We start from the raw sequence: 66714 nt of genomic DNA on the forward strand, positions 1-66714 counted from the left end.
GGCATGGTACCATGGGTGGGAGATAGTCCCCACTGTCCTTTCTTGGTCTGTTACTACTTCTCTGTATTTCCTATGTTTGTATTGTTTTTGGTTGGGGGACAGGCAGCGGGTACAGGTCCTCCTCACCGGTACGCTCTTCGGAGGCAACTGGCAAAGTGGGTTCATACGGTCGACGGCCTGACATGCATGTAGGAGAGGTTGATATGTTTGTTGCCTCCTCTCTACCATTGTGTCGCCTATAGGCTTGGTTTATGTATTTGTTTATTGGTTTTCTACAGTGGTAAAGGTTTCGTGAGATGATTTTTAGACCGGACGGTAGTGACTTTTCATTTGTTGGATGTGGAACCTGGTCAGGTTGGTCTTTTGCTCCGCTTCAGCTACGCTTAGTACTGGTTGGCATCATACCAGAAGGGCTACGGACTTGGACCGGGGCAGGTGCTGGGTTATTTGATGGTCTTGTAATTAGTTCTCTGGCAGGCATGACTTAGGGATAGCAGGTACGGGGCCATAGACTTAGTTAGCTTAGGATTAGTAGTATTCCAGTTAGTGGAATCCCTGTGCCAGTGGGGGCTTGTCGTGTGCCAGTGTTGGCGGTACGAGTTTAAATAAAATTAGTTTGAATTCTAAGTACTATTCCTTGTCCTTGCCGTCGCTTCACCTTGAGCATTTCTTTTGCACCCATGATGGGCCTTGATGCCTTAGATTCTGAGGGAGATATCTGAGTTCACTCAGTAGTTCCTGGGGTTCTTAGTGTTGAGGTCTATTGGCATTGCATGGCGGATTACTTGTTTGCTTCTCGTTTCATTGCCTGCTCGTTATCTCATGATAATGGCACTTCGAGCAACTCATCCTGGTCGCTTACCAGTTTCTTTCAGTATAATGTCTTCACCTTCCTGTCTATCATCTACTCACAGGTTTTGTATTCGATTGGAGGGATTGAACATTGTGTTTGGGGGGATCACCCGTGTTATTCTCTGGACCAACTCATATTTCTTGTTGGGTTTTAACGGAGTCCTTAGTTCTCACAATACAAAACGCCCTTGGGTTAGACTAATGACCTTCCCAAGTTCAACTCATCGTACCGGCCGCATTATTCCTTAGGTGGCAGGGCAGTACCCACCCCACCCCTCCTCATTACATTTTCATTTCTACAGTTTGAATCCTATGATATTGTTTATTGCTGTTCTCTCGGAGTCTTGTTCTTGCGGCATTTACAGTATTTCAGTCAGGTGTCTCCTTCTCGCCTCAGTGGGGATAGCTTTGACTCTGAAAAATCTTACCCCCAAGTGTAGTTTTTCATTACTGCCTGGGGTGGTGTGGTACGACTGGCTGCCAGACACTCATGTTGTCTGTGTGTTTGTATGGTTCTGTTACGGATTGTGGTTGGTGGCTTCAACCATTGCAAGTGGGGCCTACCTTCTGTTTGTCTGCTGCTGTTCGCGCCCCCTCCCTCTTCACGTCACGTCAGTTGGGGGTGCCTCTTGCCCGTTGTTCAGTCTGTGCCTGTTGCCGGACCTGTGGGGCTGGCTTTGGCAGGCTCTGCCTACTCTTTCCCAGCTTGGTTGGACTTCGGTTCGACTGGGTTGGATGGTGTAACTAGTGCCAGTGCCTTCGGGTATTGGTGCTGCCTCCTTTGTGGCTCCCGGCTGTAGCAGGTGAGTCACCCTCAGCTACAAGGTGCTGGGGGATAGGGCTCTGTTGGTGTGGCCAAGGCCAGTGGCTGCCTAATGGGGCTAGGTATGGGCTGTCCTGTGGCTATCAGATGGTTGATCTGACTAAGGGGCTGGGGGGCTGGATAGGCTCTGCGGTATCTGGTGTGTGGGGCTTGGGGAGAGCTGATTGAGGGGGAAGAGACACCTGCGAGCACTGGTCGGGCCTGCATCAGGTTGGATGAGGTCTAATTAAGTGTTTTCAATCTGGCTTGAGCTGTTGGGCAAAGCTGCTGAGTGCTGTAAAGCCCCCCGATGGACTGGCTGGCTGATGGCCACTTGTACAGATAGTTGGTTGTGACCCCCTAGTTGGACTTGTTTAAATCTTGTATGCTGGACTTCGTGGGGTTTGTTTGGTTTTTTTTGGCTTGTCTTGGCTACAGGTTTGGCTGGAGGAGGCATAGTACCACAGGTGGGTGATTGGCCCCACTAACCTTTGTGGTCTGTTACCACCTCTATGTATTTCTTTTGTTTAAATATTGTTTTGTCTGGAGCACAGACAGCGGGTCTAGGTCCTCCTCACAGGTACACTCTTCAGAGGCAACTGGCAAAGTGAGTTCATAGGGTCAATGGCCTGACATGCAGGTGCAAAAGGTGGACATGTAGGTCACCTCCTCCCTGCCATAATGCCACTTGTAGGTTTAGTTTGGTTTTTGTTGGTTTTCTACTGTGGTAGTGGTTTCGCGTGATGGTGTTTAGACTGGGTGGTAGTATTTTATATTTTGTTGGATGAGGAACCTGGTTCGATTGGTCTTTTGCTCGGCTTCTGCTACGCTTAGTACTGGTTGGCTTCATACCAGAGGGGCTACAGACATGGACCGCGGCGGGCACTGGGTTGTTCAATGGTCTTGTAATTAGTTTCCGTGTGAGCATGACTCAGAGATAGTAGGTGCAGGGCCGTAGAATTAGTTAGCTTAAGATTAGTGGTATACCGGTTAGCGGTATCCCTATGCCAGTGGGGGCTCGTCGTATGCTAGTGTTGGCGGTACGAGTTTAAATAAAATTAGATTGAATTCTAAGTACTTTTCCTATTTATTACTTTAAAGAATATAAATCCACTTTACGATCTTTATCTTTATTGCAATATTTATAGTTATACTGAGAAAGCTCTTCACAAAGAAGAGTTAGAGCAAGCTTACTATAGGCATTCCTGATAGAAGATAAAGATCTTGTACTATCAGTAATGTAGGCAGAGGCCTAGTGCTGTCATAAGACTAAGAAAAGAAACGGAAAAAGAAGAGCAGTATCGTTCCCCGTTACCAAGAACTAACCATCCGAGGAGGGATCGTTACAAGTAGGTAAATTACAGTAGAATTATGAAGATAATATTATATTGTTAAGGTCTCTTCTCTATTGCTTGATGATGTCTAAAAGCTTAGGAGGTACTTTGATATTTATATTCCGCATCTGAGTGTTTGCAGACTACAGCTATCTATTATACAACTATGTACCTCTTCTGATTATAACTCACAACGTTGAGTATTCTTCAAGGTAAAAATACCCAGAGATCCTGAAAATCAACCCACCCTCTTTGGTAATTGCGATATAGCTAACTAGGAATCATGCTGTTCCCAATAGTAATTATCCAATTGTCCGAGTCTTTAAACTTACAGCCTAGTTCTTAAGTTGAACTGAGTTGGTCTCAATTGTCTCCGTTATTAATGAAATCATCAGTTTTATCTGCGTATTGTATCTGTGAAGGTAGTTGTATTTGCGACCTTCCTTGGTTACCTGACTTCAAACCTTCATAGCTCGATATCCAACACACAGATATTTTCCGGAAGACTTTCTACTAATTCACAGGAAGCGATTCTACCAGATTGATAGATTATCCCACAGTTGGCAACTCTTGGTTGCTATGGGTACTAGGGTTTCAATTACCATTCTAGTCTTGGGAATTATTCCTACAACTACTGCGTGTTCCTGGACCCAGTTGTAATACCTGGTGCAGTCTATTGGCTTCTGTAGTAGTATTTGTCGAAGTTCTAGACTCTTCTGATTATTATAGGGTGGGTGCGAATGTATTGAATTCTCATTGAAATCCTTCACCATTTGATACCATCTCTCCTAAATGTCCGGTTACTTACAGCTTGTGTCAAAGATGTCACATCTTTGAAGCCTAGTAACTCTCTGCATAGTTGATGAATTTACTCCGTTCCACTTCCCTGACCTAGCCAAAGGTCCCCTCCTATATATCCCCCAAACAGGATCCAGTTGGATGGACAGTGGCGACGTATCTAGTATTATTCTTACACCTTCACTTCTGTAACATTATAGTCACTGGACGCAATTGAGATTGATATATATGACAATGTGCGGGCCCATGATCGGGCCAGAGGATGGTGTTGGAGACCAAGGATTCTGATTCCAAGTGGGGCTACCCTACTTAGGGCAGTTCCTAGCTATCAGATCCTGGTATTCCTAATAAAATAAAGAAGTTCTGCCATTCATATTTTCAGAAATTGTGTCTTTTTGTCCTTAAAGAACCCCTCTCCTTGTAGATCTTTAAGCTCATCCTCCCAGTTTGCATACCATTTACCTTGTAGTGTACTAAATGGATTTTGAGACTTTACTGCCATTACAAGAGCCATACATTCTTCCAAGGAGGCATTTTCTTTTGGATCAGTTGGCTATAGGCATCTATGATGCTCTATCTCCTCTTCTTGTTCTTCCTCTACCTCTAATGGCTTTGGATCATCTTGTCTTTCTTCTTCCTCCTGCATGGCCCCAGGAATTTCACCTGCATGTAGTTCTGTCATACTTCCGGCCGAATAACTAGATGCTTGCTGATTTGGTGTTGCTGTTTGAGCAGAGTCAAACCCGTTGAGGTCTTCATCGTATCGACCGCCTGCCACTTCCTCCAATTCAATTTCTTCCCTTGTTGCCATTTTTGAAGGTGATATTACTTCAAGACTGGAAGGTGTTTCTTGTTCTTCCTATTACTTTTTCACTTGATTTAGTTTACTGATTTTTTCACACCACCTTTTCCTGTATTGCCTTTAGTTGGGCTGTTCTAAACCTGTTTTATTTAGTAGCATGTGTTGCTAACTCTATTGAGGATCGCGTTGCTGCATCTTTTTCGACTCGAAAAACCTGCATAATCGTTTTTCGACCCCGGGGCTGAATGCCTCTATTACTGTGTGTGGTGGTTTAACAACCGGTATCCAAAGAACTCTTTCATATCCGGCTGTGGAATGTCACTTTGAGCGACCGTGCACTGATTATATAGCTTGTTCAAGCTCTGCAATGCGTTTAGCTGCACCGAACCTGCTATGACTCCCTCTCGGCTGCTGTACTGGGCTGGAAAATATTCCGGGTTTCTTGGCTGTTGGTGGATTTGGATATTGCTGAATGTTCTGTGACCCCCTTAAGCCAATGCGCTGGTGCCTCCATCGACGGTCCTTGTACCCCACGATGCACGCAGGCATCAGATTGCATACCAGGGGCTAACTAAGGGATGGACTCTACTTATATGGGGTTGTATATGGAAATGTGGCACTTGGTTTTTTCAGTCTTTGCATTGGTTAAGGCTTGTTCTGTTTAGGTATTATATGGTAAAGATAACATTTGAATATACTGTGCACTGGAGCCCCTGCACACCGAACCCGAATGGTGCCTTCAAATGGCACCCGAGCAGGATTGTGCCCAAAAGTTCAGGCGAATGAAGGATTGGAAAGGCTAGACGTCACTCCGACCCTTTACCCAGTTCTCCAGAGTGTGGTCGTGCGGATGCTCTATCGGCTGAAGTCACATACGGTCGAACTGCTAATTGCACAAGCCTCAGCGTCCTCTTCCAGGGAATTGGCGATGCACTGCTCTCACGCTCGAATATTGTAAGCCGCTAACGTGTTAGACCAGGGAGTAGGTCGGACGTACAGGTGAAACTTTGTGTGTGAATTTTGGTCGAACCCTCGCCGCGGAGGTTTCGACGGAATTAGGGTTTAGATCAAAAGGGGGCAGATCCAACATAACTTGCTATCTCCTACACTTGCGCATTTCTTCTTCCTATCATAGTGTTGGGCGTCAATTGAGATTTTCTGGTTTCTACTTTTTTGGCACATGTTAATTTGACGGACCCAACACATTGTGGGTGGAGGAAGATGGGATGAAAGAAGAGCCTCAACTACCGTAGACTACGAGTATCAGGAGCTTTGTGCTCACCAGCCACTCCCTTGGCATTTAACTGACGCCACTCACGTTCCTAGACATGCGCATACCTTTTGAACTCTACAGACTGTGGAGGGGTGAAGGGAAAAGGAAAAAGTTGGCAACCTCAGGTACTCGAGTAGGGCAGGCAGAAACTGTATCACATCGTATCATATCATAGCATACGATACTAGTAGGGTACGGGTAAAAAAAAAAAAAAAATTCTAAGAAAAATAATTTGGATGCCAAGCTACGTCGAGGGAGCCTCGGCGCGCCACGGTTCCTTTCTGTTCCCGACTTTATTGAAACCTCCGCCAGAAGTTACCATCTCAGCGAACTTTCTCCCCCACTAACCTTTTAATCCCTACCTCTATTGCTCTCTACCCCCCCACCGTAAACCGCTCCATACACACATTCCCTTTTTCTCTAGAGTTCTTATCTTGTCTTGAATCCAATTCTCCCACCCCTCCCCCACCACCCCACCCCACCACACTCATCCACCTACCCACCTCACCCTCCATCCTTCCCCGCCGTAGCAGCCGCAGCTATCATATCAATGCCTACGGCTACGGCACCAATCCTCATGGGCGGGAAACCAGTCCCATCCTTCTTGACGGAGAACCCGATCACTTCTCTGTTATCGTCGCTCTCCCATTCATTCTATGAGCGTCGGGCGACCCTGGGCCTGGGAAACCCGGGCACTGTCGAGAATGTCTCCCGCGAGGTCCAGAAAGATGTTTTTCTCAATAATTACGCGTTTACGGGGATGAGGGCGGACTTTTCAAAAAGTTTCTCCATGGATCCTATATTCCAGACTTCGCATGCATTTGCCATGGGCGCTCAGGGGATCCCACCCTACACTTTTGCCGCTATCTTTGGGACCAATAAGGTTCGTTTGATTCGGTCCTTTTACCAATATTTTGCAATGTTTGGATTATGTTTTGCTTGAATCGTGGGTTCGTTGTTCGCTCTTCGTTGGGAAATGAAGAAGGAAAAAAACTTTTTCCTTTTGAGGAACTTCGGTGGTGGGAGAATGGGAATGATAAAGGTTTTTCACATTTGCTAACCCAAAATAGGCATTCCTTCAAGCCAACCTCGACAATGAAGGTCAATTGGCAGGCCGTTTCAATTACCGCTGGTTACCCGAACTCACCAGCAAATTCAATATTCAATTGGCACCTCCAAGTCAACCCTCCCAGTCTGTTTTCACGATGGATACGGACTACTCAGGCTCAGACTTCTCCGCCGGCATCAAGGCTTTCAACCCTTCGCTACTGGAAGGTACCCTCACGGGTATCTTTATCGGCTCGTATCTCCAGTCCATCACCCCCAACCTCGCCCTCGGCGTAGAATCTGTCTGGCAGCGTTCTGCGGCCTCTCTTGGACCGGAAACAGCCCTATCGTACGTTGCCCGATACGCTACCAAGGATTGGATTGCCTCGGCACAATTGCAAGCCGGCGGAGCGCTGCAGGCGACGTACTGGCGCAGGATCGCGGAGCGGGTGGAAGCGGGAGTGGACTGCCAGCTTACACTTGCCGGAGGAATGGCCAGGGACGGGGGAGGCGGCATGATGGGTGGTAGCATGAAGAAGGAGGGTGTCACCACCTTGGGTGCTAAATACGACTTTAGAATGTCGACTTTTAGAGCTCAGGTGGATACTCAAGGAAAATTGGCCTGCATGCTGGAAAAGAGAGTTGCACCGGCTGTCACCCTAACATTCGTTGGTGATGTGGATCACTTTAAGGTACATATCCTACATAGAGTCCTTCTTTTCGCGTATCTAACCAATAACCAATAAAAACAGAATCAGGCAAAACTCGGCTTCTCCGTATCCATCGAATCCGCCACGGAAGCCATCCAGGCAATTCAAGAAAAAGCAGCGCTATCAGGCACCGGGCCAACCACTCCATCTGTTCCTTTCTAGATTTCTCTCTTTTTTTCCCCACAACCGGGAGAGAAAAGATAGATAAATTATCCGTTTAGTTCTCTCGTCTGTTTGTCTCATAATATTGGATTCACTTTGGGCGTCCTTGGTTAATTTATAGGTGGAATCGTGAGAGAGATCAAAAGGGGTTAAAAGTCAGTGTGGTTGTTTGATGTAGTGTGGAGGTTTTCATGTACTGGAAGCTGGGGTGTTTTGATATATTATATATATTTCCCTTTCGCCCCCGTCGGTGGGGGGGGTCTCTTTTTTGTCTTCTCCATGTGTGGAAGGGAGGAGTTTTTTTCCTTTCTTGCTGAAATCTCGAGAAAAATAGAGAAAAAAAAGCGGAATTGGCAATTTGAAGGTGTTGGTGGTGGTGAATGCTATTTTCTGTACTCTACTATTTCCGTGGACTGGCATTGTTTTTGCTTTCTTTCTTTTTTTCTTTCTAATATTCTATTCTACCCTACTCTACCCTCGTGTGATATAGCGGATGGACTGGCGGATTGGCGGATTGATGGATATGGGGTTTTTTGAAGAAGCCGCCTACCGCTGGCTTAATTTCGACTTCCTACTACTACCCTACCACTGCTGGTAGTAGTAATGAACCCTGAATTCTATTGTACATAACAGAAAAACACGACATAGCATTACACTTCTCATTTCCTCCTATGTATCTCGTCACCTTTTCTTCCTCTTCCCCTCGCCAACACCGACATACTCCAGCCCATCCAACAGCACCTGCCGGTTCTCGCGAACCCACTGCAGTAGCTCATCCTTGGGTTTATGTGGATTATCGAGTTGGTGTTGGAGGGATGCCTTAATGGTAGGCGCCATCCAAGGTCCTGGGAGGAGGGCGTATTCTGCTGCTATGTCTTGGCCCTGGTCACCCCTGCTATTAGTTACTGTTCCGCTTTTGCGGGAAGGGGGGAGGGGAGGGGGGGTGGTACATTCAACAAACTCTTAATAGTATAAGCCTCCTCCAGGTCCCTCTCCGCAATGGTTTTTAGAAAGGTTTCGTATTTATCCATTACTCCCTCCACCTCATCATCGCTAGCATTCTTCTCCTCCGAGTCCATGAGTTCGAACATCAAGCAAGCGCCAACCTGATTCTTCCAGTCGGCACCCAAAGCGTGCATTTCCATGCCCGTTTTGCTCCTGCCCCAGTGCTCCACGTTGGTGACCATGTTCTGGATGGCCCTCCGGTTTGTGAATGCTTTCGCTATTGTCCCGCTGACGTGGTTGGGACACTTTAAACCTTCTTTTATGGCTGTGGCGGCGGCGGGCGCTTTCTTCTTGTCGGCTGGGAACACAGGTTGGTTTTTCCAGGGGCTCGCGGCGGCGATTAGCCACGCAAGGTACCTTTCGGGAGTAGTCATCAAGAGCTTGGAAATGCGCGGGCGCGAATGGGCGTGTTCGAAGAGTCGGCGGCGCACAATATCGGCGGCTATCTTCATATCTTGCACTGGGAGGACGGGGAGGTCTTGGATCGGTGGGGCGAATATCTCGTTGTAGAGGTCCAGCTCGTGGATTAGGCTCAGGGAGGCATGGGGATTGCAGCCTTTGAACATTTTTTCAATCTCAATGCCGACGCGCTCGCGGGAGATTTTGGCTTTGAGGGCAGACTGCGAAATAGGGGGGAGGTGGTCAGTTGGTGTGAGTGATAATCTGTGTCTGGGGGGAGGAGAGGTTACATGCCTTGATTTCCGGGAGTTTCATGGCGGCTTTGACTTCAGGAACTATAGTAAAGCCGAGTCGTGAGGAAAAGCGGATTAAGCGGAGGACGCGGAGGGGGTCATCGGTGAAGGTTTCTCTCGGGGGTAGAGGGGTGCGGATTAGGCGGGCGGTCAAGTCCTGCAGGCCGAGGCCTGTGAAGTCCTCCACCTGTTCAGTGTGCAGGTTGTAAAAGAGGGCATTGATAGTGCAGTCGCGGCGGAGGGCATCTTTTTCTGGGGTTCCGAATTCCTAAGGCCATCAGGTCAACGTCCCCCCCATGAAACAGTGGAAGGTAGAGTGGAACAAACCATATGTGGGATCCGACTATCTCCAGAATACGTCTCACTCCTCAGATTGACAAAGTCGATATCCAATCCTAGAACCTTTGCAGTAGCAGTCTCCAGATGCTTGGACTTCTCGGGGTTGCTCTCGATCTTGCTCACCCTGCACGGTTTAGAGCTGGGCTCGTCTCTGTTTGCATTCATGTACTCGGACAGCCGAGTTGCGAAATCGTACCCACTCATATTGTTTACCCCCACGTCAATGTCCACGCTTCGGGTACCTAGGAGCTTGTCGCGGACCCAGCCGCCGGTGAAGCGTAAAACCAGGCGGTCATCCTTGGGCTTGTCCTTATCGATTTCTTGCGCGACGTCAACAAAGAGTTTGCGGACGGTGGCTTCCTCAGGCGAGAGGGTTAGCGTACGCGGGGTGATAGGAATAGTGGGGGTTGCCATTGTGCTGTATCTTTTTGAGGCGTTTGTTGGTGGGGGAGAGGATGTGGCGGTGAAAGGGTTCGGGATGAGTCGTCTGCGCTTCTGATGGAGTTTGCCCCCCGGGGATGGAGAGCGAGCGCGAGCCCCTGCCATTGATACCAGCACTCGTAGGGAGGGGTATCTCGGAGAGAGTAAAAATCGTGGCCTTAGGAGCAGCGGAAGTCCGAACTTGGTTTGACTCATTATTCTCGTTTGCGCTCTGGTCGTCAGTGAAAATATAGATTATGCCCGCACACCATCTCCACGCTGGAAGGCGGGGGAGCAAAAAATAAATAAATAATTTGTGTCGGTTTCCTTTCATGACAACCAAAGTGTATTGTTATCATAAGTGAGTAGTAACGTGTTTCCTCGTCATGTGACACACCAGGACATCAGTAGTCACTCGCGAAGATTCAGGACCTCAACAGTAAGTCTAAGTATGATGAATGATGCATAGCCATATTGTTACTCGAGCAGTAGTCTAGTGGAAATCCGAGGCGGAAGCGAAAGTAGCACCGCTCTATGACAAGTCTCACCTCTTCAGGCCTAAGCCACTGCCTTGGTTGACATATCTCACTCGGCACCCAATCTGCTCCCCCGCAATCCATCAGTATGCGGCCCTGCCATTAACCGTGATGCTAATAGGTTTCTACCACTCTGCCAGGTATGATAGACATCGCTTCTCTATTGGGCTGCACCCATATAATCCTTTCAAAACAGGGATCAATTCACCCCGAGGTCCCTACAAGATTGACGAAATATTCAATATTTCGAGTAACATTGTGTGATCTAATTGAAGCTCAAAAAATAAAAAGAGTTTATGAAAACCCAAACCAAGCACTGCGCACACCAAGTTTGAATACAGTAAATACTACTAGAAGAGTATATAATCACTCACATAATCCCTAGGCGGCTATCAGCCTTGATCCGCCTTTGTATGACTGCACTGTTGCCTCATCTCTCACAGGTCACAAGTTCTAAATAGCGAATGCGCAGTGCCATACCGGTATTTAAATTATGCTATAAGTTAAGTTAGTGGGCGATAGCGGCGGCCACAACAAAGTGCAAACCAACCTTGCCTCTAAGTTAGTCGCGAGAGGTTAGCCTAATGATGATCTGTACCATGCCAGCATTGACCATGCGGAGGGGGAGGGTCGCGGTGATCCAGACGGCGTTTGTGCCCTCCCGTATTGCCTATCGACTGTACGAGTGCTTATAGCTCTGCGGGTACCCGGTAAGAAAAAGACATCAGGATAATATAGGTTGGGCCCACCGGCATATAAGATATGCGCATCCCCGGACCCCCCATTCTCTGTGGGCTAGCTTGAAGGATCAAATTCCTACTCTCGGCTATGGTGTTACCCAGGCAATCAGGAAGTACCGGTAAGGCTCGTGGAATAATGAAAGTGCAGATTATGCCGCGGTCGACGATCTAAGTGCGACGATCCCCAAATACTTCAATCCCAAGCGGACAATAATTTACGTTTGAAGAGCCCAGAAAAGTAACCTGGTTTGTGTCACCTCCAGACCGTGGCAGCACTACGAACCTCAGTAATTAGTCCAAGTCCGACATGAAGTTCCTACTGACAGCCCAAGTCCCTCGGTGGAAGGCCACGCTCTGTCGTACTCTCCCTCAATCATGGTGTGAACCCCCCATATTTTCTAAATAATCAAAGCATACAAAGGTATCATACTGTAATAGAATGGCAGAGAATACCGAAAAAAAAACCAATTCCCTTTCCCAAGAACCTAGAAAAACAACCCAAGTTGCCCAACCGAGTGACCATCCGTGCAACGCGGGGGAGAGGGGTGGCGTGAACGCCGCAAGCGCGCAACCAAATGAAAGTTGGCCTCTTGACAACCGGCAATCAACCGAAACCCTTTCCCCCCCCAAAAAAGCTCAATCATGAACAATATCATACGAGTACCGATATTCTTAACCACAAACACCAATCCACTCCCCATCCACCTCTACCTCTTCACCACACGACAAACGTGAAAGAGAAGCGATCAATCACCCTTGAGTAATCATGGCGCGACTAGGGATTCTAATCCTCCTCATGGGGGAAATAGTCGCGAGGTCGGGGGTTCACGGAATGTTTAGCGTTCATGACGACTTATTGGCATTTCCACAGGTATTTTGATCCGCATATTTGTCTCGCAGCGTTTTTTTTTCTTCGCCTTTTCCCTTCTTCTACTAAGGGGCTGAGTTGGGTATATAGTACGAGATTAAGTTCTACGACGACGTTATCCTCGAGGAAGAAGCTGAAGAGAGACTTTCGTCGGCACCGACCATATCCTCGAACCCCCAACCGAGAGCTACGGGTACAGTTAGGGAGGATGCGGGTCCGGACGCAGCAAGGGACGGGGAAGGAGAAGGGGAGGGAACTCATGAAGTAGAGACTTACGAAGCATTATGGCTAAACGGACGCCGGTACCTATGCTCGGTGCCCATCGTCACACCAGCACCGCCCATGAATGCAACGGAGAAGGAGCTATCCAAAGCAGCGGAAGAGAAGGAACTCGTCAGGGCGACGACAAGGGGGTGGGAACTACTGTCTGATCTTGAGGGACATTGTTTATATTTTGTACGCTCCCTCCTCCTCCTCCCCCCTCACTCTACTTTCGTATGTTAATATGGAGGTGGCATAACAGGTGTCCGGTTGGTGGAGCTACTCATACTGCCACAACCATGAAATCCGCCAATTCCACCAGAAGCCACCACAGAACGGCGTGAACACCTGGCCGCCGGCCGAAGACCCGGCTACACCATCATACGTCCTCGGACAAGTCTCCCCCGAAGCCGCGAAGCGCACCAAAGGCCAAAAGGGCGAGGGCACGGAGTTGCAGGCTACCGGAGAATTGAGGTTCTTGGTGCAGAAGCTTGGAGGAGGGACCACATGTGACCTCACTGGGAAAGAGAGGAAAATCGAGGTTCAGGTTAGTTCAATTGTCCGGTATCTGCTCGGGCTGGAGGGGGGAGGGTGGTTTTGAAATTGTTTTGTGTTGAGAGGGGTCGGCGGGCTTTATGGATGGAAGCGATACTGATTTATGTCCGAAAAATAGTTCCATTGCAACTCCCAAGGTTCCGACCGCATCGGCTGGATCAAGGAGGTCTCCATATGCTGCTACCTAATGGTAGTCTACACCCCTCGCCTCTGCAACGACGTAGCGTTCCTGCCTCCCCGTGAGGACCGCGCAAACAGCATCTCGTGCCGTGAGATCATGACACCGGGCCAGATAGAGAAGTACCATACAGACAAGGCCAAGGTCGGGGAAGACAAGGCCACGAAGGTGCCGAAGAAAGCCCAGGAACTGGGGGCTGGCGATGAGGCGAAGAAAGCCGAGATTAGGACTCTTGGGGGTGTGGTTCTGAGGGGTGCTAATGATCCGTTTACCGATGGTGATGTTGAGATTATTATTCGTCATGAGTTATGATGTGACTTTCCCCCTCTCCCTCTACTTTGTGGTGTTTTTTTTATCTCTGCTTGGCTTTTGGTCTTTCTTTATGGACGGATGGATGGAGTTTATCTCGGTGATACACTGTACTATACGAAAGTTATTTCGTGGATTCGTATTGGATTGATTGTGCTAGTCAGTTTGCTCGCCGGGTAGTCGGTGCTGTAGCGTTTCCTGAGAGCTTATCGCATAGCTCTCCATCCCCAGCACAAGACGCTACAAGTAATTTAAATCAATCGAATAGATGAAGAGTAATTATATCAACCCGCAAGTAAGGAAAAAAATTTTTGGTATCAAACTCTACCGTATTCTTGTACCTGAGAAAGCGAGAACAGTATTCGTGTTTGTGTCACCATCATACCCGGAAAGACAAAGGTGTCCAAAACCCGTAACGAAAAGGAAGAGAAACCCCAACAAATTTGATAGAAACCTCAGCAGCACATCCCCCCTCCTCCTCCACACAATCCCGTAGAGTACACACACAAGCGTCTAGTCCAGCAAGTCCACTTCCCCCTTCCATCCCAAGTTTACAGTAAAGAAAAACCCTACATTAACAACCATCAGCTCTATCCCAACCAAACCGAACAATCCAAACTCACCTCACTTCCCTCCCCAATCCTCTCTCCTCTCCCATTTCATCCCTACACGTCCAACATGTCCAGCATGTACACTCTTGACCCCCTTGCCGACCTTCTCGGTGGAGTCGCTAGCGTTCACGGCTAGGAAGTGGTACAGCACTATCAGGCCCATCATGAGCGTGCCAAGGAAGATTGCGATGGAGTTTAGTTGGGTGTCGGAGATCATTGCGTTTTCGTTGCGAAGGTTGAGTAAAAGTAAGGGTGATAAAAAGGTGGTGGTGGTTGATTGGGGTGGTGAGAGAGCTATGGTATGATGCTGTATGGCTGGATTGGAAGGAGTAGTACTTACTTTACTGTAACTCAATTGCCAAGACTTTTTTCTTTTCTTTTCTTGGTTGGGATTTCCTGCGGTGCCGGGTTTGGTGCTTGTGATTTGGAAATCTTGAAGTTGTCTTTATTTTAGTTCTCTTTTTTTGGCTCCTGATCCGTCGAAACCAGGCTTGGTCTAATCGAAGGGGATTGTGATTCGCGATTGTGGCCCTTCTCCCAATTACTTGCGCGTGTTTCTACTTACCATACTAGCAGCTGTCTGGAGTACTGTGCTGGTTGGTATTATAGACTACTGGTGGGGCCGAGTTGGAGCTCCAATACAATACAAAGTGTCCAACTCGGCCGCGCGAGTGCAGTTTGCAGTACAGCACTTGTTTATGGCAAAGACATGGAATGCTAGTGCTTCACGCAAGCCAAAGATACCGTGGACGGGATTGGATAAGATACCGGTACCATGATTCAAGTCCCTCCCTCCCCCCTTCCCGGGCCGGAGAGGGAGCGGAACCAGGAGCACATGCATAGTAGACAGATATCAGAAGAGAAAGGAAGGCACAGTGTCGGTTATAGAGCACTCCGCATTGCCAGTACTATAAATTTAGTATAGTACGACATGTGTACAGATAAAGTCACCATCTCCCATCTTCTTTCTCTTGGCACTATTATACCGTGAAGCAATTCACAGATGGCACAATAGTACTCGTACCGTACTCTACTGGTACCGTACTCGTACAAGCCTCGCACGTATCTCCATCCCACTGGACAAAGATCCAGCACAAGCGAATCCGTTCGCGTTTCGTCTCGGATAATGTTAGCCTACGGTAACCGCGGGCGAGTGAGTACGAGTACTGTACCTTGTCTCACCTCACTCGTGCCTTTTGTGGTACGGAATGCATGCATGGAAGGAAGGGAGAGTGCGAGTAGGGATGAGGGAAGGAAGGGTAACTTTTGCCCTACTAACCGTACCATACAACTGGAACCGGTGGGTGGGATGGGGATGAGCATTGCTGGCGTTTCAGGGGGCGTTTTTTTTAATTTATTTTGGACCAAGTATGACATGAGCTGTAGAGTAGACTACATTTGCCCTAAGAGCGCGGTAGTCTAATGTAGTCTGTCTGTCTATCTGACTGACTGGAGAAGCGTTGGTATCATGTCATGTTGGTATGAGGCTATCTGCAAAATTCATTGACACCTGACCATCACAACTGATTTTTCCATAAAAAACCATTCTAAACAAATGCCTTCCACGCTACCACGTAATGGTCCAAGAGTTGAATGGACTACTCCTACAAGAGTAAGAATCCTTACTCTATTAGATACTGGTGTTTTGTAGGCAGAAGTCTCACATCGAACTGGTATTCCTTATCTAACAGTAAATTTGTAGTCAATAACGCAATGCTCATAGCACAACCATACTTGCTCTGGACGTCCACTAGCTCTGATACAGCAAGATATCTGGCGCTTGATCTACCTGCTTCGCAAAAACTGGGAAGGGAGAAAGCTTTACTGGAAAATACTTAGTCAAGAAGCGGGACTTCATGTATCAGCAACTACAATTTATCAAGTATTGGGAAACAAAGGTTATTCCCAACACAAGGCCTGTAAGAAGCCATTCATTTCTCAGGAGTGTCAAAAGAAGAGAAAGGAGTATGTGATAAAACATCACGATAAACTGCTATCACAAACCAGATTGTAATAAGGGAGATTAAGGAGATGGAATAAAGATTTTCACATCATTTGTGCTTGCAAGTCATAGGAGTTTATTGTTATACGATAGCTTACAGTTGTGAGTCATATGATGTTATGACTTTTCTGTGTGACTCATATTTATGAGTCACGAGTTTCACACATGTGATGCATTTAGCACATATGATTTGTTATAAGGATTATGATTGGTTTAAGTATGTTGTGCAGTTGACTCATAATGAGTCAACTAAGGATTTTACATGACTCACAATTATGAGTCATAGGATATAGTGAGGTGAAGGTATGAGTCATACAGGGTTAGGGTTGAGTGAGGTGTCTGTATAAGTAGCAAGGTCCAAGAACCTCCGGTACAAACACCTCACCCAACCACTTATATTCTTTCCTATACTATAAGTTAAATCAATACTCTCTACATACTTACATAATGTTATGTGAGAAAAAGGTCTCACTTACAAGAGGTAATGCAAGTACAAATTATTCTAGCTATCAGAAATAATAGTGGTAATGTAATGATCCCTCCTCGGATGGTTAGTTCGTAGCGACAGGGAACAATACTTCTCTCCTCTTTCTTCTTCTTTCTGTGTCTTACAATAGTACTAGACCTCTACCTACATTACTGATAGTACAAGACCTCTGTCTTCTATCAGGAACGCCTATTGTAAGCTTTCTCTAACTCTTCTCCGTGAAGAGCTTTCCTTTGCGTAACGATAAATATTGTAATACAGATAAAGATCGTAAAGGTGTTTTATATTTTTAAAGTAATAAGTAAGAAAAGTACTTAGAATTCAATCTAATTTTATTTATACTAGTACCGCCAATACTAGCATACGACCAGTCTCCTCTGCACTCCATAAAACAAACTATTTAAAATACACTACCACAGACCATTGCACCTTGCAACCGCTCCCCCCAAACATAAATCCAAAAATTACTACCTAAGTGGGCTCACAGGCGCTCGCAGCAACTAGCTCTGCCCCAGATTAATGCGTCTTCCCACCTTACTACACAGCCACAATCTCATACTCTCACTCCTATCCACCTCCAACACAATTTGCTCTACATATTCCACAAAAGAAACATACAGTCTATCCCAACATCCCTCCGTCCTCTTGTAATGCAACCCAAGATCCAAATAACCCTCTGCCAATATTACACCGCCGTAGGAGCAGCGTGATTCCTTCAGTAACCGGTTCACCGTAGCCCATCTCAAGACCACCGATGTCCATGTTGCCAGGTTCAGCTCATCCCACGGTAAATGTTGGGAGTGCCAAAATCGATCGTGACAAATCCGTAGATACCGGGGACGCCTTTCGAAGTGTTCAGTGAAGGTGGTGTGTTTCTTTGTAGCTGCAACAGCGATGGCAGCACCACAACAGGGACAATTGCACCGTCGCTGGTTGGGTAAAAAGAATCACTTCTTCGGTAGTGTCATCTCACCAGGCAAAATGCAGCCACTGCCATCGTGTCTCTTTTCACACTGGGTGCAGGTCGTAAAGTCTCCTATCAATACTGTCCCCCCATTCCGTTCCACCATTAGCGTGCCATCAAAGGGATTACCCACCACAACCAGCTCCCCATCTATTAGTTTGACATGGCGAGGGACCCCCAGTTCCAGCCACCAATGTTCCGTCCACCAGTACTTCCATCTCGGGACTGCCGAATCTTTATACAAGTCTTCATCAGCAGGTCGTCCTCTAGCATAGCGGAGGTACTTAGTCCAGTGATGTCGGTCTTTCCACCTATCACAGCCATCATGGCCAACCATGCCCATCCCACTACGGATCCTCATTAAAATATAGGAATCCATCCAGGTTAGGCCATGCAGGTACCGAGGCGCCTTTGGTTCTCTAGCATAGTATCTGTACCCTTCTCTAGCATGCCAAGTCTCTCATTCCTCTTTTCGAAGCTCCCGGGCCAGGGCCGCTTGGCCGACCCCAAAGCTAACCCCTTCCCAGTGGAGAGAGTGTAAGGGGCGTCCAATACACGCCTTGGCCTTCAAGTCGACCATCTCATTGCCATCAACGCCCATATGGCTGGGCACCCAGCCGAAACTAATATGTGAGAATGCAGTCAATAGGGGTACCATTACCTCCCACAACTCAGCTGAGTCACCATCCGAAAACATGTTGTCAACCATAATGAGGACTGGTATACAGTTTAAGAACACATGAACTGAGCATCTCTTTGCCATATCCTGTGCATGCCGGAGGGCACACACAACGGCAAACAGCTTGCATTCTACAATACTCCAGGATGGGGGAACTGAGCATCCGTCAACATGGCTCAAGGCCCCTCTCTCAAACACCGCCCAGGCTACACCAGCCCCCTTAGAGCACTTGGACCCATCTGTGTATATAACCACATCCGAAGATGTACATAAATCTTTATACAACACTCGGTAGCATGCAGCCATCACTGCCTTGCCTTTCCCAATCGAGACTGATGGACAACTGGTGAGCTCCTTGTCCGAACTCTGCCGATATGCCACCATACCTTCCTCTCTCTACTGTAGTCATATTTTCCCCAACCATGAATGCTGGTCACAATAACGGTAATTAGTGGACTAACTATAACACCTCCGTTGTAGGTACCTTTCCTGAATAGCAACAGGCGGCATTCCGAACTCGACTATCAGTATGTTGTTTGCCAACCTCACAGGCGTTCGAAACACTGATCGGTAGCAGTCGTTAATGTGGACCTGAATCTTTTTCACATACGATGCGTGGTCAGTTACAAACTCAAGTCCATAGTAGATGGTTGGAAGATATACTGCTTGCACTAAGCCACAAGTCTCCCACACCTCTAACTCACCAACACTCCCAAACCTCCTCCCCAGTACCGAAATCCTTCTTCTAACACCCAACCCCCTTTCCAACCAATACCTTACATGAGAGGAAAAATTAAGAAATATATTAAATCTATACCTGAGAACCCGTAAGTCCTCTGAAGGCAACACCATTTCTCCTAACAAGTCTATTTCCCCCCACGTCTTATCTCCAAACCCAATCCATTGAGTCTTGAGGGCTCTGAACCCCATTCCCCTAGCCCTGGCTATGCGGTCACAGTCTGCAAATATCTCTCCCGCATGATATTAGGCTGCTTTACAGGACTCCGCTGCTACCATAATGACCCTGTCATCGACATAGGAGACTACCAACTGACGTACACTGGGAGAGTATTGCATGCATGGCCTGAATATATCTGCCACATACCCACTGAAAAAGAACGGAGAAAGGGACGAGCCCTGAGGCACTTCCTTACTGACATAGTAGGGCTTAGAGACGCATCCGTTAAAGCGAAACCGTACTGACCAGCAGGAAGCCCATCGGCAGATCCATTGGCAAAGGTATCCTGAGCACCCCCTAGCCACCAGAAAGTCAGACCAGAGATCGATATCAATGTTATCAAACCCTCCTTCGACGTCCATTGATAAGATTAGTCTTTTGTAGCCCTCATTATGCTGCAAGAACTCAAATACCACTGCCATGGCATCATGAACCGCCCTCTTCTGTCGAGACCCAAATTGTAACCGGCACAGGTACTTGGTTATTGGTTTTGTTTTATGTTTTGTTTTAAGTATCGTTTGATACTTGGTTTGTTTTAAGTATTGTTTAATACTTGGTTTTGTTTTATGTTTTGTTTTAAGTATCGTTTGATACTTGGTTTTGTTTTATGTTTTGTTTTAAGTATCGTTTGATACTTGGTTTGTTTTAAGTATCGTTTGATACTTGGTTTTGTTTTATGTTTTGTTTTAAGTATCGTTTTGATACTTAAGGAGTTTTACCAAAGAGTATCAATTGGTACCTTTGATTAGTTTCGTTCATGCTAGACATGAACAGATTTGTGTATTTAAAGACCGCCTGTTTCTATGATAGAAAAGGCAGACTTCGACAGACAGTATTTCAATATACTTGGTTGAACGGTTACTTCTTTGTTCCTCAGTACACCCTCGAAGCCTCCTTTAGTTCTTAGCTCTCGCCTCCTCTCCGGAAGAGCAGGCCACCTACCAACTATCGTATCTTTTATCGTTAATGTGATTAGCACCTTGCGAACACGTTACACAAATTGTGTTTCTCTCAGATCCAGGCAGGTGGCCAGTCTCAACAGGACCACCCGCTCCGCGACCTTTGCCGGTGGTGGAAGGAGATGTATCATCCTCTACGATTTTACAATATTATACCGGGGTTTGTCCAGCTTGAGTATGAGCACTACCTCAGCCTTATGCCAGTCTGGAATATCGTGCCGTAACCCGTAGTCCACTAGGCACCTCAGCGTTGTTGGATCTCTTCGTTTCCAGAAACATAGGAATGGATAGCCAATATCGTCCTCACCCGGGCCTGTATTCGTAGGGGACCGAGCAAGGGCAATCTCCATCTCTTAGGCACTGTCCATATCAATCTCTGAGTCTTCTCAGGGAGTGGGATCAACAGGGGACAACTGCTGTGCAAACAGATCACTAATGTCTGAATGTATAGTAGCATAGGACCCATCTGGTCGTGCCATGGAGAGAAGGGTTCTCTTAGCTTCTAACTTCCTTCCCAACCTAAAAATGTCTAAGTCTTGGTTCTCGGCTATCTTTTCCCTGATATGCTCGAACCTAGCCCTTAGCAGGTATGCTCAGTACACACATCGGGCCAATTTGTAGTTCTCCATCCACTTCGCCCTGCGTTTGGAGTATCAACGTAGCCTGGCCACATTCAATCTCATCCTGTCCAACACTGGTATCCACCACTCGTACTGACCTCTGCGACGGAGGCCCATGGGAGTGCATCCACCACTTGTCTCACTCCTTCCATAACTTCCCATCTTTTTTCCTTTGCAGGGTGTCCAACTGCTTCCCAACCTTTTCCCACACTACCTTCTTCCAGGCCGGCCTCCGATGCATAACATTGTCAGGAAGGTCGACCTTCAACTTCAGGGCTTGAGCACTGTGTTCGCAGCCAGCGGCGTCCAGATATCCATGTCTGACATATGGTACTCAGTGAAGGCAGAGGCCGATTCTGAAAATGTCGTGAAAGGTAGACACTGTCAAGGAAACCATGTTCATATCACATGCTGGGGCCGTGAACCACTGTTTCAGCCACTGTCCCCCGGTATTATTGTGGTCCGCATTGGGGTTCCAATCCTGGTATCTGGCATTAAGGTCACCAAACACGATGTCTGGCTCTCCAGGCTCATCCAACCAGCCAACAAATTGGTCCTTAGTGTACTTAGGTTAGAAGTAAAACCCACCAAGTATCCTCCTCACTTTTTTCTCCCAGTAGCCCACACTGGCACTGCTCTCCCCAGGACCCACCATCTCAAACATCCCACAAATATGGGACCGAACAAACACCTCAACACCAGACTTTTTAACAAAAGAAAACAAATCCCACCCATCAATATCTATAGGTACAGGCTGTCCCTCCAGGTCAACTGGCGGTTCAATAATAAAAACCAAATCAACAAAGGAAAACAAATCAAACGCCAGCGCCCAATTCCGACTACTCCTCTCCACATTTAATGCCATTGTCGTAATAAGCATTAAAAGGGGGCTTCAGCTGATCCACAAGGGCCACAAGGGCCAGAGGCATAAGGGACACCACTATCCTGGTCCCGGGCGGTCCAAAAAGTATCTTCCCGGTGGGGTTTGGAAGTGGCAGTGGTCTTCAAAATTCCACACGCCGGTGAGGGGGAAGGAGAGGGGAGTTCAGGTTCCTTACCCTTGGCCTTATTCAACTTCTGGCGGGGGCCTTCATCTTCCTCATCGCTACTGATCTCAACCAGCTGTGGTGTTGGGGACCTTCCATGGCTGCAGCATCATCTCAGGGCCCTCCCTGTTTGACTTCCCTGTTGTCCCAGCTTCTTGGCAGGTTCTGTTGGCAGGGCCGCCTCTTGTTTTTGGCTCAACGAAGACGGTACTGAGGGTGACGACCTGACTCCTGGGTACTGTTTATATCCAGTGAAATGGTCCATCCAGTCACAAAGTCAGCATTGTCTCCTAGTGTGTCCACAGGCTGGGCCCACACCTCCCAGGCATTCAAGCTTACTGCACATATATTCCCGGGAGAAGTGCATTCCAAAACAAAATCGACAACGGGGTGGGCGACCATACATGACCTCAAAATGGCCAGTCTTCAGGCACTTACCACAAACCTTTAAGAGTCTGTGTTCTTCAAACACCCGAACATTGTGGGCTCCTCCTCTCAACCAAATCTTCCCCTCGGCTAGCCTTTCCCAGATGGCCTCGTTCTTTTCGACCACAAAACAGATACCACATGTTGTAGCATTAGCCTGTCTCATAGCCTGAATGGACCCTATAATATCTGGCCTGGACACCATTACTATACTAGTGTTAGATTGCTCCAGGTCAGTGCAGAGACCATCAAAAGCTGCACTTCTAGTCCATCCCTCAACTCTCCATATTGACCCCCGTCCTATGTCAGCAAGCGGGACACCAGAAACCAAGATTTTCACCTTTTCCAAGTTCCGCTGAAACTCGAACTCCGGTAGCGACAATTCTCTAAGCAGGTCAAGCCTAGCCTTGTCGAGCCCATTGCCTAATTCTGTAACAGAATGTCCTGCCAAGGTCAAGAAAATACAACCAATCTCAGGCCTGATGTGCCCGGTACGGACATATGGGGCACCACCTCGAATCTTTCCCTGGTTTGAGAATGTCATGTTGATCCAATTCCGAATTGCCTCGATGCTCACACCTTCAGGTAGGGCCACTTATTTGCTGATGGTGAATCACATAGTAATATGCCTTCCGCGGGCATCTGGGGTCAGTGACGACTGTAGTGGCGCCGGTACCGAGTTGAGTGGGTCTGGAGGTCCCTGTGGAACCCGTCGGTACTCCTCTCGCATCGGGACTGTGGTTACCTTGATGCTGGCCATGGCCACAGGTCCTGACTGAACTGGCATGGCAGCAGGTGCACCAGTAACGGAGGCTGGTTCCTGTCTGTCAATGTTCTTCCCCTCAGTCTTGGCCGGGGTTGCCGTCTTCTTTCCGCTACCAGATCCACTGGCATTCTTTCTTCTCCTTCTGGCAGCACCACTCAGGTACCTACCTCTTTTCCCACCTTCTTACTTTTTTTCTTCTTTCCCATCTTCTTTTTTCCAGTGCACCAATTTGCCTTCTCCTCCACGAGCCACATGTAGAGTCACTCCTCCTTCACTAGAGGAGCTCCCACTGCTAGACTGGTAGGAGGAGGCTGCTGATGTGGGGCAGGCGGAAGGTGCTTGTTCTTTCTGAGTGGCGGAAGGCTTGGTCACGTAGGCCGTCCATTTCACTATCTCTGTAAAGGAGGCTTTAGTAGTAGGAGCTGCGACAGCAGTCTCCTTTCCCTTAACAGGGACAGGAGGTGGTATAGTTCCTAACAATGTAGACAGGGTATTGCCGGACCCTACTGAAGGAGATCGGCAATGGTGGGACAACTTGCCTTGCAGCGTTTCTATCTCTTCCCCTTGCTTACCAATAATATCTGTCAGTGCCTTCACTGCCTGCTCTAGCTGGTGTACTCGGCTCCAGTAATTCACCCCGCCCTCTGGTCCTTCATTACCAAACGCGGCGCCATTGTTCATCCAGGCCCGGACATTATGTATCGCGTCGTCCTCAATCAATCCAGATTCCGAGGTGAGGAGAGGTTGAGTGTTGCCAGAGCGGATGTCCTCCAGCCCTTCCAACATGGATCCAATTATGCTACCCAAGCGGGGCCCAGGAGAAGGAGTCCTACCTGCCTCCAACATTTCGCAAACTCCCGATATGATTGAGTCCGCCTGAGCCACAGCGGTATCAGCTTCCTGAGGTTGGATGTCCGGAAGGTAAACTTCTAACAGTGTCTGTACGTCATGCGAGATCTCCCAAGAGCTTAATAACTGTTCTTCAGACGAAGCCCATTCTCCGCTCAAGGCCGGTAGCAACGATGCCATTGCCGGAGAGGGGGCATGGATACTGTCACCCAATCCGGTTGCTTCGGAGTTGCGTTCCTCTTCCAAGTCTATGGGAGTGTCTCGAGCCAACACCTCAGAGGTAGGCAGGATGTCTTTGGTTCCTAGTGGAGATGGGAAATGCGTTGTATCCTCAATGGTGGAAGGGAGACTCACAGGCAGGGGAATGGCCAGGTGTCTGTGGTGCATGTCAAGGCCCAGGCCCGACAGGGCAGGAATGATCTGCTTTTTTCAGCCTTCATCAACATTGATGGCCTTCAAAGATTGTGGCCCTAGAACCAGAGTAGCGGATCGTTTAGCGGGGGATGCCGACTGCACACGGCATCGTATTCCAGCAGCAGGGGGGCTGTAGTCCTCATCTTCTGAGTCATCTAATTTGAACTTTAGGGTCTCATAAAGAGCCCTTTCTCCAGATGACATTCCGGCCAGAAAGGAAGGGGTTGATGAGCCAGTCTTGCGTACATGGGCCTGGCGGAGGAAACTGGGCATCTTGCTTTGGACAGCCCTAGTGAGGGGAGGGGTAGTAGACTATAACCTTACCTCTACTATAGTCATACTCTTAGTCGGTAGTGCGGAGAATTCAGGCACCACGGCTTGAAAGTCTTTCGGTGGGGAGGGTACCGGGCCTGGAGAATATTCCGAGCCGTGATCGGAGTTGAACCGAACAAAGAGTCCTGTGGTGGCGTTCTTGTTCAAGCCATACATAGCTGAACAGCCTCTCCCAATTAGAAAACCCTTCACTAAAACCTCCACTTCTTTCATCGTGGCAACGGTCGCGCCAGTGACCGTTTGCCGAACCAAATCATCAAACTGTGGGTTCACCACGTTCTGACACCCATGGCAGTGGTGAAACTGTAGGAAACTAAAGTTCTCTTTGGGTACAACATATGACCGTGTAGTTGTGGGGATAAGGCTAGGGCCAGTCTTAGTAGCGGGCGCAAGAGACAAGGCCGCACGGGCTGTCTCAAGCGAGGAGGAGGGTTTGGAGTTGAACCAAATAGGAGACGACATCCTCGAAGGAGGGGGAGAATCCGTGGAAGAAGAGGCTGTCGAAAACGCCATTCTCGCTCAAACTATACTCAGTGATTACTGGGACCAGGCCACGGATATCTCACACTGAAGTATCTTCTAAACGAGAACAACTACTTCTAACTGACTGCCCAAAACAAAAAACACAAACAAGCAACAGCAGATGAAGTATTTATCGTAAGCGAAATAAGGTAAAGTATTGGTTATGCTCACTTCCGACACGGAGTGCAAGAAGTAGGAAAAGTACTTAGAACAAAGCGTGAAGAACCTATCCTCCTCGGCCGCATCGGCCTCCTTATATAGTGTTCTTCCCACCCATAGTCATGTGACCCAAAGTGGTCACATGTGCAAAACCAAATCATAACAAACTAGTCATGTACCCAAAGTGGTCACATGCTCAAAACCCATGACCTCATAGCAAGGTCATGCGCAAACACTTATAAACCAATCATAATGCAATAAACAAGTCATATAACTTGACTGAGTCATATGCGTGAAACCCATGACCTCATAACGAGGTCATATGCAAAACATAAATCAGATGCGCAAGGCATACCCACAAGGCACACTCACAAGGCATACTCGCCAGGCACACGTCTCATGACTCATAATCAAGTCATGTACGAAACATAACATAATAAGTCATATGACCCAAATGAGTCATATGTGTGAAACAATAACATACCTATGACTCATAATCATGAGTCATGTGAAAACCTTTTCCATGCCAAGCCACGTTCATGATAGGTGATAGGAACTCTCTAAGCTATCGAGGTATCAGGGCAATACAAGAGGTAAGGTCATTACCTGTTGAAGAGCTAATTATAGAGAAGTAGGATTGTTACAACTGCTTGCGTATTGGCGAGGATTAATGTATTCTGATGAGTCTTCATTTGATCCCTCTTCTCATGGCTCTAAATGGGTCATACAACAATCGAATAAACATTATCATAATAACTGTGTTCAGTGGAACTACCATAGTAGACATGATTCTGTAATAGTATGGGGTGCAATCAGCCATGATTGGAAATCGCCATTGGTTGTTTTGGAGAGGAGGGGGAGTCGAGGGTTAATCTGTCAAGATTATCTTGATCAGGTTCTGGAATCAATTGTGGCACCTGCATTTCATGGGCTTGATAGCTATAATGTAAAAGCGGAAGCTCTTTATGTTAAAGACCAAGCACCATACCATGAAACGAAGATTTCATTGGTGGAGGTTAAAACAACATTAGGAATTGCTGTACATTCATGGCCCGCATCCTCCCCCAATCTCAACACCATAGAAAATGTTTGGAGGATCATGAAACAGAGAATCAAAGCTCGCACAGTGTTTCTGGGCACAGTGGAGAGTATGACAAATATAGTTAGGGAGGAATGGAATAAGTTGGTACCGAGGGATTGGAATAAGTATATTGATAGTATGTCTTCTAGGCTGCAGCAGGTGAAGGATCAGAAAGGGATGCAAACTGAGTTTTAGGATTTTTTACTTTCTGTATACTGCTTTCTGATCTCTTATTAACAACACCCTTTATTTTCACCTCATGATAAATTGTAGTTGTTGCGGTATTGGCAATCCAAAATTGTCGGCGTGGTTGTCACCGCGGAGGGTGTCAGCGAATTTTGACGATAGCCTCGTACAAGTATCGTGTTGTGCTAGGATCCGTTGTGCTGAGGGGACTCGTGCCGGTACTGAGTACAATTCTGGATGGTATGATACAAGGGTGGAAAGTATTCTGTACAGTACCCGAGTACAGTACTGTATTGAATTCCGCCAGTGCAAGCATGAGTAAACCATAAGGCATGGGAATGTTCAGAGATATTACGAGCGCTGTAACATACCACTGGTACTTTGTACCCTACCGTATGTATGGGGTGCGTCTTCCCAACCACGGTGTGGATGTTGCGCAGTGCATTCATTTACTTTCCCATTCCTTGATCATTGAAGTCAGGAGTGCTTGTCTTGAATACACGTACAACAGGGGTCTTGATTGCTGTTGTTATCTTTTGTCCCAAATTCTTGTTTGTTGCCGCGGACAGCACCACTGGAATGAGGCCGGCTGGATGGCGGGGACTTGTTCCTTTCCTTCCTCTTGTCTTGTTCCTCCTGCGTGTTGTTGTCCTGTTTCTCGGGATTGCCGCTCGCCGCACTTTTGATTCTCCGCCCCCCCCCTCTACTGTTCCATGTTACCGTGCCTGTCAATTTTCTCGCACCACCACCACCACCCCACCACTAATACCCATCCCACCCTTCTATCCCCCCCACTCCCACATCCCTCCACCTCAATTTTCGCGACAATTATTGGGAATTCGAGCCTCCAAAGTTTCCGTCCCCCCTTCCTTCTCTCTCACTCTGCCTGAATTTTCTTGTTTGACACACAATCATGATACCTTCATGCAGCAGCGGCTGCTCATTGCGTCTGGGGATGGGCCTTATGGCTCAGGGTCCGCTAAGTGCCTCTTCGACAATGCGTGGCCTGCACTCAACGGCTTCCTGCACGCTTCGAGCTTCCGGCCATTTTTTTCGTCCCCCTACCGGTACTCCATCTCCCCCACCATTACGACCCAGGCAGTCAGACGGTTCAGAGGAGCCAGCTCTGCACCTCTACCGCCCCTTCGACTGCCACCACCACCAGCGGCAGCGGCTTTATATAATGCCCCCCCCCCATCTGGGAAATTCTATTACTTCTTGCTTCCCCAAAACATATCTGCTCCCTCCCCCCCTCTCCCCAATGTCTCCGGCCTTGACCTCCGTTCGTGCTTTCTCCGCCAAGGCTGTTGACCATACCGGCTCTTCCCCGGCCTCGCCGGCCTCGAGCACAACTGCAAACGCTGTCGCCCCCAAAAAATTCACTTACCGGATTTCCGCTGCTTACTCTGCAAAGCAGGAGAGGTTCAGCCCGGGGACTAATATGTTCCACTATAATCCTTACAACAAAGTTCAGGACACTGCCAAGAGAAAGTCCCGTCCGGATGCTGGGCAGGACGCATTTTTTGTGTCCGGGATAAACGACACCGGAGCTATCGCAACCGGAGTGGTAAGAAGCAGCACCTTTTTTCTTATTTTGATTTTATCCCCCCCCCTTTTCCTCCTGGGACCCGGATCGTAGTGATGGTGGGAGGAACGGCAGCGAGAAGGGAGAAGCTGGTGGGAATTAAGATCAAATTAAAGAGCTCAAGCTAATCGGTCTTTCTAATGTGTGGTAATATATAGGCAGACGGGGTTGGTGGTTACATCGAATCTGGAATCGACTCTGCAGACTTCTCGCACACCTTGTGCGAACGCATTGCTACAGCGGCCCACCAGTCTCCTACGGACAATATCGGTGCGAGGTATTTGATGTCGGTCGGGTACCAAAAGATACTAGAGGAAGATGTGATTGCAGGCGGAGCATCTACCGCTTGCGTTGGCGTAGCAAAGGCGGATGGTCGGCTGAACGTCGCAAAGTAAGTGCGCTTAGTACTAGCCACAAGAGTGATGCCATTTTTGCTTCTCTTCTCTTTCTTCCCCCCTCCATGCACATTCTCGATTATTGGGCCCTGGCTGGGACCCGGCTGACCAGACCTACCAACCCCCAGCCTGGGCGATTCCGGATTTTTAATCCTTCGACAGGGGAAAATCCACCATGCATCATCCCCGCAGACCCATGACTTCAACACCCCCTACCAGCTCGCAATGATTCCGAAAAAACTCCTCGCCCAGTCAAAGCAGTACGGCGGCGGTCTTTTATCTGACCAACCCTCTGACGCCTCCGTCTCTACGCATTCTCTCCGCAATGGCGATATCGTGGTATTCGCTACGGATGGTGTCTGGGATAACCTCTCGAGCCAAGAAATCCTTAGGATAGTCTCTGGCGAGATGGTCACGGGCAAGGGGTGGATTGTGGGTGGGGAAGCCGGCACTGTTCCATCCCCACAATTGGAGAGCCTTACGAACCCTACGGAGGGGCAGGGGCTACAGGCTGCTGTCGCAAAGGCGGTGGTCGCAAGGGCCAAGTCGGCATCTGTTAACACGAAGGTTGACGGGCCGTTTGCAAAGGAGGTGCAGAAGCGGTTTCCGTCCGAGAACTTTCACGGTGGGAAGAAGGACGACATTTGTGTGGTGTGTATGGTGGTGGTTGAGGTTAGTTGGGTATTTCGGTTATTTCTATCTCCCTTCATTTCCCTCTGATTTATTACCCCTTCGTGCGTTTTTTTCTTTCCTCCTTGAATTGCATTTACGAGAGCAGAATGCTGACTCGACTTATGTACGAATAAACAGACAGAAACGGACCAACCACCTCGTGGAAAACTCTAGGAATCGCTTCCATGACCTCTGGGTTGAGTTGAGCCGGCACGATTACGAATTTCCTCTTTTATTTTTCCCTTTTTTCTCTTCATCTTCTTTCGTCTGTCTGTCGAGAGACGTCCTACACGCGGAGTCCCTCTTGAAAAAGATTTTTTTTTTTGTCAAAAACGGTATACGGGGTTACAACATAACATATTGCGTCATAACTTTAATAATGTCCCGCGCAAGTAAAATTGCGGTTATCAGCACCTTTTATTTCCTCCCTATTTTATTTTATTTTACTTTACTCTCACTGTGAGAGGGATACGGATATAGATGGGTCGGCCGGGTCAAGTTAAGTTGGGCTATTACTAATAAGAGCTTTCCCTCATTACTATTATTATCATCGTTATTGTTATTATTATGAATAGTGGTGGTGGTGGCGGTGGTTTTAACCCTTTTTACATTATTCTCTTTGCAATATTATAATTATTACCCTTTTTATATAATAATTATTACCTCTTTTACATATCACATTGATGTGGTGGGGATATTCCCAGCCATCAAATACCCAGTAACTTAATTCACCCACCACCTCCACGCCTAGTGATCCAAGAATACCTGCAGCCGCTCGTCCAGCGTGAGTGTGTCCGCTGCGAAATCATCGAACGGCTAGATATCCGGTCATCAACCCTACGTGAGAGATATTGCGTAAGAGAGTGGGGGGTAATTTAGTGATAGACATGCATGCATGCATGAATTAAGCGGTAGGGAGGGGGGGATCCAGGTACAGTATAGTATGTTTGGGTCAGGAGAGCGAGTGAGAATATGTGAAACTCATGACATATCACTCGACGGGTGGATTGTACCCTAACGTGGTGTGGGAGATGAGGTGGCATGTGATGGGTTATTCTTTGTTCGTTCGTTGCGCGGGCCAAAGGGGGGGAGTGTATGTGGGAGGGGTTGGGTGGAGTAAATGCTGCGTATGGATGCGGCAGGATGAGTGATTACTAGGATAATTACCAGTAGGCGTTGCTGTGAGGAGCCGGGATTGTGTAACAGACGTCGTTCGTGTATGATATAATTGCTCAATTTGGGGTCTACAAATCTCAACATACACCATTCCACAAAAAGGACTATTTGTTTTAAACCTCTCCGCTCTCATTCACTCCATTCGCTCCAAGTACCGTGCACCACACTACAGCGCTGGACACATGGTATCGACCATCCGGAGGGGTAAACTTTACTATGAAAAATAATGACAAAAAAAAAAGGTAAAAGTTATAAAATAGAACCCGTGGAAAATTGTTATGCGTGCGCCACGAATTCCCTCCTCCAGCCAACTAAAGACAACCCCCCCCCTCACAGACACACCGCCGCCCGAACTACTTCCCCGGCACCATCCCCTCCACCCTGCCGACCAACCTCTTAACACTCGCCCATTCCTCATTCCTCGGCGGGTCCATCGCAACTTCGAAAACCGTTACCATACCATCTAGCCCACCGACTGCAACCCTCTTCCCATCATGTTCCTCCCAAGCAATCTTGTTCAAACCCTTGGTCAGGTGGGTAGCCCCGACTCTAGAACTTGGCGAGGCTTTAGCGATAGGCACTTCTGTGTCCATGGTAATATCCCAAATCTCCAACTGGCCTGCTCCATCCACAAGGCCGAATACGCCAGGTTTGGTTGGGCTCCAAGCAGCATCGTAAACGACGTCTTCCCTACTGAATTCCATTATTGGTGCGGCGGCTTGTGGGGTTCCGTTTGCAGTTGCAGTTGTAGCGGCTGGAGGACGGGCTTTCCAGAGTTTAACGCTCCAATCCAGGGAGCTGCTGAGGACCAGGTCACCCAGGTCCACCGGACCGCGGACGGGGTGGAAGTCCACGGACATGACGGGTCCTGCATGTCCCTTGTATGAAATACGTGGCTCCACGCCCGCCTTCGCACCGGCTCGGTCGTAGCGGTGACAGGGGTGTATTGTACCCTCTTCTGTTCCGACGAGGAAGTAGGTTGGGTCAGAGTGGGGGAATGCCATGCATGTGGGACTGAGATCATCAGTCTTTGAAGGCACGGGAGTGGCTAGTTCCAGTAATTCCTGTGGTTGTGCGAGCATGTCTACCGTCCAGCCGCAGACCACTCCGTCGGTAGAGCAACTTAGGATGTTGTTTGCGTTTTGTGTTCCAATAACCGAAACCGAATACACCGGATGTGTGTGACCTGAACCTGTGAGAGGGGTCTTCAATACCGGTTGTGATTTGGCACGAGTATCCCATAGCAGAACCTGACCGCTGTAGGCGCCCCCCACAATCAAGTTGGGATGGAAGGGCGAGAACCGGGCAGTCAGAACATCGCTCTATACCACATGTCAGACTTCAAACACTACACTTAAAGGTGGAGAAGAAACAAACTTGAGCGTGAAACACGTATTCAGGTCTATCGTGCAAATGCATATTCCAGACCTGAACCAAACCGTCGGGATCATGTGGCGCTGAAGGGTTCTTGGTGTAAGAAGCCAAAAGCAATTCTGGAAACTGTTTCAGAAAATCGGTTATCACAAATTCCCCTAACCCGTCTTGGAGCCAAAGACGAATACCTTCGGAGAGTAATTGATATCGCTTATCATCCGTTTCTTCGACCACCTCTCATCGTAGAATTGGGCAACTTCTTTAAGCTTCCTTCCAGCTTGCTCCTCATCCTCCCCATTCACACCCAAACCGTAGTCCGCCAATACATCGTACTCCATATCCAAAGCTCTTTCCACAACCTTCGAAGACTTTTCAATAAAGTCGAGAAACTCTTCGGAAGCCGTAATTGCTGCCTTCTCCTCGTCCGATAATTCCCTGACAAAAAAGCCACCATTGGCAGTTGTTCCATCAGCTTTCTCATCCTGCTCCTCGGGGTCCGCAGCTTTCAGCTGCTTGAGCTCTTGCACAATTTCCTGTCGCATTCGCTCCCGTAGCTCCTCATCCGCCTTGCGTGAGACCTTTTCATCCTCCTCCCCATCCGCCCCCGTCCACGCCTCGGAGGTCTGTACCTCCTTGCTATATGTCACAATCTCACGAACGGGTGATGGCGGCTCGTCATATAAAACCGTAAGAGATGCAGTAGAAATGTTTTGTAATGTGAGGGGTGTGCCGTCGGCAGCCACCCCCGAGGTCATAGTAAGGCCACTAAGGCTAAAGCTACAATCAGAAAAACTATTGACAGGGTAACAATCCTCGGGACTCTCTTACGAATGAATTGTAGGGGAAGGGGCCTCCGAGATTCCACTTTCTGCAACAGATACTACAGAGCCGGGCCTACTGCTACCCCTTATCCCGCCCGGCCCTGTAGACGAAGGCCGCTCGCCAACTAGAATAGTTACGAGGTCTTCGATGCTCTGCCGGTTATTGTACGACCGAGGATGTGGAGATGTGAGCTATGTCGGGACAAACAGTGAAATACCACCAATTAGCTCAGGCCAATTCCGCCAACACTAGTTTTAGCTTGTAAAGGGAAAGAGATCAATTCAGTTTCACTAACATCTGGGCTTCGCCTGGAATTTGATAGGGATTGCTGCCGTTCCTGATTTCGACGCTTGATCTCGGCGAGCTTCGCCTTCTTTGCGGCAATCTCGGCTTTTCGTTGCTCCATGGTTGATTGTTGTTCCCTTAGAGCTTTCAGCAGAGCTCGGTTTGCATTGATTGAGCTGTGGAAAGGGAGGGGGTTAAAGGGATGGTGAGGATGCTAGGAGTTGATGTGGGAGGTAGGTGTTTGGCGCGCCGTTGAGATCCAGAGAGGTGAACAGTTCAAGGAAAAAGAACACAGAAGAGCCCCAGCAACGATCCCTCAGACCTGCAAAAACAAAAAGTAAAAAAGCGAGTGTCATACCAGCTAAGCTCAGGCTCAAGTCACCATACACTATTAGCTGATGATACCCACAGTGGGATAACTAAAGAGCCAACGGTTGGGTCACAGAGAATGATCAGACAATCAGTAGCATGAGCTATATCCTCCTTGGAGATAATTATCAGTAGGAAAAGTGAATTATGATATTTATTTATCGATTTCACTCCGGAGGGGGAAGAAAGTTACCTCGTTTCCGACCTTCCCGTGCAAGATACCCGACACTTTCAGGGCGGTGTTTCCAAATTTCATCCCAACCTTCTTTCCCATCTCCAAAAGTGAGGTGAAAAAAGAAAGAGAGAAAAAGAAAAGCCTCATCCTATCATCATCCTTTGACGTTCGTTCATTCCATTCAAACAACCCCCCCCCCCCCGAGCACATAGCGGACGACAAAACAAGAGCGACGGAACCTCATCCCACTCCTCAATTGATTTCACTTCCCTTTGGCACATACACGAGTACTTTCATAGAAACCCTCCCAAAAAGAAATAAAATAAAAAAAAGAATAGAAACCGACAGATATGTTCTCACAGCCGACCGCCAACGTGAGTCTCCCCACCCATTTTCCATCAATCTCAATGACCCCGCCACACTCCCTTCCTCCATTATGACCACCATCCTCCGTCATCGATCGATTTCACCTCACGAGCCTTTTCCCTCCCCTTCCCCATATCAATCCTCCCACTCACCACCACCGATCACGAAACTTTACCAATGCATGCATGCATCCATTCGTTAACATAATAACCACGACAGGTAATCCGCTACTCCGCCCTCGGCCTCGGAATCTTCTACGGCTTCACCTACCAAAACAAACTCACTGCGCAAGCCAAGATCCGCCGGGCTGAGAATGAGTACCACCGTAAAGAGAAGTTGATAATGCAGGCGAAGGCAGAGTGGGCGAAGAAGCATTCCGCCGACAAGACTACCGCCTCCGGTGGACGTATGTTTTCTTATAATGGGAGGGAGAGGGGAGATGGGAGGCTAACTATGGATGGGGGTAGTTATCACCGACCCTAACGACTCACGATTCGATCTAGAAGCGTACTTACAGCAGCTTGCGGTGGATGATAAGAAAGCTCGTGTCTAGATGTTTTTGTTTTTTTGAAAAGGTATTGTAGGCGGGAATGGGGGGGAAACATATTGCGGACACTTCTTCAATGATAACGATGGAGGGGGCTAAATTTTTACCCCTACGGGACCTTTTTTTTCTACATTAATCACGAATAGAAATGGTTGGGGAAATGCGGAAAATATGGATCAAAGTTAGTGTGTTTCTTTTCTTCTCTCTTAGAGTCCGGCAGAGAATATGGGTGAAGTTCATGGATACGCCCCCGCCGATATTCTGCATGGGGTTTTCAAAGGAGGGTTCTGTATCATATTGCTACACGGTTTTTCTTTCGCGGCTTTCTTTATCACGTTTTCCTGGGTGGCTGTTGATTTCATCCTTCAGGGGGGTGGGTCCCCGGGCATGCAGTACCTTTGGTGGGTCTCGTGCCATTCGCATTCTGTAAATCCTTTCAACCACTGGCATCGATCTTTAGGTTGTGTTGAGTAGCGCATCACTTCCAACGCGCTAGTTCCTTTATATATACAAGTACAGTAGGACTATGATACATGCTTTTATGAACCGCGGTACCATGCCATAACCTCGGTCAAACAGTCGTTTGTGCCATCTATATGATGAAATTCAAAAACACCGCACATTAACTTTTATATCTTCCCAGAGATGAATAAGTGGGAAAGGGGGGAGTTGGTAAGCTCTGGAAGGACCCCAAGAGAACATAACATCCAGATCTCACCCTGACCGTCACAGCTCGATATCCTCCCTAGCCCACAATTTAACAGTCCTATCCTGCCCGCTGCTAACGATGAACCTATCGTCCCGACTAATGTCCACGCTGGTGACGTTTCCAGAATGGGCACTGAGATTCTTGACAAGAGCCCAATCGTCGCTAGAAAAGATGTTGACGTTTCCATCGAAGCCACTCGTAGCTAGATACGTGCCTTCGGTCCGCATGGCTTCTGCTGCCGCCGCCGCGGCTTGCCCTTCATCGGTCCCGTCCATTGCTACTGAGGAGTCTTGTTTCCCGCTGAAGAAGCGTACGTCGCTGACGAGGCCCTTGTGTGCGCCGATGGTGGCGGTGCAGCGTACCATTCTTACGTCCCAGACTTTGACGGTGGCGTCCCCAGAGGATGATACGACCCTGTATCCGTCTGGGCTCCAGGCTAGACCTGTTACCTCTCGGATGTGCCCGTCGAGAACCATAATTGTTCGTCCGGTTCTAAGGTCCCATACTCGGCCAATTGAGTCTAGTCCACCACTTGCAATTAATGCGCCGTCGATTTGGAAGGCTACTGTGTAGACCTCTCTGCTATGGCCTTCTTGAAGAAGTAACTCTTTTTGTGTGGGCAGATCCCATAATCGCCATGTAGTGTCGTATGACGCGGATGCAAGATAGTTTCCACTTGGATGATGTTCGACTCGTGCAACTCGTGCTGAATGGCCAGTGAGCGTCGCAATTGGTGTATCCTGGGTCAAGGACCAGAGGTGGACAGTTCCTTCTCCGCCGCCAGACGCGAGATTTGCGGAATCCGGTGAAAGCGATACTGTGGCCTGGGGATGCCATGTGATTCCACCGACTCTTTCAGTATGGCCGCGCAAGAGAGATTTATCCTCCAAGTTTGGGATAGTGAGAAGTCTAATGCTTCCGCTCCAACTTCCAGCCGCAATGATCTCACTGTCAGGTGAGAACCTGGCAATGGAGACCGTTCTTTCTCCCGCAATCTGTGACCCAAGAACTTGATATCCCGATAACCTCTCTTTTATAGCCCGGCGGTGTTTGATATGCCTTTGTAATGCAATGCTCGCTTCCGCTTTTTGCTTTGCGATGCGGGCGTGGGCCCTCGGTAATGAGTAATTGGCCATCCATTGCCTTGCCTCAAGCAATCCAGGTACACCCGGAGTATAGAACTCCTCCTCCTCATCCTCGTCTGGTTCCGGGGTCTCCGTCGCATCCCGCATATCCATGTCACCAGCCTGAGAACCCTCTCCAGCATTCCCCTCCTGTAGCTGGTATAGAAGCTCCCGTAATCGATCCCTTCGATCCCCCGGCCCCTCACCGAACAACGTCATCGGCTCCCCGAGTTCCCGTAGACGACCACGTACTCGGCCATCATCTGTAGGTACTACAATAGCAGCAGCTTTCTTCTTCCTATCCATCTGGGAGAGAATAGCAGATGCCTTTTCTGGCGCAATTCCTGATTTAAGGTTCTGTGGGAGATTGTAGTCGCGATCGATTGGGACGTTTGCCAGATCAACCATGTCGGAGTCCTAGCATTTTAGGTCTGCATTAGATTCTAGTAATGATGCTAGAAGGGGGCCACTTACATCCTCCTCGACGTAGGCCCTACGGGAGGGATGAATGCCGGACATGATGGGCGAGCTCTGTGGTGGTGGTCGCGGTTTAACAGCTAGGGTAGGGGCAAGTGCAGAGGGAGATGAGGCTGCGTAGATTTTGATGAGTTCTCAGCAAAGGTTTCAAGACCGCAGGAAGGGATCCCGGTCGCTCAACTCCTTGGTACGATATGATAGGCACTGTACTCGAGTACGGAGTCCACCCCACAGCAAAGCAAAGCAAGGCTGTGAGAGGGTGAGAGGTGCACACTATCCAACAAATCTTACATCACCATTACAGGTCAGGGCTTAGGGTCAAGGGTACAGGGCATCTTAATCTAGCCATATCAAATCTAGCCACAGCAATGCCAGCTGCCGGTATTGGACACCTTTTCACTTTCCCGAGCGACAGGCAAGGGTCTCGTTTCGGCGGAAGGCTTCTTTTTCTCCCATCAACCACAGCTTCTCAGCCGCGTCAACTGCTGTGAAAGTCTCCCAATTCATCACCACTTCTCTGGGATAAGGAGAGCCACCTCTCCACTTCGAGACTTCCCCTCCACCACTACCACTACCCTTCGTGTCTTCCTCGCCTCACCCCCTTTCTTCTCTTCTAATATTATTATAATACCACGTAGCCCGCCCGCTTCTAACAACTACAACTTCATTCGTTTTTTCTTTCTTACTCCTATTCTTTAGCTTTTTTTTTCTTCTTGTGCATCTATCCTTTGTTCTTCGGCTAAAATCGCTTTCCTTTGATTTGATTTGAGAACACGTTTATAGATTAGCCATGTCGGATTCCCCTCCGAGTGTTCGCCAGCGCGCCTCGAAGAAGAAGGGTACGGCGCAGGCTGTACTGAACTCTGGATCGGGCTCAAATTCTGAGGACGAACTGCTCAGCAAGAAACAGAAGGTTTCTGCGCCTGTCCCGGGTGCATTCGGTCATGCCCAAGGCCCGTTCCGAATCTGGCTCTTCTTGTTGACCGCTGCGGGCATCATTACAAGATTCTACAAGATTAGCCATCCTAATGAAGTAGTCTTTGACGAGGTCCACTTTGGAAAGGTATGGTGTTGCTAGAGTGATTCTGAGTTGATTGGAATAGTAACTGACTCTTCCCATCATAGTTTGCATCCTATGTACGTTCGTTACTACAATAAACTTCTTAGAATCTCCCAATTATGCATAAAGCTCGAATCTGATTATAGCTTAAACAGTATCTTCAACGAACTTACTTCTTTGATGTCCATCCTCCGTTTGGGAAGCTCCTTTTCGCCCTGATGGGTTGGTTCGTTGGTTATGATGGTCACTTCTTGTTTGACAACATTGGTGATTCCTACATTGACAACAAGGTCCCTTATGTCGCATTCCGCGCCATGCCCGCCATGTTGGGTGCTTTGACGGTCCCAGTGGTTTTTTTGACTATGTGGGAAAGCGGCTACAGCCTTCCTGCTTCAATTGTTGCCGCCGGGTTAGTCTTGTTTGGTGCGTTCCAATCCTTGTGCCACAGCTAAGGTAGAATAATGCTTACAGAATGTGCAGACAATGCGCATATCGGCCAAACTCGTCTCATTCTCCTCGATGCTACTCTTATTTTCTCGATGGCTTGCTCTCTCTTATGCTATGTCCGGTTCTACAAGCTCCGTCATCTCCCATTCAGCCGCAAATGGTGGAAGTGGCTGCTTTTGACTGGTGTAGCTCTATCATGTGTCATTTCCACCAAATACGTTGGTGTTTTCACCTTTGTGACAATTGGCGCTGCTGTCGGAATTGATCTCTGGAACCTTCTTGATATCAAGCGTGGCTTGACAATCCAGGAATTCACCAAGCACTTTATTGCAAGAGCCTTTGGTCTTATTGGAATCCCGTTCTTCTTTTACCTTTTCTGGTTCCAGGTCCACTTTGCCATCCTTTACCGCAGTGGGCCAGGAGATGATTTCATGACTCCTGAGTTCCAGGAAACATTGAGCGATAATATCATGACACTGAACAGCGTTGACATCCACTACCATGACACCATTGTCATTCGTCACAAGGAAACCAAAGCTTATCTGCATTCCCACCCAGACAAGTATCCTTTGAGGTACGAAGACGGCAGAATTTCATCTCAAGGTTTGTCATGCGGGTGATAATTTGTGAGGGGCCAAGCTTACGTTATCGCAGGGCAGCAGGTTACCGGATATCCGTTTGAGGACGTCAACAACGACTGGATTATCATCCCCGGAGATCCGACTCCTGAGGACAGTGACAAAACTTCTATTGTTAAGAATGGCGATCTCGTAAAGCTTCTTCACGTTGTCACCAACACCATTCTTCTATCGCATGACGTTGCCTCTCCCTACTACCCTACGAACCAGGAGTTCACCACCATCGATATCGAGGCAGCCAACACGGATCGCCATAATGACACACTATTCGAGATCAGGATTGAGGGTGGAAAGGTCAAACAGGACTTCAGATCTATGTCTGGTCAATTCAAATTGATCCATAACCCGTCTAAGGTGGCCATGTGGACACACAGCAAGCCCCTTCCTGACTGGGCCTTCAAGCAACAGGAAATCAATGGAAACAAGAACATTCTCCAGACTTCAAACCTTTGGTTTGTTGAGAACATTCCATCCTTGGCGGCCGAGGACCCACGAAATGTCAGGACACCGAAGGAGGTCAAGTCAATGCCGTTCCTCAAGAAGTATTTTGAACTCCAACGTACCATGTTCCACCACAATAACGCATTGACTTCGTCCCATCCCTATTCATCCCAACCTATCCAATGGCCCTTCTTGTTGCGTGGCGTTTCATTCTGGACCAAGAATGATACTCGAGAACAAATCTACTTCCTCGGAAACCCCATCGGCTGGTGGCTTGCGTCTGCGGTTCTTGCAGTCTTTGTTGGCATCGTTGCCGCAGACCAGCTCACGCAGCGAAGAGGTGTAGATGCTCTTGATAGAAGAACCCGAAGCAAACTTTACAACTCTACTGGTTTCTTCTTCCTCGCATGGGCAGCTCATTATCTCCCATTCTTTTTGATGGGGCGACAGTTGTTCTTGCACCATTACCTACCTGCGCATCTTGCCTCTTCTCTGGTAACAGGAGCATTGGTAGAGTTTGTCTTCTGCGTCGAACCACTCGAGACGGAGAAGGTGGGGAAGGACGGAAAGAAGAAGTATACTCCCCGCTCCGGGCCTCAGAGTTTGGCTGCGGCCTGGGCTGCAGCAGTCGTTGTTATTGCAGCCGTTGCCGGTGGATGGTATTTCTTTATCCCATTAACATATGGTAGCCCTGGACTGGACGTTTCCCAAGTTGTTGCCAGACAATGGCTCGGTTATGACCTCCATTTCGCGAAATAGGTTGGCTTAATGGAAGATCGTTTTGGGACTCGTTCATCTCCTTTTTCCTTAGATCTCCAATTTTTCCCGCGTTTATTTACTCCAAGGAGGGCTCTTGTGGAGAATTTTCAATTTGAATGAGGTCGGGGGTAATTCAAAAAATATCGCATTAGGGGACACTTGCTCGTGATGGCGGTTTGGGTGGAGTATAGGGATTGTATGGAGCAAGGTGCACAAAAAAGTGTTGGCGGTGGTGTTTTCTTTCTTTGTATTTTCGAACGAGACCCCGGTTGGGGATATGTTTGGGGTTATCAGCTGAATGATGTTTTTCTTCTGTATGGATACCGAATCCCACTCTCTATTTCACGATATTGATTCGTGAAGATGGAGACCCTACCGTATATAATAATAACCCAACAAGCGAGATGCCCCAGATGCCAAAAGACAGCACTCGTGTGGTGGAGCATAGACACGAGTAAAAGCTATGGGATGGCATCATATTGTGGGCAGCCTACCCGTACCGGTATCACGGGGAAGTCAGTGCAGACCCTGAAATCTCCCTATCCCACTGTACGAGGATCATACCACTTGTAGTAAACAAAAGGCACCGCCGCCTACTCTCCCAGAGGCATTCAGCCCGGGTTTGAAAAGCATTTTTCGAGTGCCAAGTTTCGAGTGAGTCGATGGGATTCGTATGAAAAAGAGGAGTTGCGCACACCAAAGTCCTTCAACTCGATACGTGCCCGGACTCCGGGATTGAATGACTTTTCTAGTGAGGTGGATTACGGTATCCAGCCAATACTGCCGCAGTTTTACCCGAGTACAGTACCGTATGAGCCTGAAGTTTGTACAAGTACCCGTACGCGTACGAATTTGTAGTGATTAGTAATAAACAAAGAGTTGCTTATTAATCCGTGTCCCAGGGCCCCTGGTACTCGGGTACGGACGGCCCAGGTACCGTACTGATAGTACTTGTGTCATAAAACGACTCTGCGCGGAGGGACCACTCTGCAAGCAGCCGGTAGCGAGGACGATCAAGGAAGCGAACACTCCCCCCGCATAATACCGGTTTCATAATACTATCATAATGCTATCATATCACCACAAAGAAGTGGAAAGGGAAAAAAAATGGATGCTCTGTCAATGATCCGTAATCTTCGCTCCAATTATTCGGGCGTAGAGAGTGGTAGAAGGGATTCCGCCACAGATGTTTACCGCGTCGGCAACTTTTGTGGGTGCTCGACCGGTCCCACATAAAGGGGCTGATCGGGGGTGTGCGTGTGTGTGTCCCAAGCTTACGAATAATTACGATATCGCCGGAGAAGCTTAGAGGTCCCGCAACCAAGAGGTGAGTTCCACCAACACCACCACCGGAAGCCGAAGGAAGAGGAAAAAAAAAAAAGTCAGCGATTACGGAGAAAATGGACCCAGGGTTTGGGTTACTGTGGGGTATTATGGAATTATGAGGATATTGTACGATGGCATCTTCTGGTGGCATCTTGAAGCTTTTCTTTTCTTTCCCTTTGGATATATAAAGGATTATGTCCCGGTGCGGTTCTCTCACTTCTTTTAAAATAAGATGCAAATAACTGCTTTCTTTGCTGTCCTACTCAGTATTCTCCTCGCCTATTTCTACTCAACTTCCAGCGAATCTCTGCGCGAGGTTTTGGCTTCCTTGGTCAAGCTTGGTGGTCCGGCAAATACGGATAGTCTCGTTTCCTCCGTGGTCACTGGTCCTATGACGACGACGATTTCTTCGCTGGTTAACAAAGCCACCGTAACTGCAGCTTCTTCTTCTCCTCCATCCTCGGAGGAAGGTACAATCCTCGCACCAATAGTCCTCCCGGAAGAAATGATTGTCGCGCGCACGATTGCGAAGGCCTTCAAGGCGATCGAGAAGGCCGAAGGCGCCGGCGCAAAGGTTCGCAGATCGGTCGGTACCAGTCAATTGAAGAACTTTAGTCCCTTCTTGATGCTCGATCATTTCTCGGTTGGATCTGAAGCGGGGTTTCCGGATCATCCGCATCGGTATGAAACCCGTCAAGTATATGAGAGAGTCTATGTTACTAACGAGAATGCTTTGCTCCTCTCTTACAGCGGTCAAGAAACAATAACCTACCTTCTACATGGCAGCATCGACCACGAAGACTTCGCCGGGCACAAGGGCACGATCCACCCGGGGGATCTACAATTCATGACGGCCGGAAGAGGTATCATGCACGCAGAGATGCCAGGCAAGAATGGCGACGGGTCACCCAACGTGGGACTGCAACTCTGGGTGGACCTGCCCAAGCACCTGAAGTTCTGCGAGCCCCGCTACCGCGACCTCGCCGCCAAGGAGATACCCACCGTCACTACGGATAACGAGAAGGTCTTCATCAAGATCATCTCCGGCACTTCTCATGGCGTGGACTCGGTCCGCGACCTGGCGTACACGCCCGTGTGGATCTTGGACGTTACCATGAAGCCTGGCGCGAGGCTCGAGCAGCAATTGCCAAAGGGCTGGAATGCGTTCGCGTACACGTTGAAGGGTAAAGCCGCTTTCGGAGCCAACGGCGAAAAGAGGGTTGGGGAATTCTACAATGTTGTGTTCGAGCAGGAGGGCGATGGAGTCTTCGCTGCTACGGACGACAACGCAGAGGAGGATGCGCACTTTAGTATGCACTCGCTACTCGAGTACTCAGGTTCACGTGTGGTTACTGACATAATATCTGCCCTACCATAGTCATCATCGCAGGGCAACCCCTCGATCAGCCAGTCATCCAATACGGACCCTTCGTCCTCAACACTGAAGAGCAGGTCTACCAGGCCATGCTTGACTACCAGACTCACAGCAATGGCTTCGAGAGGGCCAAGCATTGGCAGTCGGAAATTGGGAAGAGGATGACGGGTCGTTAAACCCCCCCATTCCTAGGATAGCATAATGCAACTTTAGAAACCTTCTCCTCCTTTTCCTGCTTTATTCGCTGGTGTTTTTTCGTTTGTTTATTGATTGGCATGAGTGGGGGGGGGGGTGGAAATTCTTTTATCCGCCCTCTTGTTTTTCTTCTTCCTTTCTCTGTGGGTTTCCTTTAACTACTACTGGGTTTCGTGGTACCATAGAACGCAAATAAATTCCGTAAAGGCTTATCACTTCCGCATCACCACCATTCTATCACCCATCTTGATCCCCCGGCTCATAAGAGCTGACAAAATAAGGCTATCGCAACGTAGCGCATTAGCCTATTCACCGCCTATCATTCTCTGCATGTATGTATGTATGTATGTATGAATGGATGAATGAATGCACGTACTGTATGTATGCAACACGATATTCACCCAGACGCCAGGATGGAATGGAAAGAAGAGTGAGAGGGTGTGATTCGTGTGGACCTGTCCGAGTGGGGGGGGGGGTATGATAGAAGGCTGCTTGCTTTGTGTTTAGGCAACAGTGGGTTGGTGGTTGCCTGAAGGGCACAGAGGTGTGCGGTGCTATGAGTACATAGTACTCGCACCGGCAGTACCATCTGTACCCGAAAAGAACAGGGATCCGATGAATACTCTGTACCGGAGAGATACTCGTAGAGGGGGGAGGGATTACACGCCCTCCCCGGCCGGAACGGTGGAGTTCCGGGCGGTGATGGAAATGGAAATGTGGCAGCGAGGGTAGGTACCGTATACCACACAAGTTTATCCTTATTGTCAACGAAAACGAGGTAGAGAGAGAAACTTCCCGGAAAATACGAGTATAATGGTTAGTAGAGTATCATACAAGGTTACCATTTCACTCTGGTTGAAGTTTGGAAAACCGGAGGAAGAACGGCATAGACTGGCCCAAGGCTCGCTAGTCTACTGCGCGCACCTTAGGCGTGCGTGCCTGGAGTATCGTACCGGTATGACAAGTTACCGGTAAGAGTTTACCGCGGAAATTTTTGCACCCCGGGGAACACATCACACAAGGATCGGCAGCCCTGTTGCGCAATGGATGGATCGGTTGGACTACTTGTATCATGCCGTATCTACGAGTATCGCTATCGTGGTGGTTTTTGGGTTGCCGAGGCCTGGATTGTGCCTTCTTTGTGCGGGATAGTCTAAGTTAGTGGTAGTGAGTGGTAGACTACCGTACCGTACGAGTACTCGTTATGATTGAGTGCTCGGGCTCTTTTTTTTTTTTTTTTTTTTTCACACTTGAGCGGGCTTATCAACCCTCTCCCCCGCAAACTCTTAATTTAGCCGTTGGTACTTGTGTGATGGGTACCGTACCGGTACCGTAGTATTACTTGTACACCCGGGTACAGGATGAGACAGACAAACGTGCGGGCGGCCGAAGACATTTGTGCGCGATGCGAGAACCTGTATTGTACTCGTATCATAGTACTCGTACAAGTATCATAGAACCGTGTGAACCCTTAGCTCAAGCCTCTCTTCCGCTATTTTCCTGACCCCGCTTTTCACCTTCCTGTTTGGGAAGGTGGTGGCGGTTGTCAACACCATGCTCTACCACCTCAAGATCCCCTCTCCAGTGCTGAACTTTGGAAGCTTCATAAGCCTGGACACCAAACCTTATCGTGAGGCTAAACGAAATTTTCACCCCCTCTGGTGTTGGACTTTGGGTCCCTCTGCCAGATTGTGGTTCCTGTCCTCCCCCTCCCTCCATGGTGGCCACCTCAGCTAGGCTGTGTGAGGTTGCGACTACTCCTCCGCCCATCTGGGTTCTTGTACTCAGTTGGGTTTACTACTTTACCAATGTCTGGGTTACTTGGCAATACATGGTTGGTATTGCACTACCTCCGGTCATGCCCCCGTCCAATCAGCTATATGCGATCACTCCACTGGGGGCCGGCACATCCAGGTCAGTTGCCTTCATTACACGAAGCGAATGCATCATGGTTCTCCCCTATATTCCTAGCTGCTAGCCAAGGCTGGACCAGTTGAAAAATAGGGAACATGGTTTATCAAGGTGGTTTCCTTTGTTGGGTTTCTTTTGTGTTTCCTTTCTCAAGAGAATACAGTGTGGGTTTTCTTGTTGGCTCCTGTCGGTCCTGTTTTGTGCTTTTTTTATTTTGTGCAGAAGGAGCTTTCATGGGTGCGGATGTGCAGTTGGTCCCATATCAGAGGGACTTGGGCTGGCTTGTTTTCCCCTAGGCCTGTTGAGGAGGTTTTTGACTAGCATGTCTAAGGACTAAATCGGGGGGGTGGGGCAGTTATTGCAGAGGTGCCCTTGTATCTAGAATCCATGCTTTAGCCGGACTATGCTCTTATAGTGGAGGTTTGCACCTTTAAGCAAATAGATTCTACAATTTAACAAAAAAAAAAAAGTGTCAACCCTTAGCTAGGCGCAGCGAGACTTGGCAGTAAAAGTTTCCTTAATTTTTGACTATAGTAGGAAGCCAAGCCATGCTGCGCCTCGCTGAGGGTGTCGCCTCGCAGAGAGCTCACACAGTATTTCCTCGGCCACCCGTAAAACCATGAGGCCGCTCAGCGAGGCTTGGCAAATATTTGTATTTAGCTGACACCTATCATACTGAAAATGCGCCTAGCCTTATTGAGGGTAACCTGCTTCTCGGGCTCGAGAGAGAAACTACAGTAAAAACTCATGTTATCCACTATCTCCGTTGACACTGCTATCTCCATGACAGGGCTAAGAGAGGACAAATGTAGATGCCGAGTGACTGGGAGTAATTCCGAAATTAGCTTTCACGTACAGAAAATATCAAATTTACTTTCGAGTTAGCTTTCATCAATACGCTCTATGCCTGTTAAACACTTTTCTTGACTCCATATCACAACATGGTAATTATGACTCCAACCATGTTTTAGTAATGAATTTTCTCTGGTGTCATATGATATGAGTGCTAGAGTTGACTGAGGTGGGTAGCTGAGAAAAACCTAGGAATGACAGATAAATACGAGAAATGAAATGACTTGTAGTTCAAAATATGAATCAAACAGCTGAAAGAAAGGAATCACTCACCTGTATCATAATTCCCATGAAGGTTGTGAGTGTATATAAGAAAACTAAGAGTATAGCAGTTAGTATAGAATGTATTTCTCAATTCCAATCCAAGAAGAAATCCCTATCGCATTCAGCTTTTCATAATTCCTAGTCTTTTCTCTATTGAATACTCACCTTTAGTACATGTATTAATACCAGTATGCCACCGATTCGAAGTGCCAACATACGACGTAGTCCTAAAGCGAAAACTATTAAGGAGCGAAAACTCTCACCACGTGACTTGAAGCCAATTGTTTATCCAGAGCATACATATACCCAAAGGCAGAAAATCCGAGTACTTGTATTCCTTGAGCATTATTGAATTCCTGGACCAAATCCAGGTCAGTTACAGAAGCCAACACAGCAAGAAGCGTCCAACGTTTACCGTATTCCACAGCGCATAATTAGCGATTGGGTTAGAAAAAAGACACAAATAGAGGGAGGGAGAAAGAACTCACTTCTTAGAGTTCAGACATTTGGCGAGGAAGCAGCTAGCCACTGCTGGTGGCCAGAACTAGAGGCCAGGCTGTATACATATTTTCAGGAGTAGCAGGAGCAGGGAAGGATTGTCCGGAGAGGGTGGTTTCAAGTACAAGCAGGATTTCTGTTTCGAGAACTCTATCTAGCGGTTGGCGCTAGCTTATTCCATTTTAGCAATGGATGGTTCTGAGGCTTTCTTGGTCGACATCGAATTAGCTTACGAAGCATAACCAAGAAAGCTCAGAAGGTGCCTGAAAAATACCAAGCAATGGTAATCAATTGGCTGCGGTTCAACAGAAGGAACTCACAGCCCTGGATCAACCTTTTTTTTGATGTTGTTCTCTCTCACCCAGTCGGCTGGTTCGAGTTATCGAATATATGTAATTTAAACGAAATGCCTATCCCTTACGAATATTTGGATGGGAAGACCTACCACACTATCGGGGTAAAGACCATGTAGGCCAAGGGATCTCAGAGCGGATGGGATAAACGTCAAGCCTCTTTGGTGCTATGTGTTTTTGCGGATAGAGTACCTCGAGTGCCTCTAATGATTATCTTTAGAGGAAAGGGAATGAGACTTGTAAATGAAAAGTCCAAATATCATCACCAGGTGCTAGTAGAATTCAATAATAAAACTTACATGAATGATGGCTTGTGTTAGGCGGAGACAACTTGATAGACTTCAAAGTTGTCTAGGCCAATCGAGATTCGTTTTTGTAGACGGAGATTGTCTAGAAAGGCTCGGACTTGGCTCGTTTCGTTTATAACTACTAGGAGTGAAGTAAAGTAGATAAAGTAGGATAGAATTGTAAAAACAATATTATATTATTAAGGTCTCTTCTCCGTTGCTTGATGATGTCTAAAGCTTGTGAGGCACTTCGATATATATATTCCGTGTCTGAGTATTCGCGGACTACATCTATTTATCATACAACTATGTACTTCTTCAACCGTAATTCGCAATGTCGAGTTTTCTTCCAAGGTGCGAACACCTGTGGACCCTAAAAACCATCACACCTTTCTTGAGATTTACGATATTTCTTCTTAGGAAACATACTGTCCCCAATAGTAATATATCCGATTAGCAGAGTCTTTAGACTTATAGCCTAGTTCTTAGTCGAACTGAGTTGGCTCCAATTGTCTTCGCTATTGATAAAATGATCAGTCTTATCCACGGCTATATCTGCAAAGGTGGTCGTCATTACAACCATCATAGGTCATTTGATTCCAACCCTTTGTAACTCCATACCCAACCGATAGATTTTCTTTAGATGACTTCCTATTCACTCGCAGGAAGCCACTCCACTAGACTGGTAATTAATCTCTTGGTTGGCAACCTTTGGTTGCTCTCTGGGTAGTAGGTTTCAGTAACCATTGTAGTATTTAAGAATCACCCCATGACTACAACTTGTTCCGAAACCCAGTTGCAATACTCCGTGAAGTTCATTAGCTTCTTTGGTAGTGTCTTTTGGAGTTCTACTCTTCTGGTCTATGCAATTGTATCGGTCTCTAGTAGAGATCCTTTACTATTTGATACCAACTCATTATGCGAAATGGTCCCGTTACTTACACCCCATGCCAAAGGTCTCATACTTTTGAAGCCTAGTAACTCTCTGAGTAGTTGACGGAATTACTCCGTTCTACTTCCCTGGCCTAGCCGAAGGTCCCCTCTCATTTATCCTGCGAACAGGATCTGGTCGGACAGACGGCGGCGACATATAGGGTGTTATTCTAACACCTTTAATTCTGTGGTAATGTAGTCACAGGATGCAACTGAGATTGATATATGTGATGACGCGTGGGCTCCGTAAGGGAGCCGGAGGCGGGTGTTGGAGACCAGAGATTCCGATTCCAAGTGGGGTTACCCTACTTAGGATGGTTCCTAGGTATCGGGTTCTGGTATTCCTAACAGCTTGTTTTTACGTTTTATTGAGAATCCCCTAGCTCCTGTTCTCCAAGGACGACCAACACTATTTGTTATTGATTTGATGGAGTTACATAAGACCCCAGCGGTTCTTAATAAGCTACAAACATACACTATCACCCCCTCCCTCATCCCCGGTAGTTGTACAAGCCTTGTTCAGCCCCTTAACGTCTCGATTAATAAGCTGTTTAAGAAGATGATGCGCGAGCATACCGATCGGGCAATATTTACAGCAGAGACTATCGACAGTGTTCACTGCTGGACAGTAAGCCAACGGCGCATTCTTACAACCTCTTGTGTGGACGAAGTTTACAACAAATTTCACTAAGAGAAGGGAGATATCATTCAATGCGTCTTTCGGAATGTTGGGCTGTCGCTCCCAGTAGATGGGAGCCGAGATTCCGAGGTGGATATCAAGGGTTTTATGGGACTACAGATTGGAAACTGGAGAAATGATATTGGGACTGTATCTGAAGAGACTGAGATCTCACTCTTCAATGATGATAATCAAGACATTGAATTTGTAGACAGTTGATAATTTGACTTTTTACTCTTTTTTCTTTGTATTTGCTAACTTGACGTTAAAACTCTAAAACAATCTAGTGCGTCATTTCACCTTCTTTCCTATTATGGCAAGCGAAAATATGGCGTACCCCCCCCTGTATTGATAATCTCACACAAGGCGGAGATAGTGGATAACTCGAGTTTTTACGGTACGCGAGTAGGAGAGGGTCAGGGCGGGGATAAAGGCTTTTGCTTTGATAGCTCCATGAGCGGCTGAGGTGAAACTTACAATTGCGTCAAGATCGGACCCCTGAAAAGGGTTAGTCCTGGCTAGAAAGAGTTAGTCTATGGCGTGTTTATTGCGGTTTTGAGACAACACTAGGGTATAAAAATCTTATTTGAACGTACAAGTACGAGTACAGTACCGCACAAGTCAGGCAGTTCTCGTCAGTTGGACTAAATTTAATACGATGGATGGGTGTGATACTTCCTCTGTTGTCGCCATGACCTTTTTACAATTACAAGTAACAGGCAAGAATTATCCGAACATGAGACAACGGTTATTTGTCTGTTAGCCATATATTAAACATGTCTCATGTTCGGATACTTCTTGGCTGTAACCTGTACTATCTCTCCAATAGCGAACGGGAGTGTGCGGCACAGGTAACTCGTCGGGGGGTTGGACGAAATGCCGGAATTTTTTTTAGCAGATATCATACTGCAAAAAAAAAAAAAAAAACCCGGTTAAATATTATCGATTGAGCAGCGGAAATCACCTTACAGAACCCGTACTAGGCCTAGCCAGGTAAGTTAATGGGGTATCATAACGGGGACAAGTGTCATACAAAGTACGGTATGATACCCGGGGAGATATTTAGGTTAACCTAGCCCTAACTGTTCTCTAACTTTCCGGATGGGCACTTGCGCAATCCATCGGTCTGGGCGTTAACAAATTCTTCGCCTGGCACGCTAGGGCTAGATTTGGCAACAGTTTATCTGAACGTGGTTTCGAAAAATTGAATTTTCAGTCTTTTCTGCCCGCCAATGACTCAGCACTATCAGTTAGATTTGGGCCGTTTTTCCCGTCGCAAACAGTTCTAGGACGGGCTTAGCGTGTACAGTGTCGAACCCGATTGTTTCAGACACCAAGGGATAATTTACCGCGTGTGGAGCACTCTATCATACGGTATTCCTTCTTAGGGGCGTTATTAGGTCACTTGATTGAGTACCATACGAGTACTTGAGCAGAGGCCACCAGGAGGCCGCGGATCAAATGAATTTTTATTGTGTAAGCAACAGGGGAATTCTTTTTCCTTTGTTAGACTAAGTCAGTGGCATTGCTTTTACGCACATGCTGACATAAAGCAAACACCTTCCGGGGCACAAATCGCTGCATCCGGGAAGTGTTTATCTGCCGAACTCTTGGCGTGGTGGCTGGAGCAAGCACCGTTTTCTCTGATTGCTCGAGAAGGGAAGTTGGATAGACTTAGCCTTCCTCATAGTTTAGGTAAATTTATCATATCATACTCAGTAAATTACCGTATGATACAAGTAATTTACTGCTGCGAGGCCAGGATTTTTTAGCATGTTAACCTGAATTAACCAACCGCTCACCAACTGCTTACCGTACTCGAGTACCGATACCGTACCGTACGATATGTGCTTGAAGACATTGTCGCCCTCTTGAATTTCACAAGTACCCAGCAGGGCGAGCAAGTATGACAAAGGCTGAAGCGAGCTTGTGCCACGCCCCAGCATCTTCCTTTTACTCCCTGAAAGGGACCAAGCCTTATTATTGTAAAGCGCCTACCGGTACTCCGCGTGTACCTGTAACCCTCCCAACTCGCGGTCAAAGAATCCACGATAATAAAGAAATGTCTTGGCGGGTGGGCGATTAAGCAATGGGTTTTTTTATCCCTGAAACGGATGCTGCGCGCCTTCTCACTTGTCAATGCTGCTGGTGGGCCTGGATGAGTTGTGTGTGTGTGCTCACGGTGCTTGCGCTTGGATTTTTGGGATTCAGGCTTATCTTTGGTGTGGATGGGCGGAGCTCTAACTCTTGACAAACAAGAATTTACCGGGGGGTGTTAACTTGGGCTATTTTAACTATGGATGGGTAGAAAAAGTTAAGGTAGAAAGTAACGTTATGTTTGGGCTCGATCGAAATGTCTTGTGTGGAAGTTGTCTGCGAGTAAGCTGGGTCCTAACTCGACCGTACGGTTGCATCCCGCATGCGGGATGGGTTGGATTTTTCTTGTTTCCACAATTCTTCTCCTTCTCCTCTTCGGTTATCCATCCAGAAGCTCTGATTGCAACATTTGATTCGGTTAACCGGTACTAACTGTGAAAAAAAAAACCCCGGTACGATCTGGGGATTCCCTCGTCCTCTTTTCTCAATCGTTTGCTCGCCAGTCTAAGATGAGCGATTTGATTCGGCTCTATTCTGGAGGCTCTGCGGAAGGAACCGAATCAGTGGGGAAAAACCGTAGCATCCACAAGTTATCATAATTGGGACAGATCGTCGCCGGTTTGGGTCATGTGTAGGACTGTTATGGTATAGCGCTAGATTGTTCCTTGCTGGGGTAAAAGGGTTTCTAGATTGGGGTGGATAAGACCACGGCGGCTTGTTCTTCCATAATTCAATAAATTTATCCCGAGCTCGTTCTTCCCCTGTCAGAGTGTTTGTGATCTGGGGTCCCCCCCCCGTGTGATACGAGCACCCGGAAGGGGGGAAGAGAAGGGTGTGTGTGGGAGCTTGGAGCAAACGAGCATCCGGGACTCATTGTACGGTGAATCCCGTAATTGTCGAGTTCTGGTCGCGAGAGAGAGAGCAGACGCCGTGCTGCTGTATTCGCAAGCCCACACACACCATTCTCACACTCTCCCCCCCTCGAGACCCCCCCCGGCTTCCCCGGCGATTGTCGGCAAAATTTCCAACCTGCGACCCTCAAGCGGCCAGCCTCCCCATTTGCCCTCCTCCGGATCGAGCTGTCCAGCTACGGTCATCTCAGTTTAGAAATTATTTTCTGTCGTCTCCCATCCTCCTGCCTTTCCTTTTCTCCCTTCAGTTTGTCTCCTCCTCTTCTTTCCTCCTCCCTCTCTCCCTCTTTCCTTCCTTCCTTCCTTCCTTCCATCCCATCGCACCTAACCTCCTCACTCACTTGTTCACTCCTCAACCCTACGCTACTATTCCCACTCTCTCCCTGTCTCTTTTCTCACCTCTTTGACAAACATTTGCCCTCTCACCCTCATACCCTCACCTCCTCAAGCAAACAGCCCAACAATCAAGCAAAAAAGATGCAAGCTACTACTCCTCAAGCTTGTAACCAATTCCTGGCACACAAGTCTGCCGCCTCGTATCCTAAAAGGCACCTTTACACTGGCTTTGCCTGCGGGATCGCTGACCCCGACTGGGAATTCATCGATAGAGAATACAGCAACTCGTGCCATGAAACGGGCGCCGCTCTCGCCTACAAGTTTGCATCCGAAGAGAACCCTATGCAACTCCGTAATGACACAGGAGGCATGGACGACGACGAGTTCAATGATGAGGACGAGGGCGTTGATGTCGTCTACCCGTACCAGCAGTACATGAACAAGGCTGCCACCGTCGCTTCAGAAGAGGAGATGAGCGATGTCCCCGAGTGTGAAATGTCTTCATCTCATGAGGGTTCCGTCATTGACGATGATGTCCTTGATAGAATGGACGCTGTTGCTAATAGCGGCTTTGGTACCGGTGCCTTTTCTCATTGTCCCGTCGTCCTTACATCAGATGGCGGCGACGAGGTTATGGAGATCGAAATGGGCATCCAGATGGACGATATTTCCGTCGATAGCTCGAAGAAGAGGAAACGCTGGGCAGACGACGACGACAATGCTCAGCAACAGATTCACCAACTACAGTATCCCACACAGACTAAGTTTGCGGGTGCTCCTTGGGGTGCCTTGCAACAGAACAACGCCAAAAGGGTAAGAGTAGTCTATACTTAAAGGATAGGATCAAGCTCGCCGGAATTAAAATAGGGCATATAATTATCCTCCCCCCTCCTTTCCCCCCTCAGGTAAGTAACGGAACGATTACGTGGAATACTTCTCACGAACCCTTGGTTTTTTTTTGCCGCACTTATTTGTCGTATTCTTTGGGCTCAGGAACTGGTTAACCGGATAACTACTGGGGATAGAGAACCAATGTTTCTCAATTTTTGTTTCTTCCAACTCTTGATTTTTTGCACCCATTCAAAGAGTTTTTCTTTTCTTATCTCCCTTTATACTCTCACATTTCCTTTTTATCAAAATTTGGTCTTTTTACCTTTTTTTCCCTCTCCCGTTCTCCTTGTCCCCCCCCCCTCCTCACCATCCTCTTCCTCCTCTGTCCATCTCCCCCTTCCATGATCTCTTGTATTCTTTTTTATTACTATCCCATCATCTTCGGTTTTGGGCATGGGTTTTGAGTTTTTTTCAACGGAAGGTTTTCTTTATCATTCACCAGTCAAGGGGAACGGTTTCTTTTCGGGAAAATATCTCTGGAACAAAAAAAGGGGGGCAGAAAAGAGGGAAAAAGGACCATTTGTACATTATTTTGCGAGATCATATTTGAAAAAAATCGCCAAGTTTACAAACGAAACGAATATTGAGCAGCGCGCAATTGATCACATACCATGCATAGTTAGTCCTGCGCAGGAGTGTTGAGGGTCGGAAAGGGCTCTCTCTATGGGGGCCAACCGCTCACCAAGCAAGCAAACAGGGAATCCTATCGTACCTCAGGCTCCGGCAGCGAAAGTGATAGAGGGCAACTAATGATAAGGTCCCGTGTTTTACTTTCCCTCCTTTCCCTTCTCTCCTCCTTTGGAATGATACTGTCAGGCACTGGGATTGCCCTAGTCATTTCGGGGATGATCCGTTTCTACGGTAACACGGTGCGCAACCTTCTCTCCATCTATGATATGGATAAATGATAAAACTCTTTTTCACTTCTACACATTTTCTTGTTCATCCGCCCAGAGTTGTGCTGCTTCGCGCCAATTACCGCTTTTGGCGATTGCAGTTGAGAATGACCCTACTGGTTGAAGAATTGGTGGATGGATGGAGGGTTTATCGCAGTGGGTGAGTTAAATTATTGGCTCCGGACGTTCGGGGTCAGTTGGCTGGGTGATTTGGTTGTGTTTGGCTTGGAAGGGCGGGAGACGTTAAGCTAAGGTCCTGTGACTTGTTGGTTCATTAGGGGGGGGGGGTAATTTAGGGTTCGGGGTTCGGGGTTGATTGTTGGATCCGGGGTATGATACTTGGGGATGGATGGGAGGATTCCAGAGCCATGAGTGGTTAAGGTAGCAATTGTGGGGGTGTTTGGAAGGTATTTTGTCTTGTTCTGTGTATCTTTGATGTGAGACGATTCTGGTGAGGGTTTGAAGGTTCGACGGCAAGTTCCGCTGGAAAAAACGTCATTACAGGTATCAGGGTTACCACAAAACATTTTCCCACTCGAGATAAGTTAGGTAGAAGCTGCCCACGCCGACCAACATCACACATAATTCCTACACCACGATATATCTCGTCCAAATCATGGTATTATTATTAACAAGGGTGATAAACCCGCGCTTCTCCCCCCTCCTCCGCCGAACCTTCACAACCAAACGCCCACCACCGCCCCATTACTACACCCTCTTCCCGCGCTCCCTCCCCTCGGGCCCACCACCCTCGGGCCCGTTCATCCTTTCCCCGACCGTCCTGAAATCCCTCCACCGCGAATTCCTCAAATCCCAGCAATCCGTGCATCCAGACCTAACGCAGGACCCGTCGCTAAAACTCGCGGCGCAGAACACGAGCGCCTACCTGAACACCGCGTACAGGACGCTGGGAGACCCGCTACTGCGTGCGCAGTACTTGCTGCGGATGCGCGGGGTGGAGGTGGAGGATGAAGCCGGGAGCGTGGAGGATACGATGCTGCTGGCGGAGGTCATGGAGGCCATGGAGGAGGTGGACGAGATCGAGGGTGACGATGAGGGGGGAGGGAAGGGTGGGGAGAAATGGCAGAGGGCGTGGGGGGTTAATGAGAGTAGGATTCGGGAGGAGGTTGATGGGTTGGAGGAGGCTTTTGGAAAGGATGACTTGGAGAGGGCCGGGGCGGGGTGTGTCAGGTTGAGGTATTGGGGGAATGTTAAGAGGAGGTTGGAGGATGTTTGGGAGGGGGGGAGGGGGAGGGGTGAGAGCAAGGGATGAATAGATGGATAGATAGGGGGGTGCGATACCAAAAGTTCTTGATTCGCTGTACCTTTTTGAGTTTCTTCGGGGGGGGGGGTAATAATAGGGAGAAACAGAGAGTGTGTGGAGGACTCTCTTATGGCTGTACAGTATTCCGTATTGTGCTAAAGCTTGTCGTCGTGTATTGTATGAGGATAACTATGGGGAACCGTACCAGTACCCGAGCATTCTACGCTCCGCGATAGAAACTTCATTTCCCTCCTCAAGTATAGACAGTACATCACTCTATCCACTCGTCAAAATATCAACATCAATATCCAGCCCGGGGGGTTTACGTTACACCCACAAACAAACCCTCCTCCACCATATCATCGAACCTCACTCGCGCCTGGAGCCTTGGCAAACCCGTAAATCCCCGAGCCCTCCTCCCCATCGGCACAGTGCGTACCGTACCGCACACGGTCATAATCCTGCAGTCCTAATCAAAACCGGAAAAGTGCTAAAGATAAATACCGTACTTGGGGGCTATCTCTTGACCTTTCTTTTTTTCTCCCGGCTTGGATACCCTCAGTTTACGTTTACCATTACCGCAGGTTGTGTTGCGTTCGGCGAATCGTAGTCGACTTTACAAGTATGATCTGATACATTGCGTTACTTAGGTTGGCAAGTTGCCGCGGGCGATTCAGATTACCGTACGAGTACTATTATTGTAAGTTCAAACGTGGTTGAATTTTTCTTTCGGTTTACCGTAAACCGTGGGTTCTTTCCCCCCTTGAGACGTTCGGTCTGTTTTTTTGCAAGGGGGGGGGAAAGGTTTTACGGTATTGTACTGGTAACCGTATGATAGGTACCTTTCGCTGTTTCATGGATGGGAAACTTGGTCGCTGATCGTGCACGGGGATAGTTATTCTAGTCTACTGTAATAACTTGCGAAAAGCTTCCGGCGAGGCGCTACCATAGCTTGGCGGATAATGGAATTTTTGGTACTCGTATCGTGACGAGTTGTTGGTGGGTGTACGGAATCTTTCATCGGTTTTGAACCTATTGGGGACTTAGTCATGGGGGGAGTTTTGAGGTTGCTTTTACGAGTAGGAATATCATACAAGTACCTTAGTTTTTCATTTCAAGGTTGAGTGTCGTTAGCTTGATATGATACGGTATGCTTGTAAGCTGGGACGGCTTATGTAAGCGGGACTCAAATGGGGATAAACATGTGACGAAAAAATCCCCGCATCCCTGAGACAAAGGTTCTTTCTAAAATATCATCTCACATTTTTTTTTTTTTTTTTTTTTTTTTTTAATAACTACCCACATTACTCTTTCTACATACAAGTAACAAAAACTCGATAGAAATCTTTTTTCAATAAACCGATGATTGGTACAAGTAAGGGGGTGAGGGGGACATTTAGCAACCTCCATAATTTGTTTTGAAACCAGGTCTTGGCATTTCAAGTCGTGGTGATATTAAAACACCGGTTAATTACAAGTACTCTTGTGATTTAGAGAGGGATGTAGTTCCTTGGGGTTTTGATTGGCTGGGAGCTAAAGTGATAGGGTATGTTTGGAGGAAGGGAAAAGTTTTCTCTCTGTATGTAGGGAGATTTTCTCCACCTGTCTTACAAAGTAGATAGCAACAACAATGAACTCCACGAGACGTGAATAGAGCAGAACAAGTCTTAGTGTGCGAGTGAAGTACACCGAGTGATAAGACTTTCCTTGAGAGTGCAAGGACCAATTGATATGAATTTCCTGAAAAAAATTGATTTTGTTTCCTACTTTTTCGTTTCTTTTTCTTTCGAACCTACCGTTTTCGACCTTTTCACATTCGTTTTCCCGGACCGAATATTTCTTTTCCTTAGTACTCGTAAAAAAGGGGGTTTAAAAAAATAAATGCCAAACCTACTTTGTCAAAGAGTCAAAATAATGCAAGTGCCAAAAAAAAAACACTCACAAATATCTACGGTATTCCAACCTTCCTCTGCACCCTCCCCCCCGGTCATAAGTACCGTATCACAGGGCCATCATTGGCCAACACGATACCGTAAAGTAACCCTTCCATGCTTACCGTTACCTCTTTTTTTAACTCAGAGTTACCGTAACCAAAACCCCCGATTCATCGCAACTCGCGCCTCCCCCCCCTACTAGTAGATTCGTTCCGGTTACTAATCTTGATTCTGATTCATCCGGTGCTCATGGTTCTTTCTTTCTCTCCCTCTGAGATGTGAGATGTGAGCGGGAGAAAGGGAAGAGAGCTTCCATCTTCTTGACTTGATATGTTTTGGTGCGTGTCTGTATGTATTGATTGGTGCAAGACTGATGATGGGAGGGAGTCGTAAGTAAGATAGTCTAACGGTAAGGGATGATGATATTCGAGTACGGTAATTTAAAAGTACTGTACTCGGCACGGTAAGCTTTGTGTCGTATTATATTTTTTGGTTGGTTGATGGGATCGCGACTGGGATGGTTTAACTTACGTACTCGGGTACAGTAGCGGTAGTCTGTCTGTTTGTGAGACGGTAAGGCTACGGCGCTTTGAGTGTCAAGATGAGTTTGGACGTCAAATGTGTTGAAACAGTGAGAACGGAATGATGGTTTTTGGAACTGGTTGAGTGACGAGAAGAATAATGAATTGCTTAATTGACTTCTCAGTAGAGAGCAAACTACCCAGACTATCTACTGTTGAGAGCGAGACACAAGTTGCGAGTAAATCAACAGTAGGAAGTAAACAGAAACAGAGAGAAGAAAAGAAAGGCAAGGAGGTATGTTCAATAGTACCAATATTGTAAGGGGGTTTTGAGATGGTGATCAAGACTAATGCAAGGAGAAAATCAATAGTGCGAGTGATACTACGGTAGTGCCAGAAGCATATTTCAACAAAATGTTAACTTAGGTCTCGAGTGAGATGTTATGCCTTCTAGTTGAGAAGGGAATGATTCGAACCGTCAAGGTTAATAATAATAAAAGTAATAAAAGCGCAACCCCGACACAGAGAGAATGGAACGCCAGCCGCAATGCCCCCCCGGATAGATATACAGTGTACAGTACAGCAGTGAGGAAAACGAAAAAGAAAGAGGGGAAAAAAAAGGCGATGGTATGTTACAACTCGTTCAAAGCATCATCTGATAGCATTGGAGCGACGATGGAGATGTCCAGCAACTCCCTTGCGAGCTCAGGTGTTGGTATTGCCAACTGCGGCGGCGCTCGTAATGGGTCGTCCTGTAGAGGAGTTTCCAAGTCGTTGCCGGCGGTGGCTAGTAACCAGAGAATGACGAGGATGGAAATGAAGCCCCATAGTAGCCTCAGCCGTCCTATATAGATTATCCCCACCAAATTAGCTTCTCTCTCCCTCCCTTCCTAGCCAATCAACCTACCAACCAATCGCCACACCAGGAAGAGGGAAGGACATGAAGGGTAGGCGGGGGGATAATTACTAGAAGCCCTCTTCTTCCAAACCATCTCCATCTCCTTATGCCTATCGATCCTCTCCTGAACCTTATCCAGCCTCTCGTGGTACTCCCTAACCCGTTCCTTCTGCGCTACCAGCCGTTCTCGCAATAATTCAATGTTCCATAGCTCATCCTTGAACCTCTCTATGACTCTAATCTGCGACCTGAACTCGCTCTGGCAGCGGGCGTCTGCTGCGTCGAATTCTTGAACCGTAGACTTTGCTACCTTGCCCAGTTCTTGCAGGTGTGAGGCTAGGCCGGAGAGTTCGTGGAGTTTTTGGAGGACCGAAGAGTAGGTTGTGTCTAGTCTTTGCATCTGCTTTTGGCTGGAGGTTTGGAGGGTGGTAATTGCGCAGGAGAGTTCCCTAGTTGGGTGGAGTTGTTAGGTCGGGAGTTCTTGGAGGGGAGGGGGATGGGGAGCAGGGGGAACGCACTCTCGCCCTGTATTGGAGACGGTGGGCTTGTTCCTCGGAACGGAGATCTTGCGCTCCGGCATTTCATGGTGCAGTGAGCCTTTTCTGCTGGCTGGTAGCGAGGCCGAGTGTTGATTTGCTTGATATTCGTAATTGTAGGTCTCTACATCTGGTGAAGCTGCCGTGGCTTTCGGGCGTGAGGTATCCTCACGGCTTCGGTGGAGGTGGAACGGGAGGGATAAAGAGGGGCTTGTATGTAGGATTTGGTGACGTTTAGATGATCCCAGATTTCCGGTATTGGATCGCATTAGTGGTGGTTTCTTCCCTCGCTCTATAAGGTGGTTAAAATCCATAACAATAGGGGGTATACTCGTATATTGTCCTTCGCCAGAGCTTATACCATACTCGAGTATTTTGTTCTGTGAAAGGGTTGAACGGGAACAGTTCAGTATGGTAGTCTAGGGCGCATTACTATGGCCGCCCTTGATTTGGGTTAGCTTCCAGAATAACTTAGCGTATTGTCCTGGAGCCGCGCCAAGACACAGATAATGATAACCCTATTGCCATCTTCAATTTCTCCAGCTTTCTCCCTCCCCCTTTCAATTTCCACAAACAGCGAGCCATCGATAAACCTCGGGCTTTCTCTATTTCCCCAAATCATCCGCTATGTCGTCCTCCAAGCGGAATCCGGAAAAGCAAGCAAAGAACGAATACATCCCCCACTTTATCGCCAAAAAGCCCTTTTACCTAGACCACGACACTGAAGGAGACTATCGTGAGTCCATCTCAATTAATTACCGTGCAACCAACTAAACTAACAATCTAAAAGTCGAGCATCAGCGTCTTCAGAATAAGAAAGATCTCGACCTCGCCAACCAAAAATGGTACGACAGGGGCAAACGTGCCGGCCCGGCCGCCACTAAATTCCGCAAGGGAGCCTGCGAGAACTGCGGAGCAATGACGCACAAAGCGAAAGACTGCCTCTCACGGCCACGGAAGAAGGGTGCTAGGTGGACTGGACAAGACATACAAGCCGATGAGATAATCCAAGAAGTGGAACTAGGCTGGGATGGGAAGCGGGACCGTTGGAACGGCTACGATTCGCACGAGCACAAAAAGGTGGTGGAAGAGCACATGCGCATGGAGGAACTCCGCCGTGAGAGCGAGCGGAAGAGCGCCGAAGATGTGGAAATGGAAGGCGGGGGAGACGAGGACAAGTACGCCGAGGAATCCGAAATGCCCGGGCAAACGTATGACGCTGCAAGCCGCATATCCACCCGGAACCTGCGGATCAGGGAGGACACGGCAAAGTATCTACTCAATCTAGACCTTGACTCGGCCAAGTACGACCCGAAAACGAGAACCATGGTCGACCGCGGCGCAACCCAAGACCAAGCTGCCGCCCTGGTCGAAGAAGACAACTTCATGCGCTCTTCTGGAGACGCCGCAGAATTCGAGCGCCTCCAGCGCGCAGCATGGGAATCTCGGGAACGCGGTAACAAGACGAAGATGCACCTGCAAGCAAACCCCACCGAAGCAGAACACATCAAGAAGAAAGAGCAACAAGCCGCGGAGGAAAAACGTGCGAGGGAAAGGAAAGCGCTTCTGGAACGCTATGGTGGCGAGCAGCACTTGGTGGATAAACCACCCGTGCTTGAAGAGGAGGAGAGGTATATCGAATACACCGCCTCCGGCCAAGTCAAAGGCCGGGAGAAGACCACCGCGAAGTCAAAGTACACGGAGGACAAGCTCATCAATAATCATACCACCGTTTGGGGATCTTGGTGGCAGAGTTTCAAGTGGGGTTTTGCATGCTGTCATTCTACCGTCAAGAATAGTTACTGCACGGGTGAAGAGGGGATTAGAGCAGCTGAAGAGGCGAACAAGTTGCGCTTGGGATTGATTGAGCCGGTTGCGCCGAGGTGGGTCGAGCAGAAGCAAGAGGAGCAAGAGGAAGTAGCGGAGGAGGACTCTGTGAAGGATAAGTCTAAAGGAAAGGACGGAGAAGATCACGTTGACAGGGGGAAGAGAAAGCTCAAGGAAATGAGAGACGGTGTCACGGAGGAGGATATGGAGCAGTATCGGAAACAGCAGAAACTATATAGCGATCCTATGGCAAACTTTGTAGACACGGTATAAGTACTCACTTTCCTTCCTTCTTTCTGGCTCAAGTATTTTCATTCACTTTTTTTTTGTGCGTATGGTGTGTTTCATTCAATCGGTGTACGGTATTTCCACTTTGTCTATTAATTCACGATTAAGCCCGCTAGGTTAGAAACAAGAGAAACAAGTAAAAAGGGTAAAGATCTCATGATAATAATGCAAACAACAAGCAAGTCCGTTTCCAGTATTCCCGTGCGCCGCCTTCTAGTCTTCTGCGCAGCTCCTCATTGAAGCCGAGCTGTATTTCGTGATGAAACTGTCAGTGATACGATAGGCTTGGGGGGCATAAGGATAGAATGCGGGTAAAGACATACCTCGGTCCCAACCGCAGACTCGACTTTACCTGCGAGACTTGTGATGCCGGAGCTACCGGCGTTAGCACCTTTTCTGAGGAGCGCCTCGTCAAGGTAGAGTGTGTCGAAGAGGAGCTGGATTGCCCAGTCCTTTCCAATGACTTTTCGGGAGTAATCGACATCGTGGCTGTTCAATTTTACCCTAGTTGTGGGCTCTGGTGCCCCATTTGGTTTAATGTCGCTGGCCTCATTGTTGTTGGTGTCTGCTTCTTTGAGCTCAGATTCGTGATTCGGATGCTCCAAATTATCGCCACTCTTGACATTGCCGTTGGTTTCGGGGTCGTGCTCGAGTTGATTTTCGTGCTCGGGTTCGGGCTCTGGCTCCTTTGGTTGTGAGTTGGTTGATCCGTTGGTTAAAGTAGCCTCTACCATCTCCCTGTCCCCAAGAACACTCTCCAGGACTTGCCAGAGATGTTTGCTGGCCCGGCCCTTGATGCATTTCACAGCCATTGGTGTCCAGACATCGTCGCCGACTTTGTGCATGTCTGTCACCAGGTCGTGTAAGAATTTGAACACCAGTGGGGAAGGCTGTACAGGTAGTGGCGGTGTTCCTATTGTTCGATAAAGGAGTTAGTATGAGTATAAGACAAGGCACTAACTGGTATTAAATCACCACCTTCCCACAGTGTTTTTGAAGCCAGCTTCCCACTCCACTTTCTGTGTTCTAAGAGCCTCTTGACATTGGTGAAGGACTTCTTGCCTACACTTATGGCAACAAGTACATGTAGTCTAGGAACGAGTATTGTTCCAAACCAACCGAGGGCTATCAGTGAGTCGTCGTCTCTCTTGGGCGGGTTTTGTCTGATTTGCCTGATTGCTCTCAAGAGGAGTGCTGCACGCATCGTTGTCGCTATATTTGTGATACGCCCGTAAGTCATACTTTTCTCATAGTGTTTCGTGGGAACTATACCTTTCTCTTTTTTGTCCTCCTTTGCTTCACTGGCCTCAAGGCGTTCCACAAGCTCTCCAACAGTCTCCTGTAAATTGCCGTACGCTGTATCTAATGATTCACCCATCTTCTTCTCTACATATACCGCATCTTCTATACCTTCCTGGATCCTCTCCTCTTCAGCGTCAAAGTCGTCTTCATCTTCTGCTAATGAGGCACTTGGAGTCTTGAGCCCTCTGACAACGGCGGCGCTGTCTACGATGCTAGAAAGCCATTTTTCGTGCTTCCCCCCAAAAGCCTTAACCGGACTATCTCTACCTAGAACACGTGACTGGACTGCCTCCTTAAATGCGGATCCACCATTTGCGAGGCCCATTGACGATAACGAACCAGACCAAAGACTGACGCTGTAGTCTGTCAAAACGAACGAGGTTATTTTAGCATTATATTTATTATTGGAGTTTAGGATACTACCTTTACCCACACCGTCAACACCCTCCAATAGCTCACCAAGCTCATGGCCAATAGCTGCAAGACCGTCAATTTTGATTCTTAATACCTCTGCCAATCTGGCGGTAGTAAGTTCTCGAAACTTCTCTCCTTTTTGTAAGAATTCCCTTCTCCCCTTTCTTCCTGTTCTCCACAGCCCGAGAATATTTTCTCGTAGAGCCACCAGCTCCCTGATATCCTCAATACCCTGCAGTGATTTCTCGAAAGCAATGTTTAAATTTTCCAATTCCTTTGTTGCCCATGATTTCCCTTGTTCTACCACACGAGACCTCTCTAGATCATCATGGCGAACCCATGGGATAAAATCTCGAACCTGCTCCGGCAGCCACCGGCCATTGGAGCCTAATCCTAACTCAGCCAGGCCAAGAAGGTCTGGGTCTTGCAAGAGAGATTGGGATTTCAACTTTAGTAACGACTCACTTAGAGTTTTTGGGAAGAGTCCTTGAGCATTTTGTAAAGTCTGGTTGAACAGCAATAATGCTTTCAGTATAGCTTCCGCTGAAGGAACTGATGATTCTGTTAGGATTGAAGTTATAGTCGTCGAGCGGACAAAAAGAAAATGGCGTAATACGTCGGCGCAGGAGGAGGTTTTCGATAGAGAGAACGAAGAGAGGGCTGATATGAGTTGTTCGATAGGAAGATAGGGCGCCGAAAGGAGAGTATCGATATGCTGAAGGATAAATGCACGGAGGGCCGCGAGTTGGGTTTTGAGAGAGCTTATGAGAGGTATTGAATCCTGAGTATGTAATTAGTGTATTTAAGCTACGATTTTGGATAGGTAGTCTTCACCTGCTGTGAGAGTGATTTTAGGAGGAGTCGGGAGACGACAAATACTTTGGTTGCGAGTAGACAGTAGTCTCCCTTGTTGCCGGGAAGTAGCCTAGATACCACTGAGGGACAATTCTGCAGTACAGCGAGCTGTGAAGCGAAGATGTACTTTTCCCGATCTGCCAAGATTAGCAGGAATCTTCAGAACCCATGTAATCCATTGGGTAATGTTTTCGGACCTCCAGCTCCGACCCTTTCCTCGAAAATCTTCAAATTCCTCGCTTTCTTGTCCAGCAATCGTGAATTACAGTTTCTTGAGGTCTCAGCTAGATTTCGTTCCACCTTCTGGGCCGATGCGTCCATATCGATTATTCGCTCGGCCGTCTGTAGCAGGTCCCGGTAACTCTCACTGATCCGCTCAATTAGTCTTCGACACCTGCGGAGTTCCATCGAGGAGTTGCATACCCCACAAGACCCCTCAGTTTCATTTTGTTTGAAGATAACTCAGTCTGGAGCTGGCGTTCCAGCTGGCGGACCTGTGGAATTGGATACTGGAATGCATCCTCCCATTTTTTCAATGATTTGACGTCGGGAGGTGCTGCAGCCATTGCGCTGACAAGCTCGAGTTTGAGAAGATGGCGGTGGGAACTTATGCTTGGTTTGTAAGTTAAATGTGCACACACACAATTCTACTTAGTTTCTGATCACGTGCGAGGAAGTTGCAGACTGTTCTGTTGCACTTGGGTTAGACAGGACGTGACTGAATGCTTATTTAAGATTGAAGACCAAAAAATACATTTGATGAGTATTTATCAGTATCATACAATAATGTGTGGTTAGGGTTCTTCGTTCTCGGTTCCGATAGGATGGTATCCTCCCTTTATCTTATCTCGGGCTTAGTTACGTTGCAGCCAGTTTCTGAGGACCATAGCATGTGCCAAGACATCGCGACTTCTGCTGATCCACTCTACGCGTCTTTTCGCCTCAGGCACAACTTGCCTCTCGAATCTTGGACCACATTGTCTACAGCCGCCCCACATTATCCCTGTTATCTAGTTTGCTTCACTAAGCCTAGGTATTTCTTCCTTCCCTCCGCTCGTGCCTTACACTCTCCTCTCCCTCTAACATGGGGTAAGTTATCCGTGAAGGTACAAGCTCTAATACAAACTGCATAGCTTCAAATGCCTGGATTGAAGCGTCGTCGTCGCCATGATGCTCCCACATCAGAGGAGGAGGAGGAGGGGGAATCATCTACAGAGGAGGAGCCCACTTCGTCGCGCAATCTTGTATTTTTCATATCTATCTTGGTATTTTTTTCTTAATCCTTCGTCTCACTGATTAGCCGTTAGGTTGCAAAGCGTCCCCGTTTCAACTATGAGAGTGACGGTGGTGGCGATGATGATGATCTGGAGCTTTCAAGCTCTCCCCGTGTCCCTGATTATGACTTCGACCTTGAGGAACTTTCGACTCAGAGGGCCGAGATGGAAATCCGTGAGGAAATGGCGATAGAGAAGCCTAATGTATCCTCACAGAAATATGCTTAAGATTTCGTTGATCCTTATTAATTTGGAGGTTTAGGTCCCCGCTGAAAACGGTATCATCCAGAGTGTTACATGTCAGAACTTCATGGTATGTTTGCTTTCCCTTTTCCATCATTGAGTTTCTTACATCTGAAAAGTGCCATCGTTGGCTCGAAATAAAATTCGGCCCTTTTGTCAACTTCGTGATCGGTCATAATGGAAGTGGTAAGAGCGCAATTCTTACTGCGATAACTTTATGTCTTGGAGGAAAGGCAGCCGCAACAAACCGCGGCACTTCCATGAAGAGCTTGATAAAAGAAGGAGAGGAGTAAGTCTATTATACTCCAACATCTAGTCACATAAACTATCTAACAGGATCAAGCACTTCTCGAATTACTGTCAAGTTGAAGAACCAAGGCGATGGGTTCAAAACAGAGCAATACGGTGATGCCATCCTTATAGAGAGAAACTTTACAAGAGATGGTAGCAGCGGTTATAAACTTAAGAGCAACGATGGCAAGGCGATATCCTCGAAAAAAGAGGAGCTTGAGGAAATATGTGACTACTTTGGACTTCAAGTCGACAATCCCATGACCATCCTGACGCAAGATTCCGCTCGGCAGTTCTTATCAAGCTCAACTAATGCCGAGAAGTACAAATTTTTCGCAAAGGGTGTCAATCTGGAACAACTCGATCAGGATTATGCTCTCATCAAGAACGGAATAGATAGCACGGATGCCGTTTTACACAACAAGCTTGCGGATATAGATGGTCTTAAAAAACTTATGGTCAGGGCGAATGAGAGATTGGATCAACTCAAGAGTCATGAGACGCTCCGAGATAAGATTGAAGTCCTGGTTAGGCAGATGGCTTGGGCTCAGGTCAGGGATGCCGAAGTAGAGTTGGAAGAGAAAGTCAAGAAAACCCGTCTCGCAGAGAGTAAGGTGACCAAGGCGGAGGCCGAGCGCGAGACAGCTTCAAAATCTTTTGACGATGCGCATCAAGCCCATGAGGAGGCTGTAGATAAAGTCAATAAAGAAAAGGCTAAGCTGGCCCCTGTCGTGGAGGCTAAAGAAACTGCAAAAGAGGCTGTTGACAATAATAAGAAGGAGCTACAGGGTTTACTGGTCTGTTTCTCCTATTACATTCTACGTTTAACCTGCTTACATTCCGGCATCTGTAGGCGACAGAGAGAGAGCTCAAAGGTTCCTTCGAAGGAAGCCAGAGAAAAATTACTGAAACTAATAACGAAATTCTCGCCGAAGAGAGAAGGCTTAGTGAGAACGATGGTGGGAGGAATTCGCGGCTGATCGAAGAACAAGAGCAGCATGAAAAAGAAGCCCAGCGTGCAAGGGACGCTCTTGAGGATCTTGGGGCAAAAAATGCAGAGAATAAGTCGGCCCTCGAAGTGGCCAAGAGAGAGGTGT

The 66714-nt window shown here is 47.8% G+C and overlaps 16 protein-coding genes; 10 read left to right on the forward strand and 6 right to left on the reverse strand.

Moving 5' to 3' along the window:
• The first annotated feature begins 6095 nt into the window (after window positions 1–6095).
• Window positions 6096–8013, forward strand: GSTUM_00001574001 (uncharacterized protein). XM_002835678.2 has 3 exons: window positions 6096–6744; window positions 6932–7600; window positions 7661–8013. Exons 1-3 carry the CDS (start codon window positions 6412–6414, stop codon window positions 7778–7780), a joined length of 1122 nt encoding a protein of 373 aa, XP_002835724.1. The 5' UTR covers window positions 6096–6411; the 3' UTR covers window positions 7781–8013.
• Window positions 8014–8461: 448 nt separating this feature from the next.
• GSTUM_00001575001 (uncharacterized protein) lies at window positions 8462–10230 on the reverse strand (the record flags this gene model as incomplete). Its single annotated transcript, XM_002835679.1, has 4 exons — window positions 8462–8662; window positions 8731–9392; window positions 9475–9745; window positions 9805–10230. The coding sequence occupies 4 exons, from the start codon at window positions 10228–10230 to the stop codon at window positions 8462–8464; spliced, it is 1560 nt and encodes a 519-aa protein (XP_002835725.1).
• Window positions 10231–12191: 1961 nt separating this feature from the next.
• GSTUM_00001576001 (uncharacterized protein) lies at window positions 12192–13830 on the forward strand. XM_002835680.2 has 4 exons: window positions 12192–12383; window positions 12471–12836; window positions 12904–13188; window positions 13315–13830. Exons 1-4 carry the CDS (start codon window positions 12279–12281, stop codon window positions 13684–13686), a joined length of 1128 nt encoding a protein of 375 aa, XP_002835726.1. The 5' UTR covers window positions 12192–12278; the 3' UTR covers window positions 13687–13830.
• A 149-nt stretch (window positions 13831–13979) lies between these two features.
• On the reverse strand, window positions 13980–14593 carry GSTUM_00001577001 (uncharacterized protein). XM_002835681.2 has 2 exons: window positions 14307–14593; window positions 13980–14252 (listed from the first exon to the last, which is right to left on the reverse strand). Exons 1-2 carry the CDS (start codon window positions 14339–14341, stop codon window positions 14063–14065), a joined length of 225 nt encoding a protein of 74 aa, XP_002835727.1. The 5' UTR covers window positions 14342–14593; the 3' UTR covers window positions 13980–14062.
• Window positions 14594–28006: 13413 nt separating this feature from the next.
• On the forward strand, window positions 28007–29445 carry GSTUM_00001578001 (uncharacterized protein; the record flags this gene model as incomplete). Its single annotated transcript, XM_002835682.1, has 3 exons — window positions 28007–28312; window positions 28489–28721; window positions 28854–29445. The coding sequence occupies 3 exons, from the start codon at window positions 28007–28009 to the stop codon at window positions 29443–29445; spliced, it is 1131 nt and encodes a 376-aa protein (XP_002835728.1).
• A 1481-nt stretch (window positions 29446–30926) lies between these two features.
• On the reverse strand, window positions 30927–33695 carry GSTUM_00001579001 (uncharacterized protein; the record flags this gene model as incomplete). XM_002835683.2 has 5 exons in its annotated part: window positions 33065–33695; window positions 32776–32960; window positions 32136–32718; window positions 31951–32073; window positions 30927–31895 (listed from the first exon to the last, which is right to left on the reverse strand). The coding sequence occupies exons 1-5, from the start codon at window positions 33173–33175 to the stop codon at window positions 30927–30929; spliced, it is 1971 nt and encodes a 656-aa protein (XP_002835729.1). The 5' UTR covers window positions 33176–33695.
• A 144-nt stretch (window positions 33696–33839) lies between these two features.
• On the forward strand, window positions 33840–35057 carry GSTUM_00001580001 (uncharacterized protein). XM_002835684.2 has 3 exons: window positions 33840–33972; window positions 34184–34370; window positions 34432–35057. The coding sequence occupies exons 1-3, from the start codon at window positions 33949–33951 to the stop codon at window positions 34515–34517; spliced, it is 297 nt and encodes a 98-aa protein (XP_002835730.1). The 5' UTR covers window positions 33840–33948; the 3' UTR covers window positions 34518–35057.
• A 180-nt stretch (window positions 35058–35237) lies between these two features.
• Window positions 35238–37043, reverse strand: GSTUM_00001581001 (uncharacterized protein; the record flags this gene model as incomplete). XM_002835685.2 has 2 exons in its annotated part: window positions 36819–37043; window positions 35238–36761 (listed from the first exon to the last, which is right to left on the reverse strand). Exons 1-2 carry the CDS (start codon window positions 36861–36863, stop codon window positions 35238–35240), a joined length of 1569 nt encoding a protein of 522 aa, XP_002835731.1. The 5' UTR covers window positions 36864–37043.
• A 237-nt stretch (window positions 37044–37280) lies between these two features.
• Window positions 37281–40514, forward strand: GSTUM_00001582001 (uncharacterized protein). XM_002835686.2 has 5 exons: window positions 37281–37884; window positions 37947–37958; window positions 38037–38304; window positions 38362–38931; window positions 38983–40514. Exons 1-5 carry the CDS (start codon window positions 37612–37614, stop codon window positions 40164–40166), a joined length of 2307 nt encoding a protein of 768 aa, XP_002835732.1. The 5' UTR covers window positions 37281–37611; the 3' UTR covers window positions 40167–40514.
• A 641-nt stretch (window positions 40515–41155) lies between these two features.
• On the forward strand, window positions 41156–43283 carry GSTUM_00001583001 (uncharacterized protein). XM_002835687.2 has 3 exons: window positions 41156–42173; window positions 42243–42802; window positions 42871–43283. The coding sequence occupies exons 1-3, from the start codon at window positions 41998–42000 to the stop codon at window positions 43041–43043; spliced, it is 909 nt and encodes a 302-aa protein (XP_002835733.1). The 5' UTR covers window positions 41156–41997; the 3' UTR covers window positions 43044–43283.
• Window positions 43284–52163: 8880 nt separating this feature from the next.
• On the forward strand, window positions 52164–53651 carry GSTUM_00001584001 (uncharacterized protein). XM_002835688.2 has 2 exons: window positions 52164–52996; window positions 53025–53651. Exons 1-2 carry the CDS (start codon window positions 52325–52327, stop codon window positions 53043–53045), a joined length of 693 nt encoding a protein of 230 aa, XP_002835734.1. The 5' UTR covers window positions 52164–52324; the 3' UTR covers window positions 53046–53651.
• A 935-nt stretch (window positions 53652–54586) lies between these two features.
• GSTUM_00001585001 (uncharacterized protein) lies at window positions 54587–55243 on the forward strand (the record flags this gene model as incomplete). Its single annotated transcript, XM_002835689.1, has 1 exon — window positions 54587–55243. The coding sequence occupies one exon, from the start codon at window positions 54587–54589 to the stop codon at window positions 55241–55243; it is 657 nt and encodes a 218-aa protein (XP_002835735.1).
• A 3078-nt stretch (window positions 55244–58321) lies between these two features.
• Window positions 58322–59554, reverse strand: GSTUM_00001587001 (uncharacterized protein; the record flags this gene model as incomplete). XM_002835690.2 has 3 exons in its annotated part: window positions 59106–59554; window positions 58657–59036; window positions 58322–58533 (listed from the first exon to the last, which is right to left on the reverse strand). The coding sequence occupies exons 1-3, from the start codon at window positions 59390–59392 to the stop codon at window positions 58322–58324; spliced, it is 879 nt and encodes a 292-aa protein (XP_002835736.1). The 5' UTR covers window positions 59393–59554.
• Window positions 59555–59693: 139 nt separating this feature from the next.
• GSTUM_00001588001 (uncharacterized protein) lies at window positions 59694–61381 on the forward strand. XM_002835691.2 has 2 exons: window positions 59694–59859; window positions 59914–61381. The coding sequence occupies exons 1-2, from the start codon at window positions 59751–59753 to the stop codon at window positions 61221–61223; spliced, it is 1419 nt and encodes a 472-aa protein (XP_002835737.1). The 5' UTR covers window positions 59694–59750; the 3' UTR covers window positions 61224–61381.
• Window positions 61382–62151: 770 nt separating this feature from the next.
• Window positions 62152–63518, reverse strand: GSTUM_00001589001 (uncharacterized protein; the record flags this gene model as incomplete). XM_002835692.2 has 2 exons in its annotated part: window positions 62964–63518; window positions 62152–62903 (listed from the first exon to the last, which is right to left on the reverse strand). Exon 2 carries the CDS (start codon window positions 62863–62865, stop codon window positions 62152–62154), a length of 714 nt encoding a protein of 237 aa, XP_002835738.1. The 5' UTR covers window positions 62866–62903; window positions 62964–63518.
• A 1430-nt stretch (window positions 63519–64948) lies between these two features.
• GSTUM_00001590001 (uncharacterized protein) overlaps window positions 64949–66714 on the forward strand; it is a gene marked incomplete at its 5' end in the record, with an annotated part of 4373 nt that continues 2607 nt past the window's right edge. The window contains 6 exons of the mRNA XM_002835693.2: window positions 64949–65074; window positions 65117–65287; window positions 65346–65396; window positions 65446–65615; window positions 65670–66414; window positions 66471–66714. The exon at window positions 66471–66714 is cut by the window's right edge and continues 316 nt beyond it. Of these exons, the coding sequence (XP_002835739.1) occupies window positions 64949–65074; window positions 65117–65287; window positions 65346–65396; window positions 65446–65615; window positions 65670–66414; window positions 66471–66714 (1507 nt within the window). The remainder of the gene's footprint in view (window positions 65075–65116; window positions 65288–65345; window positions 65397–65445; window positions 65616–65669; window positions 66415–66470) is intronic.

Source organism: Tuber melanosporum (genome assembly GCF_000151645.1).
Source record: "Tuber melanosporum whole genome shotgun sequence assembly, scaffold_113, strain Mel28".
In the NCBI taxonomy this organism is placed as follows: Eukaryota; Fungi; Ascomycota; class Pezizomycetes; order Pezizales; family Tuberaceae; genus Tuber; species Tuber melanosporum.

Coding starts and splice junctions, on each gene's coding strand:
- GSTUM_00001574001 (XM_002835678.2), top strand. CDS start 6,412: ATGCCTACGGCTACGGCACCAATCCTCATGGGCGGGAAACCAGTCCCA. Junction 6,745..6,931: donor CTATCTTTGGGACCAATAAG/GTTCGTTTGATT, acceptor AACCCAAAATAG/GCATTCCTTCAAGCCAACCT. Junction 7,601..7,660: donor GTGATGTGGATCACTTTAAG/GTACATATCCTA, acceptor CAATAAAAACAG/AATCAGGCAAAACTCGGCTT.
- GSTUM_00001576001 (XM_002835680.2), top strand. CDS start 12,279: ATGGCGCGACTAGGGATTCTAATCCTCCTCATGGGGGAAATAGTCGCG. Junction 12,384..12,470: donor ACTTATTGGCATTTCCACAG/GTATTTTGATCC, acceptor TTGGGTATATAG/TACGAGATTAAGTTCTACGA. Junction 12,837..12,903: donor AGGGACATTGTTTATATTTT/GTACGCTCCCTC, acceptor GTGGCATAACAG/GTGTCCGGTTGGTGGAGCTA.
- GSTUM_00001577001 (XM_002835681.2), bottom strand. CDS start 14,341: ATGGGAGAGGAGAGAGGATTGGGGAGGGAAGTGAG. Junction 14,253..14,306: donor GGATTGGGGAGGGAAGTGAG/GTGAGTTTGGAT, acceptor TTGTTAATGTAG/GGTTTTTCTTTACTGTAAAC.
- GSTUM_00001580001 (XM_002835684.2), top strand. CDS start 33,949: ATGTTCTCACAGCCGACCGCCAAC. Junction 33,973..34,183: donor TCTCACAGCCGACCGCCAAC/GTGAGTCTCCCC, acceptor TAACCACGACAG/GTAATCCGCTACTCCGCCCT. Junction 34,371..34,431: donor GACTACCGCCTCCGGTGGAC/GTATGTTTTCTT, acceptor GGATGGGGGTAG/TTATCACCGACCCTAACGAC.
- GSTUM_00001582001 (XM_002835686.2), top strand. CDS start 37,612: ATGTCGGATTCCCCTCCGAGTGTTCGCCAGCGCGCCTCGAAGAAGAAG. Junction 38,305..38,361: donor CGCCGGGTTAGTCTTGTTTG/GTGCGTTCCAAT, acceptor CAGAATGTGCAG/ACAATGCGCATATCGGCCAA. Junction 38,932..38,982: donor CGGCAGAATTTCATCTCAAG/GTTTGTCATGCG, acceptor ACGTTATCGCAG/GGCAGCAGGTTACCGGATAT.
- GSTUM_00001583001 (XM_002835687.2), top strand. CDS start 41,998: ATGATTGTCGCGCGCACGATTGCGAAGGCCTTCAAGGCGATCGAGAAG. Junction 42,174..42,242: donor TTTCCGGATCATCCGCATCG/GTATGAAACCCG, acceptor CCTCTCTTACAG/CGGTCAAGAAACAATAACCT. Junction 42,803..42,870: donor AGAGGAGGATGCGCACTTTA/GTATGCACTCGC, acceptor GCCCTACCATAG/TCATCATCGCAGGGCAACCC.
- GSTUM_00001584001 (XM_002835688.2), top strand. CDS start 52,325: ATGCAAGCTACTACTCCTCAAGCTTGTAACCAATTCCTGGCACACAAG. Junction 52,997..53,024: donor AACAGAACAACGCCAAAAGG/GTAAGAGTAGTC, acceptor CTTAAAGGATAG/GATCAAGCTCGCCGGAATTA.
- GSTUM_00001588001 (XM_002835691.2), top strand. CDS start 59,751: ATGTCGTCCTCCAAGCGGAATCCGGAAAAGCAAGCAAAGAACGAATAC. Junction 59,860..59,913: donor CGACACTGAAGGAGACTATC/GTGAGTCCATCT, acceptor ACAATCTAAAAG/TCGAGCATCAGCGTCTTCAG.